Source organism: Podarcis gaigeae (genome assembly GCF_964106915.1).
Source record: "Podarcis gaigeae genome assembly, chromosome: 5".
Classification (NCBI taxonomy): Eukaryota; Metazoa; Chordata; class Lepidosauria; order Squamata; family Lacertidae; genus Podarcis; species Podarcis gaigeae.
Window position 1 is genome coordinate 77,130,954 of NC_139681.1, and position 72,089 is coordinate 77,203,042.

At 44.0% G+C, this 72,089-nt stretch overlaps 3 long non-coding RNA genes across 3 annotated transcripts; all 3 read right to left on the reverse strand.

Moving 5' to 3' along the window:
- Nucleotides 1–3,769: 3,769 nt before the first annotated feature.
- Nucleotides 3,770–30,594, reverse strand: LOC310845150. Its single transcript, XR_014564517.1, has 4 exons — nt 30,483–30,594; nt 13,083–13,233; nt 7,064–7,126; nt 3,770–3,901 (listed from the first exon to the last, which is right to left on the reverse strand). It is a non-coding gene; the product is annotated as an uncharacterized lncRNA (long non-coding RNA).
- Nucleotides 30,595–37,756: 7,162 nt separating this feature from the next.
- LOC310845882 lies at nt 37,757–42,622 on the reverse strand. The gene is made up of 2 exons (XR_014565026.1): nt 42,441–42,622; nt 37,757–37,879 (listed from the first exon to the last, which is right to left on the reverse strand). It is a non-coding gene; the product is annotated as an uncharacterized lncRNA (long non-coding RNA).
- Nucleotides 42,623–44,474: 1,852 nt separating this feature from the next.
- On the reverse strand, nt 44,475–46,129 carry LOC310845881. The gene is made up of 2 exons (XR_014565025.1): nt 46,014–46,129; nt 44,475–44,668 (listed from the first exon to the last, which is right to left on the reverse strand). It is a non-coding gene; the product is annotated as an uncharacterized lncRNA (long non-coding RNA).
- Between the last annotated feature and the right edge of the window lie 25,960 nt (nt 46,130–72,089).

Sequence of the window (72,089 nt, forward strand, 5' to 3'; positions counted from 1 at the left end):
CCTGTCCCCACTGCCCCAAATTCATAACAACAATATAGTGGTGGTGTAAAATAAAATCAATTAAATGACATAAAATAAGCCGAACCTTACATCAAATTAATTCCCCCAAAATATTTGGCAAAACAGAAACAGTTTCAGACCTCTGTTTTTTAAAAGGACAACATTTTCCCTCTGTGTAATCTAACACCCATGTTACCCCCTTGTTTCATACATCAAAGCATCTTTTGATGGACCATCAACACATCTGTCATGCTTCCATCTCAGGGGAAGACTCCATGCATTTGGTAATTTCTAGCATTCAATAATTTCAACATTCACTAACTTCTTAGAATGATGGACACTTTTGCACCCCTAAATTCTGGTACCCCAAATCTGTACCAATACTTTGCTTCTTCCACATCCCACCTGAAACTCAACAGGACCTAGATCCAATGCTTAAGAAGCATCAGGGCTGCTTGTTGCTTGTAAAATGGAAGGACTGTGGATCAAGAAACAGAGGTCAAAAGTCCTGTAGCACTTTCAGGACATTCCACCCAGTGAAATGGATCTGCATCTTTTGCATACGTCCTCAACTAGGGCTGTCATTTATTAGCACAGTAAGATTTCCAGTAGCTGTGAGTCAGCTGAAATTGGAACTCCACCGGTTTTACACCTCTGGAAGTAAATACACAAGAGTTGAAGAAGAAATGTCACCGCTGCAGCACCCTTCCTATCTGTAACATTTGGTTGTGTGGGTGAGAGAGTTGCTGCTGAAGTAGATGAAACAAGGCATTGAACAGTCCAGGGAGAGGAATGTTTTAGACGAGCGAACCATCTTCTCTTTTCAAATTGATCAAAAGGATGGGAAATTCCGACAGCGAGAGCAAAACCCCCAAGAATGCCAGCCAAAAAAATGACTCCACTACTGTTCTGACTTTCCTATACTGTGTTTCTGGAAGCACCCTTTAATCATCAATGGGCAGATTTTATGCTCAGTTTCCATCTGATAAAGATGGGGTGGTGTGTTCTGGATCGCAACCACTATATAATTTCCCTTTGGATAAAAATAAAATGCGTTGTAAGTGTTTAAGGTGGCTGCCATATTTTCCCATCTTTGGATAGGGGTGTCTCTGGTAACAGTGTTAACATGCTGGCGACTTCCAAAACCCTACATTTGTGATCAGCATTTACCAAAAATAAAAATAAAAATTAAGGCTCCCTTTCAAAAACTACTGCGGAAACATTGTTCAGAGATTGTGACTTGGTACAGAACTTTTTGATCAGGATTTTGGCAATCTAGTAAATAGGCATTCCTCTTTCTTAAGAGACAATGGAGTGCATCTCCTGGGGAAGTCAAACTGCTGGAGAATCACAGCGGCTGCTGTAGCTGCAGAGACCAGTAACTCATAACTGCTTCCTCCCACATTGTTTTTGCTGCGTTAGCGGCACCAACATGACCTCTCCGGGGTGGAAGCCTGGGCAGTGTGTATGGAGGTTCTGGGCTGCCAAAACAACAAGACCCCATTCTTGGCCTCCCTGTGGTCCAAAGGAAAGCAGAGCAATATGTTTGGCACCAACTTGGCTGCAGGAGTTACTAGAAGGAGGTGTACAAGGCACCATCCAGCCATCTTAGGGACTCCGCTCCAGATTTGTGTAGGGTTTACTCCTTAGCCTTTTCTTCTCCTGAAGATGTTCCATAAGGTAACTCAGAGTGAGCCAGAGTGATTTCAGAAGAGCTCAGCTTCAAATGATTGTAAATGGAACATGCAGTCGTAACTTGGTTTTTGAACAGCTTAGTTCACAAACAACTCGGAACTCGAACATCACAAACCCAGAAGTAGGTGTTCTGGTCTGCAGACTTTACCTTAGAAGATGAATGTCCGGCGTGGCTTCTGCGGCTTCTGATTGGCTGAAGGAGCATCCTGCAGCCAATCGGAAGTCGTACCTTGGTTTCCGAACATTTCAGAAGTCAAACTGACTTCCGGAACGCATTCTGTTTGGAAACCAAGGTACTACTGTACAAAATAAATAAATGAATCCACAATTGCTTCTTCCCCAAATTGCTGCTTAATTTTCCAACACCCTTTTCCTGATTTTTATAGTCTGATCCATAAGCAAATGCTGTTTTTTTAAAAAAATGATAATGCTTTTTTTATATATAAAAAAATTACAAGAAAGTTTAGCTAGATTATTCAAATTCAAGTTTCTCTAGTCTTACTCTTAACAGGTATAAGGCTCATTGATACAGACAAGTGTAAGGTTCATGCAAACAGACATTTAACTAGGGCTTAGTGGAAGGAGCTGGCCTGCATTCTACCTTCACAATACATTCAGCTGACATACCTATCTGTGATTCAAATACCAATCTCAGCCGTCTGTCTTGCTTTTCTTTTTTCAGCAGGCTACTGTTATTTTTGAAAGTGCAATGGGAATGCCTACTCATTTCTATGTTCGTTTACTGCTTTATGTTTACATCCATTTAAAAACTGTGAAATTGTTCTGAGGATGTGGATCTAAGACATCAAAAGCACCAGCCTATTAGTTTTGTGCACAGCTACTTTCTGCAGCTAAATCACAGAGCCTAGGGCTTACCGATCAGAAGGTGGGCGGTTCAAATCCCCATGATGGGGTGAGCTCCCGTTGCTCGGTCCTCCTCCTGCCAACCTAGCAGTTCGAAAGCTCGTCAAAGTGCAAGTAGATAAATAGGTACCACTCTGGGCGGGAAGGTAAACGGCGTTTCCGTGCACTGCTCTGGTTTGCCAGAAGCAGCTTAATAATGCTGGCCACATGACCCGGAAGCTGTCTGCAGACAAATGCCGGCTCCTCAGCCTACAGAGCGAGATGAGTGCTGCAACCCCAGAGTCGTCCACAACTGGACCTAACGGTCAAGGATGCCTTTACCTTATGTTCTGCAGCAAGCTCCCAGGTTTGATCCTGGCTATGAAATTTCATTCAACACAGTGAGTGCCCTTCCATAGAGGCCTCGTTCAAACAGAATGCTAAGCTACGGCTTAGCATTATGCGAATGCACCTGGGCAAATATTGGATCCCCATATTTTCCCACTCATTCTTCCAACATGGGATCAGAAACTTTCACTTCTATTTTCGATTAACCACAGTTGCGTTCAGGGCTGGCCCAATGCATTTTGGCACCTGAGGCAAACCACAAAATGGTGCACTGTAGCAGCAGCAGGCAATGCATTCCTTGGTCGGCCGGGTCTGCTGCCCTTGAGAATCCTGCTGCCTGAGGCGGTTGCCTCAACTTGCCTCATAGGTGGGCCCGCTGGTTGTGCTACACCCACACTCAGAACCCAGATTCTTAAGCTATGGTATGAAACTGGATTGTTTTAATAAGACATAGTTAAGAGTAACCACTGTTTGTCTAGGTTCAGAAATAATGCTAAACTGCAGTTAGTTAAAAATAGCAGCAAAAGCTTATAAGCTCTTCCCTGGAGGGAGAGAACGTGTAAGTTCAAGGTTTGTGAATGTAATACTAAACCGTAGTTTTGTGCTACATCCGACCAAAGCCAGTGCCCATTTAAACAACATACGTCTGTATGCACCCTTCAATTCAAGGAGGCTGAATAAAGTGATTTGCCCATCAAGCAATTAAAAACCATTTCAAGCCCTGGCCCAGGGCAGCAGCTGACATGCTTAACAATCTGTGTTAGCAAGGCTCGGAATCCATGCTTGTCTGTACAAAGTTCACAGCCCTCTAGTATTCACAAAGTGTTAATTATGTGGCACAGATGGGATGTTTCAACTTATGGAATAAAGCTGCTTCCAGGCAGGCTGTTTCTTTTTTGGAGCATGTCGTCTGTTTAACAGCTGATTCTGAGAAGGAGCTGACAGGAGACGGATTCTGCAGCATTGCATTCCCTGCATTTCTTGCTGAAAAGAGCATGTTCTCGGTGGTTGAATTCTGAAATAAATGCACTTGGGAAAGTCAAACTCTATGGGAAAGCCCTCAGCTAACCGAATTGTGGAAGGGAAAAGAGACACTGACAATATATTTGCATATTTGCAGTCTGAAAGGGAAAACATACCACTATGATAAGGAAATTCGACAGATGCCGTCTGCGAGCATGTTATGTTGGCAACTATGCTGCCAAAACTATGGAGAACAACAAAGAGAATGCCATTATGGAGAGAATTACAGCACATGTGTTTAGGAAACACCCTATGTTCCTTCCTAAAGCACTCAACTGAAACATTCCCCTCCATCCCCCCAAACATGAATATTGTAGCACAGAAGAATTCATTATTGACAGTCATCTCTCCTGTCAATGTAAAAATGTACCCCCATGCTAGCCTTCTCCCTATCATTTATTATTATTTATTTTCTTATTAGAACTTACACCCAGCCCTTCAAACACAGGATGAAGGCTGCTTATGGTGAAATATTACAAAACAGCTGAAACAGAAAAATAAGCTAGAAACAAAAAATCTATAGCAGCTGAATAAAAAATAACCAGAGTAAAACAGATCAACAGAAATTCAACTGCCTGGAAAGTTATTTGCCTGGCAGTGGAAAGTCACCAGAGTGGGCAACAGGTGAGCTTTTCTGGGAACAGCATTCCAAAGCTAAGGTTCCACAACTAAAAAGGCCCTGTCCCTTGTTACCAGTTGAAGCCATTGGTTCAAGTCCTACCCCCAGGGCAGGAGAAAACAAGCTTGTTCCCTCTTCCATGTGACAGCCCTTGAGATATTTGAAGATGGCTATATCTCCTCTCAGTCTCCTCCTTTTCAGGCTAAACATACCCAGCTCCTTCAACCATTCCTCATAAGGCTTGGTTTCCAGACCCTTGACCATCTTGGTTGCCCTCCTTTGTACACATACCAGCTCGACAACATCCTTCTTAAATTGTGGTGCCCAGAATTGCACACAGTATTCCAGGTGTGGTCTGACCAAGGCAGACTAGAGTGGTACTATGACTTCCTTGATCTGGACACTAGACTTCTGTTGAGGCAGCCTAGCATGGTGTTGCTCACTGGAAGGACAGATCCTGAAGCTGAGACTCCAATACTTCAGGCACCTCATGAGAAGAGAAGACTCCCTGGAAAAGACCCTGATGTTGGGAAAGATGGAGGGCACAAGGAGAAGGGGACGACCGAGGATGAGATGGTTGGATACTGTTCTCGAAGCCACCAGCATGAGTTTGACCAAACTGCGGGAGGCAGTGGAAGACAGAAGTGCCTGGCGTGCTCTGGTCCATGGGGTCACGAAGAGTCAGACTAAACGACTAAACAACTAAACAACTAAACAACAACAGCATAGTGTAAGCTTTTTATTGCCTCATGTTGACTCATGTTATGCCCCAAGATCCTTTTCACACGTACTGCTTGTAAGCCATGTGTCCCCTGTCTTATATTTGTGCATTTGGTTCTCCCTGCCTAAGTTCAGGAAGAAGAATTGAGATACAGTCATACCTCGGGTTGAATGTGCTTCAGGTTGAGCGCTTTCGGGTTGCGCTCCACAGCAACCCGGAAGTAATAGAGGGTGTTACTTCCAGGTTTCGCCGCTCGCGTATGCGCAGACACTCAAAATGACGTCACACGCATGCGCGGAAGTGGCAAAACACGACCTGCGCATGTGCAGACAAGCCGTCACATCTTACGTTCTGTTCAGGATGCGAATGGGGCTCTGGAACAGATCTCGTTCGCATCCCGAGGTACCACTGTATAAACACAGGACAATAAATGAAAGTAAAATATGCTATGTGGTCAACAATGTTGTGGTACCTAACCGAAGAGAGAAGTTCACCTTAAGATGATGGAGACCACCGATGTTCACTTTTGAAAGGGCTGTGGATCATGGATAGAAAACAACAACACTGTTTAATGCACTTAAAGGCACTTTGGGCTGCTTGAGCCGATAAGTCTTCGAGAACCCTGGTTCACACATAGCTCTGTGTTACTTGACTAGCAGCTGACTGTGCGGATTGACTTCAGGGATGTTTTTGAGGAGGCGTGGCACTGCCTGATATTAAAAGATTTGTCTAAGGTTTTAGATCTGCGACGGTTCATTCACACACTTAGATCAACATACAATGCAGCTGTCATCTAGTTTTATGAATATACAGGTGTAAACCAGCCATGAGTCACACTGAATAGAGGTGAGAAGTCTGCTAGAATAATAAGTAGTCTAAGAATAATTTCTGTGTTGCACAGACAGTCGGAGAGCAACGAGCTAAGATTTAAAGGGAAATTATATACACAGAGGAAATTGAAATGTATCCTATTAATTTTAACTGCACCAAAAATAGATTCTCTGCCTTTCACCAGCTCCTCCAAAGCTTGCTGTTTTCATCCTCTTAACAATTTACTCCAGTCAATGTTTTGATCTGCTTCATTCTACTGCTTTGTCAAAATAAAAAAATGCTTACACTGGGGATGTAGGAGGTTTACTGTCCTCTCTGAGTATTTCCTAAATTGGCAGTTGCTTGGGTGGGGGTGGGGATTAATAGATGAAGAATCAAATCTGGAGTGGAAAGATAGCAAACATCTGGGGTGTGGGGTAATCACAAAAATCTTGAAAGGAGAGCTATTCCTTTCTTAACCTGGAAATAAAATGATGATGTAAATCATGGGTAGGCAAACTAAGGCCCGGGGGCCAGATCCGGCCCAATCACCTTTTAAATCTGGCCCGCGGATGGTCCAGGAATCAGCGTGTTTTTACATGAGTAGAATGTGTCGTTTTATTTAAAATGCATCTCTGGGATCTTTGTGGGGCCTGCCTGGTGTTTTTACATGACTAGAATGTGTGCTTTTATTTTAAATGCATCTTTGGGTTATTTGTGAGGCATAGGAATTCGTTCATTTCCCCTCCCTCCCAAAAAAATATAGTCTGGCCCTCCACAAGGTTTGAAGGACAGTGGACCGGCCCCCTGCTGAAAAAGTTTGCTGACCCCTGTTGTAAATGATCACAGCTTAATAAACCTGTATGCATCCAGTCAAGGCATTTCTTCAACAGCCAGTGTGGTGTAGTGATTATAAGTGTTGGACTAGGGCCTGGGAGACCAGGGTTCAAATCCCCACTCACTGAGTGACCTTGAGCCAATCACTGCCTCCCCGCCTAACCTACCTCACAGGGTTGTTGTCAGAAGAAACTGAGGAGTGGGAGAATCATGTACGCCGCCTTGAGCTCCTTGGAGGAAAGGAAAGATATCAATGTAATAATCAAGATAAATAAACCATAATAAACAGCCCTTGCCTGCAATCAGAGTCTCAAGTCATTTATACATTTGTGAGATGGGAGCATGGTTGTCCCTCTCCATTCCTGTTTGGCTCATGGCCGGCCCTCCCATTAGGCAGAGTGAGTCAGCTCCTGGATACTGTAGGATGGGAAGAGGAGGGAACTGGGTGCGTACAATGCCTTGCTCTGCTCCTCCTAAGCTAGACTGCTGCCAGTGGCGTAGCGTGGGGGGTGCAGGGGGGTGCCGGCCGCACCAGGCGCAACATCTGGGGGTTAGGGTTAGGGGGCGCAAATCCACAGGTTAGGGGGTGCAAATCCACGGGTTAGGGGGTGCAAATTACTTGCCTTGCCCCGGGTGCTGACAACCCACGCTACGCCACTGACTGCTGCCTTCAGGTGCAGCAGAAGACAATGTTGACAGCATCCAAGTATGATTCAGCTACAATTCTGGTCAGTTTTTGTACATGAAATACGAGGAGCCATCATCTTGTTGTTTGCCTCAGGCAGCAAAATGTCTTGGGCGAATTTTGGTATACAGCCCAATATTTGGGAATGGTGACAGTGCTAAGACTAGCCCTGGCCCTGTAGAAGGGTTTGAGGTGTGATTCATTCTCACATTGTAATTCGCTTGACAGCTATGTTATGGTGTAGGAAATCTATCACATACTGAACCCTTCAGCAGACACGGGGCAGTATGCAACGGAACAGCTGCACGAGCACAAGGCTTAGTGCTGGTGCAACAGGAATCCCATCCGCTCCTCCCCATGTGAGTTCTGTACCATCCTTAAATCTGATCTGGAGGGTTGGGGGAAACCCCAGAAGAGATTTAAGGAGCACGTAAGAGGAAAACTTTCCATTGTGCAGGGTGAGGAGAAGGTGGGAATAATTACAATGAAGAAATGATGATTCTGCAAGCTACACCTGCTGAAATTGCCTCTTATACTTAAAAGTGTAGGGAGTCCTATCCTTTTTTTTTTTTTTTTTTTTGCATCTGCCCACCGTACCTGCAGCCTTTAGAAGCCAGGGAGATGCTTATGCACTCAAAGATGGAGCCTGGGGTTCAAAATGGAGCCCAAAAAGAGACCCAATGCCAATGTGCTTAAACTGGTCAGACCAGTAGGTCTTCCCACATAAGCCAACCTGGAATGGACTATTTATTTACTATCCTGCAATAATAATAAGAATTACAGCAGCAGCAGCAGCTCCGCTCTACCCAGCTCTCAAGGACTGCCTATTAGAGGCATCCCACACCATCTAGACATATTTGTTTAGAAGCCTTCAATACTTGTATCTCTAATTTATTTCTCTTTCCACAACATAATCCAGTGTCCTCGATTTCCCCTACACAGAATGTCTTTTTATCCAATAACATTCTTCTGTTTGATGACTTCCATTTTCAAACACCTGTCCCTCCTGGCTGGTATTTTTGTATAACTCCGTATTAACCCTTTATTGTCAGTGCTGGATATTAAGAGTGGAAGTTTTGTGAATAAAATGACATTAGGCCCCTCAGAGCCAGCCTGGTGCAGAGGTTAAAGGAAGGAGAGGTGGTAGCCTCCAGATCTTCTGGACTAGAACTCACATCAGCCCCACCCAGCATAACAGGGCTAGTAGTCCACAACATCTTGAGGAGATCACATGTTTTTATAATGTTGCACTGTTTTAGTGTTGTTAGCCGCCCTGAGCCCGGCTTCGGCTGGGGAGGGCAGGATATAAATAAAAATTATTATTATTAATATTATTATTATTATTATTATTAGAGAGTGTTGGACTAGGACAGGGGAGACCAGGGTTGAAATCTTCAGCAAGCTGCGAAGATGACTCTATGATCTTGGGCCCATCACTGTCTCTCAGCCCAACCACAGGGTCCTTCCGAGAATAAATTGGGGGGGCATGTGCAATGTCTCAAGCTCTTTATAGGAAAGGTGGGTTGCAAATGTAGCAAGCAAATAAGACTTCCATGCCCCACTGTTTCCTTTTCAAACAATCTTACAAAATCTCTCAATCTGCAGCTTGCAAAAAGCAATAACCGAGCTGTCGTCATGCTTTTAATATGTTGGGTAATCAGATTCCTCAGCACTGAAGAGATAGGTAGATAGATAGGCCCCATTTATTACTTTTCTTTTGTTTTCTTTTGTAAGGTTAAGATCCTTCTGAAGAGCTCTTGTTAACTCTAAGCATGGCTTCGGCATTCTTCATTTGAAGACGAATGGGGGAAAATGTGGATGTTTTCAGTCTAAAAGTGTTGTGGTTGTTGTGGTTGTTGCATTTCTGCATCATAAAATATGCTGGTAGCCCCTATATTATTTGGAATACAGTGGTACCTCAGGTTACATACACTTCAGGTTACACACTCTGCTAACCCAGAAATAGTGCTTCAGGTTAAGAACTTTGCTTCAAGATAAGAACAGAAATCAGGCTCCGGCGGCGCGGCAGCAGCAGGAGGCCCCACTAGCTAAAGTGGTGCTTCAGGTTAAGAACAGTTTCAGGTTAAGAACGGACCTCCGGAACGAATTAAGTACTTAACCCGAGGTACCACTGTATACATTTTGTTTACAACTGCCAGAGGGATAGCTATGTTAGCCTGTTTCAGAAAAAACTATAGAGCAGAGCTCTCCAAACTCTGTGCCGTGACACTTTAATGCAGTGGTTTTGAACCAAGTGGTTTTCAACCAGTGTGTCATGACACCCTGGGGTGCCTTGACTGATGGTCAGGGGTGCCGTGGGCAACACTGGCCTCTGTCCCTCTTTCTTTCCCTCCCTCTTCTGATGCCCTCTCAAGTCTCTGCCTCCCAAAGGCTTGCACAGCTGTTTGTTGCAGCAGCCCTGGCTACAAGGTTGATCAGAGGCTGGCAAGGGGCTGCTTCCTAGGCCCCTGTGGGGCAGTGGGAGGAGGCACCTCTCTCTGCAGTGGGGCAGGGAGACCAGGCGTGGCAGCAGCGGCTGCCCAGAGGACTCCCAAGGAGAGGAGAGAGGAGAGGAGGCTGAGGAAACCTTCCACAAGGGAGGGTGTTTGAAAAAGAGTGAGAGGCTGCCAGCTCTGCAGGCAAGGGGTGACATAACTGGGCTCCTGAGCCTCACAGGGGTGCCGCAGAAATGATGTAGTTGGTTAAGGGAGCTGTGGACCCAAAAATGTTGAAAACCTCTGCTTTAGTGTGTTGGCTGCAGTGTGTAGGTTTGTTGTGCAAACGTTCCCCGTGCTCCTCCCAGGTCTGGAAAGAGGTTAGTTTAATCTCCAGTTTGCTAGTAAAACTGAATGACTGTGTCGCGAAATGGTGCATGTCTAAAAAGTGTGTCACCAACATGAAAAGTTTGGAAAGCTCTGCTATAGAGTGTCTTAGAGGTCAAGGCCTGCCTAAGCCATTTTGCAACAAGACACACACTCACATGCACGTACACCCTGCTGCTACATCCAACAGTGTTGGGACCCACTGTGTGTTGCAGGCTCTGCAGAGATGCTGCCCTAACTCTTGCAAGGCTTTAGCCAAGGTAAGTGGCCAAACAGGAGCTCACATTTCACAGCGAAGGGTCCATGCTCATTCTGGCAGCCCAGCAGGTCCAGGGGCAGGCAGAAGGAAGGATTCACTTCACAGCTGGGGCTGATGGGACTTGTCCAAAACATCAGGCAGGGGGAAATAAAGTTAGTGAAGGCTGGTGTAGGGCCATGCTCCTTTACCCTAACCTCAGCTGACTCCGATTTGAATTGCTTTACTCCCAAACAAGTGTTACGAAGGCCAGATCTACACCATACATTTAGAGCACATTGAATGTGCTTCTAGAGCTCATGGCGTCCCCCAAAGAACCCTTAGAACTGTGGTTTTCCTCCTCAATCAACCACAATTCCCAGCATCCTTAGCAAACTACAATTCCCAGGATGCTTTGAAGAGCACATTGAATTCCCAGGATGCTTGAAGAGCGCATTGAACGTGCTTGAAAGGTATGGTGTACATCTGCCTACTTCTGGCCAGGGAGAAGTTCCAGAGACAGGATCACTGGTTTCAGTTTTGTTCTTAGATGAGATAGTATTGGAGATCACACATACACATGCGCAGGGTGGTATTGTAATATTTGCTTTATTTACAAATATGCAAGCAGAGCAACATCAAGGGCAAACAGGAACTACCTCAGCAGATCCCCAGAGGGCAGTTTCTGGTGCTGCCTCTCTCCTCAGAGCTTGTAGCCCCTAGCTCTGGCGAGAAACTCTCCTCTCTTTTCCTCCCCAAATTTCCCATTCAAGTTCCAAAAACAACAGTAGCAGCAACAGAACTATCTCTGATCTTTGACCTATTGATCTATGGAGTGGAAATTACAGCCCATTCAGAAAACATCCCACAGCCTTCGATAAGAAAATCAAGGTGCTTTAGTTAAAAAATAATAATAGTCCTGACTCCAGTCAAATGCTTTAAACTCATCTTGCAAGCACAAATATTTTGCTGGTTAAAATAATTGTAGGAAACTTCCTTTCGGAACTAACACCCCACCCCATCCCACCCGTTTCAAAACACCTGATAACAGGAAAAGCTCTCCTTGCAGCCCATAAAGAAGCCTAGTAATGGTGCAATTCTTTACAAGCCTAACCTACCTCACAGGGTTGTTGTGAGGATCAAATGAGGAGGAGGCCTATGCACCACACTTTGAGCTCCTTGGAGGAAAAGTGGGTTATAAGTGCAATTAATCAATCAATCATCTACTCAGAAGTAAGCCCCACCAAGTTCAATGGGGCTTGCCCTAGGTCAGAATGTCCAGGTCTAAGGTAAAGGGTAAAGGGACCCCTGACCATTAGGTCCAGTCGTGACCGACTCTGGGGTTGTGGCGCTCATCTCGCTTTAGTGGCCGAGGGAGCCGGTGTTCAGCTTCCAGGTCATGTGGCCAGCATGACTAAGCCGCTTCTGGCGAACCAGAGCAGTGCACGGAAACGCCGTTTACCTTCCTGCCGGAGCAGTACCTATTTATCTACTTGCACTTTGAAGTGCTTTCGAACTGCTAGGTTGGCAGGAGCAGGGACTGAGCAATGGGAGCTGACCCCATCGCGGGGATTTGAACTGCCGACCTTCTGATCGGCAAGTCCTAGGCTCTGAGGTTTAACCCACAGCGCCACCTGCGTCCAATGTCTGGGTCTACTTGGTAGTAAACCCTATTGAACCCAATGCAATCCCATGCATATTTACTAGGAAGCAGGTCCTACAGTGTGCTCAACTAGGTTTACTCCCAGGTAAGTCTATAAAGCTCTGCAGCTTTGGTGCCTAAAATGTGAGGCGGTGCTTTTTCCCAGAGCTCTGCATTTTTTGTTTTATTTTAAACTTGCTTCAAAAACGTCTTAACTTTCCACCTTCAAAGGGTCTTGCTATGCAGCGAGATGGGTTGTGCCTGGGCCTGAACCGCAACGGGAGCTGATATTAAGCAGCGGGGGTGTATTCATCAGGAAAATGGAGGTCAGGAATGAACTCAGGATAGCTTACTAGGTAGAGCTAAGAGCCTCTTAGTCTCAACGTCGTGGGTTCGAGCTCCACGTTGGGTGAAAGATTCCTGCATTTGCAGCGGGTTGGGCTAGATGACTCCCCGGATCCCTTTCCAACTCTTGCAATTCCGTGATTGATGGAAGGTTGGACCAGCCTTCCAAGAGCCCCTCGCTGCCGTTCCCTTCGCCGCAGGGTTGCAGTACCCCCGAGAGGGCGCTAGGTGTCATGCGGCCGAGACCCATTCAAAGGCTCCTCATGCAACTTGGGCACGTGCGAGTTAAAACGGAGAGCCGGCGTTGTCTCTGTAAAGATCGCTGCTCAAACGCTTCCATTTAGAGAGAGAGAGAGAGAAAGGGGGGGGGACCGGTCCAGGGCTCTAATCAGCAACGGCCCCCTTTGCAGCGCGCATTTTGCCAGCTCCGGCTCGCCCGCCCCCCGCATGAACTCACCTCTCCTTGACCCTCCGCCACTCCTCTACTGCGGCGACCGACCAATCAAGCCCTTGCTCCTCGGCCACTTCGCTGAATGCAAACGTCTCTGGCCGTGCCTCTATTTCTATGGTAACCCAGCAGAAGAGATGCGGTCGCGCGCATTACAGGGCTGGAATAAGCAATGGGGAGATGGGAAGCCCTTCACTTTAAATACAAAACAAAACAAAAACGTATTTTGGGGTTGTTCTAAGCTGCGCTGTAGAGATAGACGGTTCTCTCCCCGCCCCGCTCAGCTTTATGGATTTCTTTGCAACGAATCTAATGGCTGGTTTTGCCGATGAATGGTGAATTGTGTCAGTAAGGATTGCCTTAAAAAAAAACACACCACACACAGACACACATTTCCTTTAACAACAACTAGACAGGAAGAAGTTCAGCAGGTGAAGTTCCCTTCCTCCACCCCCACCCTGTGCAAGTTTGCTAATATTATTACTGTATTGTATGACCCTCGGGGTCGCTTCCAATTATGCAATTCTCTGATTTTGTTATATATTTGTTCATACCCAGCCTTCTTCCCTAAGGCAGTTTACAGATAAAAGAACAACTAAAACATGGGGGGGGACCCTAATCATTTAAAAACATTTAAGCATTTATAGGATTAAATAGATCGTTATATGTTGCATGTATACATACAATCACAACCAAACAGCACAGCACCAACCCCCTCATTCATAGAATTGTAGCGCTTGTGGTGGTGGTGAATTGTGAACTGAAAAAAAGTACAGTGGTACCTCGGGTTAAGTACTTAATTCGTTCTGGAGGTCCGTACTTAACCTGAAACTGTTCTTAACCTGAAGCACCACTTTAGCTAATGGGGCCTCCTGCTGCCGCCTCGCCGCCGGAGCCCAATTTCTGTTCTTATCCTGAAGCAAAGTTCTTAACCTGAAGCACTATTTCTGGCTTAGTGGAGTGTGTAACCTGAAGCATATGTAACCTGAAGCGTATGTAACCCGAGGTACCACTGTACTATGAGCAAGACCCCTAGAGAATCAAACTCAGTGATGACAGCTATTGCCCATCTGTGCTTGTTTTGTGAACTGAAGTACAACCTGTGAATAATTTCTCCTCTGGAAGGCCCACCGAAATGAATGGGAGTTGTACAACAGCAGTACATAGTCTGCAGTTGTATACAGACTTACCTGGGAGTATGTCCCATGGGACTACGTTTGAGTAGACGTTAATAGCATTGCCCTGTTTGGCCCTGTTCACACACTTGCTTCTTCATATTCATTCTCCTTTATAGGAGAAGTCTCTGGTGGCACATTATGAAACTATCATGTGATTGCCCCAACATATACCCAACTTGCAACTTAAGCTATATTTAGTCTGCCAACAGTCAGCCCCTATTTGTTCTGCTGACACCGAATCTAATTTTAGAAGTTTTGTGATGGAACAATAAACGTGGATTATGTAGTATCATGGAGCTGGGATCTGCACATCCAGTTCCACATTAGTAATATTCATCTCTTACTTTCAGTTATCTTGTACAAAAGTTTTGTGTGGGTGTGTTTGTGTGGGTGGGTAACATTTCCAACTAAACTATTAAAACATTGAATTCATGCACAATCCCGTTTCTGAAAATCTAAACTATCATTAATTCATTTGGTTCTGGTTATGAATTGCTTTCCATGAGGCATCCCAGAGCAATTTGCAATACAATAAAAACATATATGGAGCAACTGCATGTATAAAGGCCCAATTCTGACATATGAAATGGATCTCCAGATAGGATTGGATTTTTTTTTAGGATGCCCTCCTGTAGAACACAGTTATCTTCTTCTTCTTCTTCAGCAATCACTCATAGCCGAGTAAGATTGTCTTCCATAAACACAGTTTTAACAATGATTCCATAAATGACTGTGGAGGCCAGTTCTGGATCCACATGTCCTTCCACAGTGGGGACATTGGTTTCCAGCTGGGAGTTGATCATGGTGTGGATTTGGCAAGTATTCCTTCCTCTTAGCACATTTCTCCCTTGCATCCTGAGTTCGAGTGTCTTCAAAGCCCATGACACCTTTGGTAAAGGCTGTTCTCCAGTTGGAGCGCTCGCAGGCGCTGGTGTTTATACTACATTTTTTAGATTTGCCTTGAGACAGTCTTTAAACCTCTTTCGTTGACCACCAGCATTACGCTTTCCATTTTTAAGATCGGAATAGAGTAGTTGCTTTGGAAGACAATAATCAGGCATTCGCACAACATGACCAGTCCAACAAAGTTGATGTTGAAAAATCATTGCTTCAACACTGGTGATATTTGCTTCTTCCAGGGCACTGGCATTAGTTCGCTGGGTATGAAGGGAATGAGAATCTTTTAGGCATTCTGGTTCCAAGGGATGCAGGGCTTTATGTATCAGTACCAGCTCCTTGAACTTAGCCCAGTAGCCAATTGGCAGCCAATTCTTTCAGCAGCAATATACTGGCAATATTCCACCCCTAGTTAGCAGTCTCGCCTTTACATTTTGCACTAGCTGCAGTTTCCAGATCAGCCCGAAGGGCAGACCCACCTTGGAAGAATCCAATCTGGAGGTTAGCCGCACATGGATGACAGCGGTTAGGCTATCCTGGTCCAGAAACTGTAGCTGGTAAAAAGGCACTCATAGCCTGGGACTCTAGTGACAGAGATGGATCCAAGTGCCCACCAGAACTATGAACCTTCTCCTTCCGGGGGCATATGACCCATCCAAAGCAAGCTATTGACCAATAATCCAGACTTAGGAACTACTCGCCCCCAGCATCTCCTCCTTGGCAGGACTCAGAGAGTCACTTCCTTGGCTCTCATCCAGCCTACCACTGAAACCAGGCACCAGTCCAGAACTTGCATGGCTTCTCCTGATTTAGATGTTACAGAGAAATGGAGCTCAGTATCATCCGCATACCGATGACAGCTCTCAACAGCTTCATGTAGATGTTAAATCGAAACAGGGACAGGATGGTACCCTGAGGCACCCTGAAGCAGAACTGCTAGGGGAACGAGAGATGATCACCCAACACTGTTCTCTGAAACTGACCCTGAAGGTGGGAACCAAACCATAGTAAAACATTGTCCATTTCACGGAGCAGGCTCAGGAAGCTACCATGTCTGATAGAATCAAAAGTCCCTGAGATCAAGTAAAACTAACAGGGTTTTAATCCTCCACTCCTGGTGATAAGGTCATCCACCAGGGCAACCAAGGCTGATTCAATCCCTGTCTGAAACCCAACTGGAATGGGGCAAGATCACCATTTCATCCAAGAGTATTTACGACTGTTGTACCACAACGGACTCAATCACCTTCTCTCGAAAGGGGGAATTGACAACAGGGTGGTAGTTGTCACAAGCCAATTGGTCAGTCCAGGGTGGGCTTTTTCAGAAGTGGCCATATCACTGCCTCTTTCAAGATGGTGACCCTTTTGAAATCTGCCAAACATACATTGCCATTGTAATCACAATGACAAAACTCTTAACAACACAAAAGACTACACGCTTTAAAAAGTATTATTCCATGTGTGTGTTTTTTATAAAGATGGACCATTTCTCAACAAAACTTTTCAATTGCATATCTTCTCTAATCTTAAAAGTAGTTTTATCATATGTGCCAAGTCCTATAATCTTAACATCTATTCCAACAAAGAGGGCACATATTTTTTGTTTCCACTTGCATCTTTTATATTTCCAATTATAAATAATTTTCTAAGTATTTAAATGTGATTGTATAATGGGGTCCCCACTGTGGTGGCCCATGGGTGCCATGGTGCCTCATGTGATCTTCCCTTGGCACCCACAAAGCCTATGAGACCCCCCTCCCCCACCCTCTACCTCCTTGGTCATGGAAAATTGCATGCAGCTGCAGGAGAAAGTTAGGAGGAGGATCCTCTTTCCCACTTCCTCTTTGAGCTTGGTGTGCTTAAGGATATGTTCCCATTAGCAACTTAAAATGCAGCGAGCTTGTTCTGCCAAACCCGTGCATTTCAAGCCACATTCACACAGTGTTGTTCACATCAGAGAGAGGGTGGGGATATCTTTTTGGTTTCGCTGACCATGCACACACACACCCCGGACGCTCACACACCCCGGACGCTTACTCCAGTGGCACCTGGGCACATTCCCAGGGGCAGGGTGAGCCATCCATAGGGGCAGGGTGCACCGCAGGGCCTCCAGAGTCTGCCTGCCTCCTCCCAATCAGCTGCCCTACAGCTGGGGGGGGGAGCAGTGGGTGGACCATTTGGGCAGCGTGGAGTCTGCGTGCACCCAGGCCACCGCATCTCTCCCAGGAGAGACATGTGGCTCGGGTGCATTACAGCCCTTGCGGTGATTGCTGCCTGGCATTTTGTCACCCCTGTCAGTTGTGACACCCAAAGCGACCCGCCCCCACTGCACCCCCTTCCTCTGCCCCTGTCTTACTCATGAAGCTGTTATCTGTGCATGTGGAATGGCTGTCTCGAATGTGCACACCATTCACAAAGGGAATGTGGCATAATAATATACTACTACTACTACTAATAATAATAATTTATTATTTATACCCCGCCCATCTGGCTGAGTTTCCCCAGCCATTCTGGGCGGCTCCCAATCGAGTGTTAGAAACAATACAGCATTAAATATTAAAAACTTCCCTAAACAGGGCTGCCTTCAGATGTCTTGTAAAGATAAGATAGCTGCTTATTTCCTTCACATCTGATGGGAAGGCATTCCACAGGGCGGGTGCCACTACCGAGAAGGCCCTCTGTCTGGTTCCCTGTAACCTCACTTCTCTCAATGAGAGAACCACCAGAAGGCCCTTTTCTAGTCAGACTGAAGCTGGTTTGAGGGAAAACACATTAAGCAGCAGTATTTGTCAACGAGTTGCAGGATCTAATACCACGGAAACTAGCACTAATACACCCAAGAACCTCACCAAAATGCTGGAAAAGCTGCACCTGCATGGGCACATACCTTCACATGTGATGGGAATGCCCCCAAATCCAACTCTTCTGGAAACAATCATACAATAAATATGCAAAATAACTAAGCAAGTATTAGAAGTCACCCCAGAACTGGCCCTGCTGAACATCTTCCAAGATAATAATGCCCACTCACATCACAAAGAGCTCATAACCCATCTATTTTCAGCAGCCAGAAGCATCACAGCCAGACACTGGAGAGACCTGTCAGGAGTAAGCATAGACCAATGGTACTAAATAGTATGGGAAACAGCCTTACTGTATTAGAAAAACTAGCCAATAAACTGAAACTGACACGGGGACAAATAGAAGAAGATGCCTTAACCCAGGTATGGTTACCCTTTATCACATACACAGCCCAACAAGACAACAACAAGAGCCCACCAACAGCATATGAATCAATCTGGTTAACCTGACCCAAACACACACACACACACTACTCACACACAAAAACAAATTTCACCACAGCCAATCAGAGACAACCCTAGGCCACCCCCAATTTCTCTCCTCACCAAAGAAATACAAGCGAATAGTAAAGAGAACCCACAATCAACACTGACATAAAACCCCACATGTACACTAAGTAGAAGACTAGAAGCATTGCCACCTGACCCCACCCCACTAACCACTCTCCTCCATCTCTTTCTCTCTTTCCTTTCTCACCTAACATTGTATGTATATATAAAAAAGGAGCTGCAGGATCGATATGGGCCCCCTGACGATTAAGTCCAGTCGTGACCGACTCTGGGGTTGCGGCACTCATCTCGCTTTACTGGCCGAGGGAGCCAATGTTTGTCTGCAGACAGTCTTTCCAGGTCGTGTGGCCAGCATGACTAAGCCGCTTCTGGCGAACCAGAATGGAACCAGCATGGAATCTCCGTTTACCTTCCTGCCGGAGTGGTACCTATTTATCTACTTGCACTTTGACATGCTTTCAAACTGCTAGGTCAGCAGGAGCTGGGACCGAGCAACAAGAGCTCACCCCGTCGCAGGGATTCGAACCACTGACCTTCTGATCGGCAAGTCCTAGGCTCTCTGGTTTAACCCACAGCGCCACCCGCGTTGTGTGTATGCAGCTTCAAAAACTAGCAATGGGAGCGCACTGGATCTAGAGTAAGCGGTGATGTGAACAGGCCCTCCAATTCATTCTATGGGATCTAACTTCTACACAGATTCCTTGGGAAAGTGAAGTGTGTGTCTTGGGGTGAGAGTGAGCAGCAGTAACCAGAAGGAGTGGCAACTGCAGCACTTGCTCAAAAATCCCGTCTTAGATCTGCTACCTTATGGTTCATTTGCCTGATTTATTTGATGAATGGGGCTCAGCAGGTTCAAGAAAAGTGCACATATTAAAAAGTTATTATATAATGTACCTGCCTCTCGCCCCCCCCCCAAAAAAAATCCCATCATGCAAACCTTTTAATTCCTCTTTGCACCTGTCTAGTAAACTGTTAACAAGAGTATAGAGCTTAGTCACAGTGGCAAGAATTATTGAGAGACAGCTTAAAATGACATGGAAAAGCCTTGTGGCAGAAATACCCTCGTATTCACTTGAATAAATACATAAAACCTGGATGTTAGCTCTTGGACCATTAAGCTGCTTTACTGGTGCATTACCATGTAAATCGGGATGTGTCTCGACTTCATTAGTCATTTGCTTGAGAAAAAAGGAGTAAAAGTGACAGCTTCAAAAATTAAGGAGACTATAGGTAAGTGACACACACAAAAAATCTCTTTGGCTTTTTAAAGGCATTTTCTCTTTAAAGAACAGGTATTATATAATTTAGTGTATACTTCAAAATGTAACTTTTGCGTGCATAGTTATTTATTTATTGAATTTATATCCCGCTCTTCCTCCCCTAGGAGCCCAGGATGGCAGATACCTATGTAATTTAAAAACAAAACAAAGACAGTCTACAACTTGTAAAAACAACCATAGTTAAAAACATTCCAAAAATGATCACAATTAAAAATCAGCTTCCATCCAATAATCTTGAGGTTGCCAGGAACAGTATTCTTCAGCCACTAAATGGCTGTGTAAACAGGAATGTTTTTAGCTTCCTCCTAAAGATTAATAATGATGCAAGCAGGTGGACCTCACTAGGGAGGGCATTCCACAATCAGGGAACCACCACTGAAAAGGTCCTGACATGAGCTATTGCCAACTGGGCAGCACTGGGCACCACTAACAAGGCCTCATCTGCCTATTTTTGGGTCTGAGCAGTTGTGTATAAACTAGAGTGTTAATGCACATGTGGGGATTGCACAAATCCACATATCTTTCCAAGCAACATGAATTTTTGTACACTACAGTGGTACCTCGGGTTACATACGCTTCAGGTTACATACGCTTCAGGTTACAGACTCTGCTAACCCAGAAATAGTGCTTCAGGTTAAGAACTTTGCTTCAGGATGAGAACAGAAATTGTGCTCCGGCGGCGCGGCAGCAGCATGAGGCCCCATTAGCTAAAGTGGTGCTTCAGGTTAAGAAGAGTTTCAGGTTAAGTACGGACCTCCGGAATGAATTAAGTACTTAACCCGAGGTACCACTGTACAGGCTTAAATTGGTTTAAAGGTCGTTGCTTCTCCTCCAGGAAAACTGCAAAGTGCGTGTGGTAGGAATTTCTTAGTATACTCCCTGAACTACAATTCCCATAATTCTTTGAGAGGAACCAAGGCACTTAGCAGATATAAAACTGCTAAAAGCTTGTCACACACAAATATACTCCACGTGTACCCCACACGTGTACACAACTATTCACAGGCTCAATATTCAGGGGCCGGGGACCTTTAAAATAACCAATGGGCCACCCATTTCAGAAGTGGGATTCCCCCCTTCTTTTCCCCTGTGTGCCCCCCAAATCAGCTTCAGGGTGTTGAGAAGGGGAAACAAGAACTTAGAACTCCCATTGTGCAATCAGATGTCTCTCCCCACCCCCTCTTTTTACAAACTTTATTTAAGAAAGAAAAAATTCCCCCAGCAGATTTCTGTTGTGCAAGTGGATGGACAGCACTGGATGTCACCCAAGATAATTCAACATATTAAAGCACATTAAAACAGCAGCCAGCCCTGTAAAGATCATAAAACAAATTAAGCATGCTGACTTCAGCGTCTACCTCACCACTGAGGAAGTATGGCAATCTAACAATGGTAGTTTAATCAGCCCTTTGCAATGGGGAACTCATTGAGGCTAAATCCCCGTGACTCTTAGCCATAATTGTGCCAGCTATTTATATTCATGTCTTACCTGTTGGGCGGCTAAGCCAGCCTGGCGAAACACATGTGTGTGTGTCTCATGATTTCTTTTGTTCTTCCCTGTCTGAGTAGATGGCAATGCCTTTGATCAAGATCATTGGCATGTATTAGGAAAGCACACTCATCTTTTGCCAGGTTCTTCAGTGTTTGCTAAAGGTGATTAATATCTCTATTTTTTGTGTGTATCTTAATTCCAGTGAACTACAAAAGGTGAGTGGACCTGAGCAATAGTTCTTGGCATATGTGGGGCAACGGTTATGTATTAAACTTAGTAATTGCTTGTCGCCAAAGAAGGTTTCCAAGCAACTCACACAGAAAAATCTATGAACAAATACAATTTACAATAGAAGGAGGGGGGGAGAGAATAATATAAACATTAATATACCATACAACATACATCTCAAGCAGCCCTCCCCCATAACAGCAAAAACAACATTGGCAGCACAGTAACAAAAACCAAATTTATACTCCCACCCGCTAACCAGCAGAGAAAATAAAACTTGACAGAGTAAGTAAGTTTTTGAGAAGAGTTTAAAGACTGCAAATAGTGGATCATCCGACATAGTTTTGCAGTGCAGTTGCTACCACCCAAAACCAACTGTTTCCAGTGGAAGATTATACTGTAGAAAGGTTAGAGTCACATTTGTTGCTCTGTCCATTTTTGCCTCTGGCTTTGCCCTCCAGTGACCCTTGGTCCTCAGCAGCAAATGTGGCCTTTGAGCCAGAAATGGTTCCCCATCTCTACTATACATGTAGAAGAGGGTTATCTTGTGACTACTCTTCTACTCTAGCCTTTAGCAGCTAGTTTGGAAGCAAAGCGTTTCCATTAAAGTACAGAGTATCTCCAATTTTCTGCAATTGGTGCTCTCCTACAAGACAATTTCTACTTGGTCCTTGCACAGTGATCTTCTTGCCATGCCTTTCTCCTTGCCTCTCTCCATGCCTCACCCATCCCTTGATGAAACAAATCTTCTCTTGCGTCTTGTTATTAAAAATTCACAGTCACTTTATAGTTTTTCTTTATAGACTCCAAGATCTGAAGTTCTCTCCACCGAGCTCAGCTGCAGCCAAAGTGGATTGCGCTGTAATCCCAACAAAAAAATATAGTTGACCAAGAATTCTGTCTCCGCAGTACCGTTGCGCTTTCACGCAGGATAGTTCCTTTTGTCGACTCACTAAAACATATTCTACATCTTACATAGGAACCCATAATTCTTTTGGGAATTATAGGGACAGAACTACCTAAACTGTATGGAAACTTATTCAAGTACGCTACTACAGTGGCAGGAATGTTACTCACCCGAAAATGGAAAGAAGCAGAAGTCCCAGCAAAGGAAGAATGGATACAAAAACTTATGGAATATGCAGAAATGGTGAAACTTACTGGAATAATAAGAAATCAAGATAACAAACTTTTTATAAATGAATGGAAATGGTTTATTGAATGTTGACAGATAAATTGTAAACAGATAAGAATATTGGCAGGATTTTTGCAATAACCTGCAGTTTTATAAGAGTATATATTTAAAGTAGATGAATAAATGAGCAAAGTGAGTTAATTTAGATATGCAGAAGATGTTAAAAATAAATTTAAGGAACCGCAGAAATAGGGGGAAGGAAGTCAAGTTTTGAAATGTTAAAAGGATTGTAAAATTAGTGAAATTTATAAACCTGAAAAGCATAAATAAAATTAACAAACATAGGAACCTAGGAGAGTGCCAGACCTCAGCCAGCTTCTGATTGTGCATAACCGCTGCCTTCAAGCCACAGTCCTCAGCAAGTGAACATGTCTTCTCACTGCTCTGCAACACCCTATTGCCAGACGATCTCTTCCTTCCATTTGCCACTTTGCTTCCACGTGGAAGGTGACTGCCCCGTGCTGAATGTCTCAGCTGTTGCACACTGTGTTCTTCTAGGGAAGAGAAAATGGACCAAATGTATATATCCATAAGGAACATAAATGAGAAGAGCCTGTTGGATCAGGCGCTGGCCCAGCTAGTCAAGCATCCTGTTCTCATACTGCGAGTGCACACACACACACACACACACACACACACACCAGATGCCCGTAGGAAACCTCACAAGCATGACCCAAGCACAAGAGCTCTTCTCCCTTCTGTGGTTTCCAACTGGTATTCAGAAGCATCGCTGCCTCCAACTTTTGGAAATATCACTGCCTCCACTCAGGTGCAGTGTGCTTTGGTGAGATCACAGGCCACCCATAGCCAAACAGCAAGAGATGGCCAACACACATCCATTTAAGCAAGAAGCATTATTATATGAGGGACGCGGGTGGCGCTGTGGGTTAAACCACAGAGTCTAGGACTTGCTGAACAGAAGGTCGGCGGTTCGAATCCCCGCAACGGGGTGAGCTCCCGTTGCACGGTCCCTGCTCCTGCCAACCTAGCAGTGCAAGTAGATAAATAGGTACCGCTCCAGCGGGAAGGTAAACGGTGTTTCTGTGCGCTGCTCTGGTTTGCCAGAAGCAGCTTAGTCATGCTGGCCACATGACCCGGAAGCTGTACGCCGGCTCCCTCGGCCAATAAAGCGAGATGAGCGCCGCAACCCCAGAGTCGTCTGCGACTGGACCTAATGGTCAGGGGTCCCTTTACCTTTACCTATTATCATATGAACGTAAGGAGAACATGCCATTATCTCCATCTAGTTTGGTGTTGCCTACACTGACAGGCAGTGTCTCTTTGGGATTTAAAGAGTGAGGCCATTCTCAGTCTTACCAGGCAGTGCCAGGGATTGAACTTGGAACCTTCTGCATGCAAAGCAGGTGCTTAAGTAGTGAGCTACGGTCTTTGTGAAAGCAAATGGGACACCGCAAGGAAGTTCTAGCTGCAACTGGCAGCTTTTGGACATTTCTGCATTCCATTGCAGAGTGTCCACTGCAGCACATGCCTTAAACAGCTTTGTCTTACATATGGGACACAGCCTTTGTCTGCCCTTTTCTGTGACTGCGCAGCTTCCAGTATTTGACAGTGGAAAATATGCACGCGGTTCATTCATGGCCAGTGAGGACACTTAAGGAAACAATGAATCAACAGCATGAAATACCAGTGTTAACAGTGTGCAATCCTATGCATGCTAATTGCGAGGCAAGTTCCATTAGGATTGCTGCTTAAGTGGAGTCACCAAAGCAAATTTCTAGCACATGGTGTGTTGTTGTTTTTTGTTTAGTTACAAAACAGAGCACTGGTTTCGCAAGGTGAGAAGAGCCATGGGGGTAGGATGTGTGGTAATTTGGGGATTTTGTTTTCTATACTGTAGCTTGATGTGGGCCATTGTGATAGGCTAGGATTAAAAATTAAAGTTACAGTAATTCAAATGGAAGAAAATGGGACCTGGGGTTGGCTGGGATTGGAATCCCGAGCTAGACTGCCAGGGAGACTGACTACACTGAGCAAATGTCCAGGAGTTCCATTTTAGAAATGTAATAGAGATGTTTGGGAATGACGAATATATGATGGAAAGACTTTCATTGAAATGCAATGGACTACAGCCATCTAAACGGCCTGGGAAATCTCTCCACCAACAACTTGTATCGTGTACACAGGTTTGTTTTATTTTCTTTTAAATCCCCTTCTATGCTCTCTCATTTATTCTTACATAACTCCTCATGGTTATTTTTACATTTCGAAATCCAACTTGTCTGGTTTTAAATTAGGCTATAAAATTGAACTGCTACCAACTTCCCTTCCCACTCAGTCTCAATGTGTTGGCCATATTAATCAGACTAATTGGGAGCAATTGTACCAGATTACATAGATAAATCATCATGATTACAGAATCTTCACTACGGGAAAACAGAACTCAAAACAGCTCTGAATGATTGCAAGCCGGGGTGTTGCTGATGGGAAAGAACTCTGCAAATGCAAACTGCAGAGCTCAAATAAACAATCTGTTTGTTCTTGCCTTGAGTTGTGCCGTTGCCAGCCTGTAAGGGCAACGTGACTGTGGAAGAAAGCTATTTCAATGCAATTTCTGGACCTCTCAGTCTAATCTACTTTGCAGGGTTGTTGTAAAGTAGGGCACGGGTGGAAAGAACCAAACCTTGAGTTCCTTGTAGAAAAAGCAGGTCGTAAATTTATTCTGTGCTCACTGTAATCTAATTTATTGTGGTTTGAGTTCCGCTGAATTTTCGCCCATCTGGAAAGCTCATTTGTGAAATCATCCCAGATGTCGCTTCAGAATAAAATGAACTGGGTTGAGGAATGAGATGTTAACAGATAAGTACCATTTTACGGGGCAGCCTGGCCAGTGCAAATATACTGACAGATTTTTGAAAGGCTATAAAACTCAAAGTGCATGGGAGAGAAGGTGCACAATGTAGCTGTTTTCAGAAGGAACTCAGTGTATAGCTTTCAATCTCTCTCTTCCCCACATGACTCAGGGTCCACTTGTAACCCCAGCTTGCTTCTTGAAACACTTTAAATAAATTGGATTTGTTTTCCTTAAAAAATATTGCCCACTTTTACACCTCTCTCTCTCTCTCTCTCTCTCTCTCTCTCTCTCTCTCTCGTGTGTGTGTGTGTGTGTGCAAAGGGAAGTGTGCAAAGGAAGAGGAAGGTCACAAAACCCTGACTATGGGGGTTTTCCTTCTGGGTATTAGAGACACCAGAAAAGGAAGAGGAGGTGACAGTCAGCCATAGTGAGCACATTTGTGTAGTGGCTCATTCAGCCAAAAATATGCTACACACACACGCACACACACACACACACACACACACCTGGATTTCCCCAGGAAAAGGAAGGACCCAGGAGTGTGATGTCATGGTTTGCTTCCTAGAGCTATTGTCAGTTTAATCTCTAAATATTGCTGTCAACATCTTTCTCTGGGTTCAATAAGGGCTACCCGGGCTGAAGTCCCTCATCCCAGTTCAGCCAGAGATACATTGGAGTAAGTTAGGGTTGTCATAGTTCAAAAAGTGAAAATCTGGACACCACCTTTTGCAAAATCTCAAGAAAAGAAAGAAGTCACTGAGCTATTTTGAAGGAAATTCGCCAAAATCTTCTGAAATTTTCATGGGCATTCAAGTGATTTCCACCTGAACACTAATGGGTGTTTTCTGGCTATGTCCAGAAAATTCCGGACGTATGGCAAGCCTAGGGAAAGTTCCCTATCCCATCTCAACTGAGGGTTAGCTGAAGCTGGCTGACCCAGCACTAAGTCCCAAGAAAGGGGAGGCAGGGCAGGTGCAGAATGACCCCTGTTCTAATCTCCATTCAGCTTGGGCATGTGACCTAGCAACCCAGTGGAAGTTACACTGGCAAAAAGGGTGTGTATGTAAGAACAAACTCTATTTTAAAGGCTCCTCCCCCCTTTCTGGCGGTCTCTGGCTAGCTCCGCCAGCTGTTCCCCCAGTTCTGACCAGAGTTTGGAATAGGGTTAAAGTATGCCTTCTTAAGTTCTGAAGGTTTCCTACCGTTGGGCTTACTCTGCAAGTTTACTCTGAATTTATTAGCTATTTCACTCCAGTTGGCCATGCATAGCCCACGATGTACTTCCCATGTGTTTGGGAAACCCCCAGTCTTTTCTAGATTTAGAACATTTTTATTTTTCTGCAATTACTGCCACTTTCACTTCTTTCAATGCCAGTGCCATTTTTGGACATTTTTTTTTTACCCTTGAAGCAGAAATGTGACACCCTGCTGCTCCATTACGGTGTGTGGGGTGGGAAGGCACACAGAGAGGTTGATGGCAGAAACGTGATGTTCCTTCAGAATCTGCTGCACAAAGCAATTGCACTGCATTGCTTCATCCTGGTATGACTTGTTCCACTACTTAAGAAATATATCCTAACATCATAGCCTTGGTCCTGGATTCTTGAGGGGGCATTTCCATTGAGCCTAACCTTTGTGGCCCTGCGGTATCTTCTCCCATTTGAAAAGAGTTGCAGAAGCAAAAACTAAGTGATAACCAGATTACGTTTGTAAGTTTTAATGAAGCATTGTGATGGGAAATATATTAAAAGGGGATGAAGTTTTACAGCAATAATATAAACAACAAAAAAGAAAGGTGTTTAAAGTTAAAGAATGAATGATTTACAGACAAGTTGAGGGAAGTCGAAAAAAAGAGAAATAAGATGTAGCTAAGATGTATGGAGTGTATAATTTTATTTTGTATTTGAAAATTAATAAAAAATATATATATTTTTTAAAAAATGAAAAGAGTTGCAGAAGTGCAGACCCCAACATTTCCTGTTCCGACTCTGAAGCTGCGAGATGCATTAGCAAAAGGAATCGCCTGGTATCTCCTTCCATTGTTTTGGAAGGTGGTTTTTCATTTTATTTTAAAAGGTTATCCTTTGATAACGTTTACTGCCAGAACTCGCTGATGATGTAGACTCAGAGGTAGGCAGCTTGGTGTTTGCCAGATGTTTGGGACTACCATTCTAGGGTCCCATCTGCACTGGACATTTAAAACACTATTTCACTGCTTTAAATAGCCGTGGTGAAATATACTTGGAGTCGAGAGTGGATTTCATGCTCTTTATTCAGCTCATAGTGGTGAGGAGGAATTAATGTTCCCCCAAAATGTCTGTTTTATATACATTATTTACACAATGGGCCCCACCGTGATTGGCTAATTCCGGGATTCACCTGTAGGCCAAGCAGGTTGCGGATTCACTTCCACCTGGAGCTGGATTGGGTGGCTCCTGTGGACAATCAGACTGCTGCATTCTGGGTCCTATTGTTCTAGGTCTAATCAGACTGCTGCATTCTGAATCCTATTCAACTCAGTACATAACACATGGCTTCTCCCAAAGCATCTTAGGAAAGATAGTTTGGTGCTGAGTGTTGTTAGGAGACGCCTCTTCCCTTCTCAGAGCTTCAATTCTCAAGAGTGGTTTTACAGTCAAGCCATCTTCCCAGTGCACTCTGAGAACTGAAGGAGGAGGTCTCCACACAATGCTCACCACCCTTAACAAATTGCACTTCCCAGGATTCTCGTGGGGCCAGGGAGGCCTGACTATTCAAAGTGGTATGATACTGCTTTAAATGTACAGTGCAAATGGGCCTTGGAGATGCAGGTGAAGACTATCTCAGAGCCTGTTCCAGCATCTGTGTACAGGGCCCTCTACCATCAACTGCCCTGTGGGAAAGATTTTCCTTAGGATGTGAAGAGAGAGGACAGGCAATGACCACCTTAGAGCCACTGCCAGCTGAACTTTCTCTTTCCCTGTGCCATATATACCATCAACTGCCCTGTGAGAAGGAGTCAGTGAAAGAGAGGCAAGCAAAGACCCCCTCAGAGCCTGAATTACCCCCACCCCATTGGTTTTGTCTTTCTTGTAAGCTGCCTTGGAAGGATTTGTATTGTTGAAATGCAGGATATAAATGGTTGTAATAGATAAACAAGCCCCATCAGCATGGGCAATGATCAGAATGATGGGAGTTGTAGTCCAAAAATATCTAGAAGGCACCATGTTGGCTTACTTGTGTCGCAAGGTACATTGGTACCTCGGGTTAAGTACTTAATTCATTCTGGAGGTCCATTCTTAACCTGAAACTGTTCTTAACCTGAAGCACCACTTTAGCTAATGGGGCCTCCCGTGGTGCCAGAGCACTACTTCTGTTCTCATCCTGAAGCAAAGTTCTTAACCTGAGGTACTATTTCTGGATTAGCGGAGTCTGTAACCTGAAGTGTATGTAACCCGAGGTACCACTGTATTGGGATATGCCTTTCAGCTGCTCTTGCCTGTTGCATTTGCTTTTAATAGGTTCTTAACTGGTTTTAGATGGCATATTCTATTATCAAGCTGAGCTACCTTGAGTGATTTGTTTTTCTTTTCTGAAATAAAACAAATGATCAATAATGCACTGAATGGATCTCTACCCACCCAGTGGTTATGATAGATGCAAGCGAGCTGCTTATTTTATAAGCCTCTTGCGTCTCTGTGGGTGAACTCTCAGTTATTCAGCTAGCTCTGTGGCTGATGAGTCATTCCTCGCCCTTGAATCATTTCTGATGGATGTGAAACACCTCCCTCTGAATTGCTACCTTGATGAGACATTTGCATGACCAGTTTCATGAGAGAATGGGAGCAGTCTCATGATTTCCCATTCATGTGCTCCAGCTGATCTGGAGACACGTGTCTAATTTCTCCCAATGTCTTCCTGTGTTGGGTTTCATTCTACAACTGACCAGAAGAAGCAAAATGCCAGGAACTCTGTTGTCATATGTGGCTTGGGTGCAAGCAAGCAATTAAACCGTAGGACATTAAAGTCTCACCAGGGTATCTCTCGGCTTCATCCCATGACAGTCACTAGGCAGACATGAGATGGTTGATAGACTGTGAATATTTCAGGGCTAGGAAAGATTCCTTTCCTTATTTTTACTGGCCTTTCAGTTATCTTACACTCAGAGCAGAGCTGGGTCTGCTGTTCTTTATTTGATTCTTTCAGTATTTATTTCATCTGCCTTGCCATGTGGGTAATTTGCCGCTTGTATTACGTTAGTCAGAAAACTCAATAAAAGTATGTTGTTTTTTAAGTGGGTGTAAGCATTCAGTAAGTTTATTAGGACAAGCCTAGATAATTGGGGTGTGTCTCCAAAAAAAATGCAGGGCATGGATTATCTGTTATAACACACATCACTGTGACGTCTGTCTGATGGTAGTAGACACTGTTGCTAAATGACACCGCTTATGGATTTGGGTGGGAGAGGTGGTGCACTCAAGTAATTGTGGGACGTACATGTGACAAAACTACTTTCAGCATCCTTCTCCATTTTGGCTTTATCCAATACTGAGGATATAATTCCAGTTACAGATAGGTAGCCGTGTTGGTCTGCTATAGTCAAAAAAAAAAAATCCTTCCAGTAGCACCTTAAAGACCAACTAAGTTAGTTCTTGGTATGAGCTTTCGTGTGCATGCACACTTCTTCAGATACACTGAAACAGAAGTTTCCAGACCCTTCTATATAGTGAGAAGGTGGGGAGGGGTATTACTCAGAAGGGTGGTGGGAATGGGTGATTGGCAGATAGCTCATCACAGCTATCTGAGTAATACCCCTCCCCACCTTCTCATTATATAGAAGGGTCTGGAAACTTCTGTTTCAGTGTATCTGAAGAAGTGTGCATGCACACGAAAGCTCATACCAAGAACTAACTTAGTTGGTCTTTAAGGTGCTACTGGAAGGATTTTTTTTTTTGTTTTGAGGATATAATGACATACCTATTTGGGAAGCAAGCTCCAGATGTCCAGTGGCTCCTAAGAGTTCATCCATATTTGTGGACTGCTCTTGGTTTTCATTCCACAGAGGTATCCAGGCAACAGGTTTGTTGACCTAACCTGGGTGGTAAAGGATGGAGTGCTTAGTCAACAGTATCTTAAGTACTGACCTGACCTGCAGACAGTATAATGACTTGGGCTGTGATTGGTTATCTAGCCAAATATAGCCTGCATAGACAGTGTGATGCAGTAGTTAGGGTGTTGGGCTGGGACCTGAGGAATCAGGGTTGAAATCTCCACTTAGCCATGAAGTTCAATCCATGAAGCTCACTGAGTGATTTGAGGCCAGCCTAACCTGCCTCCCAGGGTTGTCGTGAGAATGAAATGTGACAGTGGAAAGCCATACATACCACCTTGAGCTCTTGGGAGGAAAGACATGCCATGATAAAATAAATATCTAGCACAAGAAATAGGAGTGGGTCCAACCTGCATCTACAGTTCATTTCCAACATGGCCTTGACCATTAATACTGGCATTTGTCTATCCTTACTGGGTTTCCCAAGTAAGCAAGGCAATACTGGTATTCTAAAGTAATGTCCTCTGCAGTTTACATGTGCCCTGATCTCCAGTAAAAATCCCCAAATGATACTTTGGTGAACACATGTGTAAGATACAGGTTTACATATGGATGTATATTAGACACATGAGTGGATTACAAGAGCGATCCATTGACTTCTTAAAGTGTTCTAAAACAACCCAAATCACACATTGAATGACCACTCACATTGGCACCACTTGTGAGCAACTGGTACTAAGCTTTTTGTGTAAATTGGTTCACCGTGAAGTTGCAATGCCCTGTTTTCAGGCATTTCTGATAGCATTCCTAAAATATCTGCAACTACAGCGAGGACCTGTTTCTGACAAATACCTTATTGCATGGAGTTGTTGTACATGCAGCTACCTTGCTGCCACCGCCACCTTTCAGAATAAAGAAGAAGAGTTGTGAGATGCTTTGTTTGGAAGCCCTCAACCACATACTGTATCTGTTACACAGAGAGTTAAAATATGCATCCTCCTGACTCACAGCTAGCTTTGAACCACCAGAAGTGCTTGCTCAGCAACTCCATGTAGATGGATTACCACAGAGTATTTCAGCGCTTGCTGCATCTAACAGTGATATGGCATCTGTGCTTCCTTAAAAGGAAGAAGAATTTGCAGAAAGTGAAGCTCCCAGTGGAGCTCTTGACAGGTTTGCCCTCCTCAGAAATGACACAATCGCTGCCCATTGCAAAGGATGGGCTTCTTTGCACATATCAACTAATGTCATGTTAACTATTAAGCAACTCACAGCTGTTTTGGGTTAGGCTGTAGGACACCACCTCAAGAGGCAGTCTTCTGTCACATAACGTACATGGGGAAGGGCCATGGCCTGGCATGTTCCATATGCAGAAAGACCCAGGTTCACTCTCTCTAGGCAGGGCAGGGAGAGACCCATCCCTGAGACCGTGGAGAGCAGCTGCCAGACAGTGTCAGCAATACTGAGTTGGATAGTCCAATAGTTACACTCAGTATGTGGCAGTACCCTATCTTCCTATGGCTTTTTAGTGGTTCCAGACTTCCCATGAGGGTTGGTTCCCAAAGCTGTTGCCTAGGGATTTCTGCTCAAGATCTTCATTTTCTTTTTAAGCTTTCTTCATTGCTCCCACCACCACCAGAAGTACAGTTGGTGAGGACAGGCAAGGAGACCTTTTTGGGTAACTTATGGAAGAGCTTTTGTTTTATTCCAGCAAGGTAATAGAGCCTGCAATGATAGATGTTATTTCCTGTTTGTTGACATGCTTTTATGATGTGGTTTGATTTTTGTTTTATTGTTAGGATTGTATTTTATAAATGTTATAAATCTATATCTGTGTGTGTGTGTGTGTGTGCGCGCGCGCACGCTTTGAGTCTTCTTCTGCCTACAGAAAAGAAATGAAAGCAATATCCTGTCCTTGCATCTGAATGTAATGGCAAACCTTGGTTTGCTGCTCACCAGGAAGTCAGTTGTGGAACTGGAGTATGTGAAGGAGAAGAAAGACAGGGGTGAACAAGCACAAATAGCCAAACCATGGTTTGCCACTACATGCGAACCAAGCCCAAGTGTCTTGGAAGCATTCACTTGCGATACACACCATGTTCACCGAAATCAACTCATGCAAGTACATAATACACCAAATCCTGGTGAAAAGCTTGCATACCAAAGAACGTTCTATACTTGATGTATTCCATGAATACAATACAGCGGTACCTCTGGTTACATACTTAACTCGTTCCGGAGGTCCGTTCTTAACCTGAAACTGTTCTTAACCTGAAGCACCACTTTAGCTAATGGGGCCTCCCGCTGCTGCCGTGCCGCCACCGTGCAATTTCTGTTCTCATCCTGAAGCAAAGTTCTTAACCAGAGGTAATATTTTGGGTCAGCGGAGTCTGTAACCTGAAGCAAATGTAACCTGAAGCGTATGTAACCCGAGGTACCACTGTAAATGTATAAAGAAAAGCTGTCAGCACTCTGAACGGAATGAACATGCTTTAGAAGTGCACCTGGGATATGAGGAGTTTGACCAGGCAACAGGTTGTGGCAAAAGATTGTTATCTCTCTTCCATGAATTTTGAAGGAGCTGCAGAACAAGAGACTTTGAGCTATGCCCTAAGAGGTCCTTCTAATCTATTTTTTTACATAGGAGTCAAGCCAAGTAAACAAAATGATTACTGTTATTTCATGGCAGCTTACTGAAAATAGACGGATATTGTGCAGAAATCAAAGGCAAATTCCACAAGGGCACCTTTACAATCCAAACAATGCACAGGAACGTGTCACTGAGACTTACTGGCTTGACCATGGATCAAAGAGTTTGTGTTGCAATCGGGCTGAAAGGGGTTGCAACATTCACCACCTCTATTTCAGCAAGTCAAAATGGGCCCAGTCCCACATGAGAACCACCTTACCTTCCTTCACATCAACTTGATGTTTCTTGTTTCAACCCCACCAAGTCAGAAGGACACCAAGGATATAAAGAGAGGAACTGAGACTGCGACCTTATGCATACTTACCTAGGGGTAATCCCTTTTGAACACAGCATAACTGGACTTCTGAGTAAGCATGCACAAGATTGCACCATGAAGGGATCAAAGAGTTCCTCAATCCCTTTGATGGCAGCATAAAGACAATACAATCTCTTCTCGATCAGTTCTAGAATAATTGCACCAGCTGCAGTCAAGGACTCCCTCCTGAATGGCAAACAATTGCTAGGATGCACTGATCACGGAATCATTTTAGTGGATTGGAATAAATTATATAATGTCTAGGGGGGCCAGCTAAATTATGGCAAGATTCAATATTTTATGTTGAGTCTGGAAACCAAGAAAGCAGAGATGAGACATTCAAGCGGATTATTCTAAATACTACAAAACTTAAATAACTGGCTTCTACTTGATTTCCTCTTCCCTCTTTATCACCTTTTCCTTTTAGACTATTTCTGTGGGGTGGGGATATCTTGTTTTAAATCTGTGTGCCGCACTTATTAAATGATAACCACTGTATAAAGTATTATTGTGAAAACTATTATTAATAATAAAACTGGTTGACAGGAATAGTCAATAAGTGTTCTGTATAAGATATTATATATATATATATATATATATATATATATATATATATAATATCTTATACAGAACACATATATATATATATATATATATATATATATATATATATATATGCAGGTTTTGGTGTCCTCGGGTGTCTTCCCGTGTAAAAGTTGGGGTGTCTAGGCGACGTTTCGACGAGGTCTCACTCGTCATCTTCAGGCTGGTGCTTTCGGCTTCTTGTTACTGGAACAGAGCGGGATCTCAGTGTTTGAGTTCCTATAAATACTGTAGAGGGGGTGTGGTGTCTAGCCTCCAATGTTCTGGGCAGAGAGGAAGTTCCCAGGCTAGTGTGCCTTTTCTTCTTTTGTTCCTTAATTACTTGAGAGATACCTTGAGTGATTTCTTGAGTGATATCCTGAGTACCACTTAGGTGGGTCATTAGGTGTGGATTAGTTGCTAAAGTCTTTGTGTCTTGACCTCTTGAACTTTGTGAAGAGTTTTCCTGAGAAGATGGCTGTATTGCACTTAGTTGTGCTTTGGCTTGGCTTCGTGTATAGGGGCGAGCTGTGGTTTTGTGGCTTGTGTCAGCCAGATCTGTGTAGGGATTGCAGGGGGGTGCAGCATCCGGAGGTGCCACCATGGATTGGCTACTGGATGGTGTCAGTAATTCATCTGTGGAGAGGGTCTGGGTTTGGGTCTGGTGTGGAAATTAGTCCATCTGGAAATTAGCCCTCCCCACAAAAACTGACACCAGATCCAGAGGCACACAGAACGCCAACACCAATCAACCACACCAGACCCAAACCCAGACCCTCTCCACAGATGAATTACTGACACCATCCAGTAGCCAATCCATGGTGGCACCTCCGGATGCTGCACCCCCCTGCAATCCCTACACAGTTCTGGCTGACACAAGCCACAAAACCACAGCTCGCCCCTATACACGAAGCCAAGCCAAAGCACAACTAAGTGCAATACAGCCATCTTCTCAGGAAAACTCTTCACAAAGTTCAAGAGGTCAAGACACAAAGACTTTAGCAACTAATCCACACCTAATGACCCACCTAAGTGGTACTCAGGATATCACTCAAGAAATCACTCAAGGTATCTCTCAAGTAATTAAGGAACAAAAGAAGAAAAGGCACACTAGCCTGGGAACTTCCTCTCTGCCCAGAACATTGGAGGCTAGACACCACACCCCCTCTACAGTATTTATAGGAACTCAAACATTGAGATCCCGCTCTGTTCCAGTAACAAGAAGCCGAAAGCACCAGCCTGAAGATGACGAGTGAGACCTCGTCGAAACGTCGCCTAGACACCCCAACTTTTACACGGGAAGACACCCGAGGACACCAAAACCTGCATATATATATATATATATATATGGGCTGATTTAGGTGAAATAAGGAACTGTGTCAAGAGAAGAGCTTGACACTAATTGATATTTCAAGTCAAATAAAAAGTGGTCAGTCTTGATCACTGAGGATAGCGGAATGCTATGGCAACGTCTCAGTGTTGGACCCTTATCACGATCCAGTTCTTTGTGTATTTCATTTGGCACTTGGGTTATTTTAAAATATCATTGTGCAATGGAATATGTTAATAGTTTGAATTTAGAGGCACTCCCTTACAGGATGTTCCACTACGGAGATAGGAATTGCAAGAGAAATGCTAATCTGATATCGAAAATTGTTGAGCCAATTTCAGAGATGAAGCCTTTTATCTCTTTTTTTTAAAGTTATTAATTTCTCGCTCATGAGTGCTTGGACTTGGGAAACTCACCACGACAGATTCCGCTTTGAATATCTCCTCTTCCAAATTAGCTTTTCTCTCAGATGAAATCATGATTTAGAAATCTCTCAGGTCCACGATGCTGCTGATGAGAAGAGCCTTGATCTAATGTAGGTACTTAAATAATTACATTTTTTTTATTTCTTATTCTAACATGACAGTCTACATAAATGCGCCCAGGTAAGTGCTCTGTCATCAAGCAGTACTAAGCATTAGTACTGCTGGATGAAGGCAAATAATTAGGAAACGAAAATTAAAGGGACATATCACATTACCTGCACAATATCTTTCTAAAATCCACTTTGGGACATTTTCATGAGCTACTCCATCTTGACAATATTTATTTATTTTTCTCCTTGTGGAAAGGTACAAGGCAAGGAGGGTGCAGAAATGAGGACGACGACTATGGAGGAAGCTTTGTGCAAATAGAATCTGTGGTGTAGATCCAAGAAGTCACTTTCCAGCATTAGAAGGGCCCAATTCCTTTTTGAGATGAGCACAAGGCTGCACCCCATTCCCAGGAAGTGGGAACGGCAGTTAATTCAACGTGTGAAGCAACTTGTGAACATGAGGCGGACTGAGGCAGCCGCCTCAGGTGGCAGAATCTTAAGAGGCAACACCCCACCCCCCACCCCATGGGCTGTTCTCCACCCCTGCCACTGCTGCCAGAGAAGTGAGAAGAAGAACCTGCAACATCTTCCGGCAAAATCTCGCGAGATCTTGAGCTCACATGAGATCTTAACACTGCCATCACTTCTCCTCACTTCTCCCGGGGGGGCGGCACACTCCAGCTGACACCACCAGAGAAGCAAGGAGCAGTGACTGTGGCTTTTTGGTTTCAGTGAAATCTCACAGACTTCTCACGAGATCTCACCGTAACCCAGAAGCTGCAGGTGAAGCCACACAACCCTGCTATATGAGAGGCTTTGGCCTCAGGTGGCAAAATGGGATGGGGCATCCCTGTTGTGAAGATATCCCCTAAGACCAGGGGTAGGGATTCTGTGGTCTCCCAGATTTCCTGGAATACCAACTCCCACCATCCCTTAATCCTTGTTTCTGCTGTATGGGGCTAATGGGACTTGGAGTCCAACAATATTTGGAGGACCACATGTTCCCCACCCCTGCCTTAGGTGTAGCCAATGTGATGCTCTCCAGATGTTGCAAACCATACGACAACTCCTAACATCCCTGACTATTGGCCATGCTGGCTGGTCTTGTTGGGAGTAGAAGTTCATATCAGGATGGCACCATGTTGGCTATAAGAGAAGAGTGATTTGTCCAAGGCCATGAATAGCTAAGGTGGGAATAAACCCAGTTCCATGGTTTCTCTAGCTGCTGGGACTATGTTGGCTCCAAGTAGTTAGGAATATTAAATCTGAGATCACTGTGGCTATTACTGCTATGGATAGCAGCAAGATCACTAGTAGGCGATTAAAACAAAACATATTTTGAAAGGGAAAAGAAACCACTATGATAGCTGCTTTCCTAAGAAGGAGTGGTGTTTGAAGATGTCCGCCCTTTGATTTCATTTCTCAGACGTGTGTCCCTGCAGGTACCCTCATTCTATCAAACAAGTGTTATTACTTACATGAATATGGGCTGTGGGTCCCTGCCTTTTGGAAACCCTGCTTTAAAGAGAACTGGCTGCTTTTATATGTACAGCTGTGATTTCATCTATAGGCTGTGTGCAACATAAATATATAGCATTTTCCTTTAATAGACTCCAGAAATCCCTGTTGCCAGCAGTAAATTTTCAGGCCGAGATAACACATTTAGGGGGGAAATGCTTAGGTTGTATTTATTTCAGATGCTTAGAATTTTCTCTCTGGTCGTGTTATCTTTTAGCGACTTTCCCAGAGTTGTGTGCAAGTGAACTTTATTTGTTGCTGTCAGAGACACAAAGCCCTTAAGCAATCATAAATGTCGAGTCTAAGAGCGATGAACATTCAGACGTTTTCTCACATTACAGCTGCTGCCAACTGCTGATGTAGAGGGAAAAAAATGAAGCACATTAAGCACCTAAGAATTAAAAATAAATTATGTATAACATAGGCCAGGCGCTCATATAAAAAGCATTATTAATGCCTGTGTTGTGTGCAACAGTTCAGCTCCAATCATGTTTTATTATGATAGTCTCAGTATGTTTTGTACTGAGTTTCAAGACACCTGGAAATAAAATGGCTTCGGTTCTGAATGAGCTAATACAGTATATCCCCAGAAGAACAATCGTTTACCATGCAGCCAATTTTGTTTTTATTTTGTTTTTACCCAGCACTTGCTTGCTTCCTCTATTTTTTTTATCCCTAAATAATAATAATAAATAAAAAATGAATGTTTCATTTCTCTCTCCTCCTCCGTCTCAAAGGACCTGATCTGTAAAGCAGTAAAGCCCATGGAAGCAGAACTCATGGACAGGTTCCTATTGGGAAAACCTGCTTGCTTTGTTGCTACAATGGAAATAGCTGACTCCTCCCTTCCGTGCAAGGCAGCTGTATCCTGCATACTCTATAAAATAATTGTGCATTCTTCAGGGCTGGAACAAGCCCATCAGATGATTCCCACTGAGGTTCTAAGATCAGAGTAGTTGGATTTCCTTTGCAATCAGATGAAGAAATAAATATAAACAATACAAATTCAAGTATTAGTATTAGTACAGTGATACCTCGGGTTACATATGCTTCAGGTTACTTACGCTTCAGGTTACAGACTCCGCTAACCCAGAAATGGTGCTTCAGGATAAGAACAGAAATTGGGCCCCAGCGGCGCGGCAGCAGCAGGAGGCCCCATTAGCTAAAGTGGTGCTTCAGGTTAAGAACAGTTTCAGGTTAAGAACAGACCTCCGGAACGAATTAAGTACTTAACCCGAGGTACCACTGTATTATTATTAAGCAGCAAAGGGCAGAGCACTATCAAGAATTGTATTCATGATGAAACATGGTATCCAACACAGCAATTGACAGCATCCAGATGTTTGGAAGAGCCAGGTGTCCCTCCCTCCCTTGACAAACTGAAGAATGTCATCAACTCCCAGGCATGTGGGAAAACTGCAGGACAGTGTGGAATCCCAAAAGAAGTGCTGAAAGCCAGCCTCAATCCCTCATGACACACCGCCATGGCCTCCTCTTGCAGTGTTGGGGAAAAGGATTCGTGCCACAAGATATGTGTGACTCCAGCATTGTGACCCCTTATAACAGGCACGTCCAACTCCCAAGAGATTGGGATCTACTCACACTATTTAAAAAACTGGCAGTGATCTACACATTGGTCATTAGAGGATAGATCAGAGTTGTTGAGAATTTTTTTTAGGGAGCAAGAGTTGTTGAGCTATAAGGACAAAGGTGATTGTAACAACTACCATGGTGGAATCTCTCTTCTGAGTACTGTGGGATTAAGTTACTTGCTAACAGGATCTATCCCAAGTCACAATGTGGCTTTCGAGCTGAAAGGTCAACAGTTGACATGATTTTCTCACTGTTCCAGTGCAGGAGAAATACCGAGAGCATCGCCTTCATAGACCTGATGAAGGACTTTGACCTTGTCAGCTGAAAAGGACTCTTCACGTTGCTCAACGAGATGCCCTCCTCCTCTGACTAATGCATTTAACAAACCATAGACTATTATAATTCTAAGGGATAACCAATGTGAGGTAAGGCATAGAATTGTAGAGCTGGACAGGTCACCTCGTCCAATCTTCCTGCAATGTTGGAATATCAACTAAAACTCAACTAAACTATCCATGACAGATAAACTGAACTGCAAAGATAGAAACCTGTTTACGTTTCCTACAAAAGTTAGTAAGGTAAATGTTCAAGCTTACCAATGATGGTGTAGCAGTGTAAGTACAGTAGACTATGTATTATTCATCCTATTTGGGGGCCTCAGTAAGCATCACATAATGCCAAAATGAACATTCTTCCAAGTGATCTATCACTTTCTCTGAATTTTTAATTGGAATATGTGTTTTATGTAATAGGTAAGACTTATGTGTCAAGTGACTAATAAAATCACCATCATCAACCTTGTGCAGGTGGTGCCCAAGAAGGTAGCCCATAAATTTGGTTACAGACAAACTCAAAGTTTAGAATAGTGGTTTTCAAGCTTTTTCTCTTCCAGAAAACCTTTTCATAGTAACTATAAGATTAGGGTTAGGACAGGAGAAGGCCAATGGGGCCTGGTGAATGGCAACAAATGTTCTTTGATAGTCTGAGGTGAACAGTAGCTAGAGAACCCACCAGCTTCCAACACAGCTAGAATCCTGAGGACATTAGCCTTAATGTTTAGCCTAAATACTTTCTCTTGTAATTTAGGCTGAGTGATCCAGTTCTTGCCCTCTGGGTCCTATCCTCTGTGGGAGATTTCTTCCTCATCCCTTATGCCTAATGAGACTAAGGCTTCTTAGTTTGGAACCTGGGGTTTGACTGCATGCTTTTGACCACCAATTATTTCTCCCCTCGCATGCCAGATTGCTTGTGACACACTTTTACAGTACTGGCAAAGGAAAAACTGACTGAATTCATCCAGGACTGAATGGGGAGTTAGCTGGTAGTTGTGCCCTCAAACTCGCAAATCTTGGAGTTGCCCTCGTACAAGTTCTGGGGTTGAACTGAGGCGTGGTGACAAAGAAGAAATATTACAGGCTGGTCTAATCTGCAGGAGAGCTGGGAACTTCTTCGCACTCAGGTCAATGGGTTGCATTCAGACAGGTCGTATGTTGCGAAAGGTGTGATATAATCTCCCTGCAGGTTTGTCCACAGTACAATGTGATCACATAACACAATCATGACACAATATGCAGACTAGAGCCAGATGGGTAAAGAGACAAACTACCCTAGAAGGAGCATGAGAGGTACGGCCCCTCCCTTAACATCCCCCACACCCCAATTGCCAGTGTACAAATGATTCCCACCCACCCCCAGCTTCTTGAGGCCCCACTGAGTATAAATCAAGTTATAATTGTTTTAAAGGCCCATGGTTTCAGTCATAAAGAAAAGGAAGTGGTTTTCAACAGTTGTGCCTGGCAGAAAGCTACCCCACATTTTAAATGTTACATCTTTCTCTGAGTTGTGTGCAGGGCTGGCGCAAAGGTATAGGCGGCCTGAGGCAAGCAGCAGGAGCCACCCCCAACTCTTCTTTTCCCCTTCCTGTTCTCCCCTTCTCCTAGCTCAGCTTATATGTATTTTATTTCATTGCTGCATTAGTGGCAGGAGCAAAAACTAGTTCTCCTCCTCCTTTCCCTTCCTCTCTCTTATTCTGAAAAAAACACACCGAGATCCAGTCTTGTGCACCACAGGGGCCTGACTGTGCCTCTTTCTGGGGAATACACTTGTTTGGGATCCACTGGGTCCCTATCCATCCCACCCTGAAATGCCCCATTGTGGGTTCTCATGACAGACACATGAAACACAGTTTAAGGTAGTGTGCATAGGGAGCTCTGAGAAATGCAATCTTCCCAGAGTGATCAGCTTCCCCCTCCTACTTAGTCACAGTCTTGTCCTCTTGAACTCAGAAGGGAGGTGGATGGGAACAGCTCTAGAATTAGATGGCTTTGCCTGTCATTGGCTCCTGTGCCACCTACATTTGCTCTCCCTTCTTCCTGCCCTACCTGTCCCAATGGGCACCACCCACCACTGGAAGCCTCTGTCCTTTTGCATAACTGCAATGTGGCCTCTTAGAGCAGCATCCTTTGCCTCACCTGCTAGTATGAATATTTTCCACTGGGAAATTCAACCCCCAGACTGAAAAATATTCCCCATCCAGGAAACAGGACTCCCCCTGCTTACCTTTCCCTCTCCTATATATTATGTTTCAGTGCATGATTCTAAGTAGGAACAAACGAGTTTTGTCTACTATCAAATTAAACATACTGCTACTGCCTTGGGTCAAACCTACACAGCAGCTGAACAGGAAAGTCACTTTCTTAAAAAGAAAAAGAAAAAAAGAGAGAGAGAGATCTGGTTTCATCATTCTGCCTTTAGCTACAAATGCCAATTTGGTGTGTTTGAACAGAATGAGTCAGTGATTGCCAGAAAGCCTCTTTGCTGTTGGAGACAGGACAGGCACTAGCATAAAATGTGCTCAGACTGCATTCCCTCAAGCTTGAACCATTAGATTGACAAACACTGGAGGACTTCGGGCAAGGGAATGCATAGAATGACCTTTGTCAACCTGGTGCCAATCTCAGCGCTTTGGCCTACTGCGCTCATTGGCCCCAGTGAGCGATGTCGAAAGTCAGGAATGAGGGGAGATGTAGCCCAAAACCTCTGGAAGACCCTCAGTTTGGTTGAGGAGGGCCTGCAACTATAGTTTTGTAACCCTAGGGTTCTACTTATCAATATGAGCCAAAATGGCCCTAGGCTGAACTGGAAGTGACCTCTGTGATAATTTTGTTTCAAGAAAGACTGCTGGGAATTCAGCTTGCAGCATCTAACCCATTTCCAAAAATATATTTTTAGTTATTTGCACGTAAAGTTTGATCATGCTTTCCCAAAAGAATTCACACAACAACAATAAAAAAGCACAGCACACATCTAAGCTCAAAACCACCTGTATTGACTTGGGTGCTTCTCTTGCCCCATGCCAGGGCAAGTATTATTTCCTTAACAGATTCATCAGTAAGCTGTAAGACCCCTGCAGAATCAGACGAAAGGCCTATGTCAGCCTTCGTTCAAACATCTTGAAGGCAGCAGGTTGGCATGGGCTGACCCAGTAGAGGGTGTTGTTGTATGTGCCACTCACCTGACCTTCGACCTACTCCATCACGGCAGTATACTGAGATGGAGAGAGAGGGGCTGGCATGGTGAAAACACACTGGTGGAGCCAATCTGGTGCTCTTGCTGCCGTGTTAGCACTGCACCAATCTTTCCAACACCACATCCACTCTCTGTATGCTGCAGTGACTCTGTTGGATGGAGGTCAGGAGAAAGGCACAGCCACACCATGCCTCCAGCTACTAGGCTGGCCTGGGTAGTCCAGCCTCCTGTTTTCTACACTGGCTGACCAGATACCTCTGGAAATCTCACCAGAAGGACATGGAGGTAACCACACATTCCAGTTTGTCATTCCCAGCAACTGGTATTCAGAAGCATGCTGTCTCTGATGCTGGAGATAACATGGGGCCATAATGACCAGTAGCCGTTGATAACGCTATCCAGCACGTATTCAGTGCCAACTCCCAATTCCTAATCATGAAGAGGGTTTTTGTTTTGCTTTGTTTTAAGCCCTCGAATACTGCTATTGTACAGAATGGGAAAGGAGTCTGAGTTCAGTCAGGATTTGGTTCTGCTGAGGTTTGTATCCAAATAGCTCCTTTGCAAAAAGCCAGAGTCTGAAGTCAGCACAACACAGCCTTGGGGAAAGATTAACAGGCGTGATCATTAAGTGGCCTTATCTTTTCATGCCTTTGGCTTGTAAATCTATATTGCTAAGATCCCGAAGGAGAGAAAGCTACACATCAGTGATATTCCCCCTCCTGAGGTCAGAGGAAGTGAGGAGTGATAAAAGTGTCTAGAAGTTATATAGCTGGGATGGGTACTTCGTGGCCCTCCAGAAGTCATTGGACTACAAAGTCCATCATGCCAGACCCTTGGCCTTGCTGGCTGGCGGCCAGAGGAGCTGACTTCTGATTACATCTGGAGAGACACAGAATACCCCACCTGGCTGTAAGGGATTCTGCAACATTAATATCCTTTCAAGTCCATTGGAATTAATGTGATTTTAATTTGCATAGGTAGCCTCTTTTGCTGTAAAAGCTTCTCTTCTCAGGAAAATATTTGGGAAGAGTCTGGTTTCTGAGGCTCTTATCCTGATGGGTAATTTTCTCATTACAGTGGTACCTCGGGTTACATACGCTTCAGGTTACATACGCTTCAGGTTACAGACTCCACTAACCCAGAAATATTACCTCGGGGTAAGAACTTTGCTTCAGGATGAGAACAGAAATCGTGTGGCAGCAGTGGGAGGCCCCATTAGCTAAAGTGGTGCTTCAGGCTAAGAACAGTTTCAGGTTAAGAACGGACCTCCAGAACGAATTAAGTACGTAACCAGAGGTACCACTGTATTGTTTATTTTCAGTTTTTGTAAATACAATATCAAATTTTGTCTATGTGTTCTGCATAATTTATGTGAAGCTTTTGCTTTCTAATGCATTTGATTTGGGCTTTCTTTTCTTGATATGGTCCACGTGCTCATCCCATTTTTTGTTTCCTTCCTTCATACTCGTTTCATTAAAGCTGTCTGCTTCAGGCTGCAATGCTATAACTCATTTACCTGCTGAACCCCAAGTGTTGAGTAGATTGTACTATGTATGTTTCACTTACTGGTATATGTACTTTAAAAGTCCTGACAGGAGAAGGAAGGTGGTTTGGCCGCCTTTGAGCAGTTTCTGTTTCTTATCATACAGACACAGGAAATGAAGGAATCTCTTTCATTCCAGCTATGACTGTTGCTCAATACATGTGCCAATGAGCAGATTATCATTCCTTGCAGCCACTTGTGAGCACAGCGTAGCATAAAGAGCAAAATCCCTGCCAACTTTACAGTCATATATCCTGTCACATGGGACGGATGACACATCAAGAGTAGAATCTGAACCATTATGTTAAACAGCGAAAGTGGGAAGAGTTCAGTATGCTTCTTTTGAACTTGACATCTCTTTAACCCCCTCGGCTGGGAAGTTGTTGCTTACAATAGCACAATCCTGGACGCATTATTTTCCCTTTTACAGTTATTTCCCTTTTTCTAAAATTGCAATAAATTGCAGCTCCAACAGTAACCTGCAGCAAACAAATAGAAAAAGGTAATTTACAGCAAAGAAAACACAGGGCATGTTATCATTAATTTTCTCTTTTCACATTCAACAAAAAAATAAAATAATTTTTAAAATAAAATTTCTTCCAACCCATAGCCCCATATCTCCACATGGTGATAGCTTAATCATTTTACCAGCTTTACCTATTTTCCTCAATTGCCAATATTGTATTAATTTTTTATTCTTTTATCTTGGGGTGGTATTCAACTTCATTTTACTCAGAGTAGACCCATTGAACTTAATGGCACTGTTATACAGTGGTTCCGCTCCTTTCTCCTGGGCAGTGTCCAGAAAGTGGTGGTGGGGCTGCCTTATACCCAGTCAGACCATTGGTCCATCTACCTCAGTTTTGTCTACACTGATTGGCCACAGCTCTTCAGGGTTTCTTACTATAGGTTAAAAGACTAGCAGGTAGCTGGAAAAAGACTCTTCCACTAATAATAATAATAATAATAATAATAATAATAATAATAATAATATGGCACCCATCTGATTAGGTTGCCCTGGCCACTATGAGTAGCTTCCAACAAATTATAAAACCACAGTAAAACATGAAACGTTAAAAACGTCCCTGTACAGGGTTGCCTTCAGATGTCTTCCAAAAGTAAGATAGTTGCTTATTTCCTTGACATCTGATGGAAGGGTATTCCACAGGGCAGGTGCCACTACTAAGAAGGCTGGTTCCCTGTAACTTCATTTCTCGCAGTGAGGAAACCACCAGAAGGCCTTCAGACTTGGACCTCAATGTCCAGGCTGAATGATGGGAGTGGAGACGCTCCTTCAGGTATACAGGGCCAAATCCATTTAGGGCTTTAAAGGTCAGCACCAACACTTTGGGTTGTGCTCAGAAATGTACTGGGAGCCAACGTAGATCTTTTAGGAGTGGTGTTATATGGTCTCCCAGCCACCAGTTTAGCTGCCACATTCTGGATTCATTGTAGTTTTCGAGTCACCCATCCCCAAAATGCTTGGTACCTGGAGAAAACAAGCAAAAGCCCAGGCAGCAGTTTCATAGAATCATAGAACTGTAGACTTGGAAGGGACCCCAAGGGTCATCTAGTCCAAACCCCTGCAATGCAGGGAACTCAGATAAAGCCTCCATGACAGATGGATAAAGGAGATAACTCTGTATCTGATATACATTAATCTCCCCCAGTCCATCCATTCGGCATGTATTCTGCTTTGAACTGCTGCTTTTGCAAGCAACCCAAAGTCCCCCAACAGTGGGCCAGAAGAAGAAAGAAGCATACTTATTGACCGGTTTTCTGCCAAGGGCCAGTTCATTATTACTCTTCTAGCACAGAGCTTACCTGTAATTCAGCAGCAATTTTAAGAGTCACGTACAGGAGAGATGCAAGCCAAGCTGTGAACCAACACCAGGCAAGCGTGGGTTTCTGTTCCCTGCAACACAGACAGACAGACCCTTAGGGCCAGTTGTGTTGCAAGCCTCTGACATCACCAGGTTCTAGAATTTATGGATAATTGTAATCTGGATAGACTTCCACTGTTGTTCTCATCTGGGGGACAGGCCAGCTCTTAGGATAATGCTGGCTGGGCTCCCTTTGCTGATGTTACAAACTATTTGCTCAATCAGCAAAAGTGTAGTTCTCATGCCTGTGCAGTTCCCTGTTTGGCTTGTCTTCTGCACCGATGCTGATCAGTCGTGTGTGTGTGTGTGTGTGTGTGTGTGTGTGTGTGTAGGGGGAAGCACTCGCAGCGGGAAAACCATGTGGTGCCAGTTCAAGAGAACCAAGCTGTAAGTTACATCTCAATCAAGTAGTTGCCTGCTAGCTTGTCTGTCATCTGTAACTGAGAAGATCACCCAGACATGTGCATTAATCTGGGAACCCGGGTGTGTGTATTGAGATCATAGGGATATTTATGTATGCCACTACTGTGGCCCGTGTTTCATTAGCCCCAAAATGGAAAACGAACGAGGGCCAAATCAAAGAAGAGTGGCAACTTAAGTCGACAGAATATGCACAGCTTGCGGATTTAACACACAGAATAAGAGAACAAGAAGAACATACGTTTAGAGAAGATTGGAAAACGTTTATTGAGTATCTGGGAAATAACTGTTTGCCGCTCAAAACGCTGGTAGCATTAAGATAAATTCAACAGTGTAAATAAGTCGTGATGGATGGAATAATGGAATACTGAATGGTATAGTTTCTGCAGGGATTTATGATATGTAAAATGGACCATGGAAGAAGAAGATGAGAATTCGTTGATATTTTAAGGATGTAAAAATGAGAACTTTAAATGGTAAAACAGAACTTTTAATAAAAATTATACACCAAAAGAAGAGAGAGATCATGGGGATATCTATTTGGAGACAAAAAGCATCCCATGAAAAGGACAGAACACAATTTTGCAGAGGGGGTGAGTCACACGGAGACAGTTACGGTTGCAAAAATGGGACAGGCTGGTATGGAATGTGCATAGAGTTTGGGGATAATAGCATGGTGCCAGCAAAACATGTAATCTACTTTCACCACAGCTGTTATACTAATGCTCCAAAGTTTGCACTGGCTCCCTATTGTCTTCTTTCTAGGCACAATTCAAGGGCCTTTCCGGACAGTGGTCTTCTTCCCAGGGATATCACAGAAATTTCTGCCAGAGCCAAAGCAATTGAGGCAAATATACATCAGTCCTCCTTTAATGAAACAGAGTAAGGTTGTTGCCTGACAAGAGCCTTGTAAGGAGACATAGCATTCACATTTGGGGGGAGGTGAGTGATACAACAATAGACTAGGGTGAAGAACCTCAGGGAGGCTGATGAATGCAGCCGCACAGGCCCTCTATCTGGCTGAGGGGCCACCTTCTCCAGAGGACTGAGGGGGCCCACGTGCAATACTTTGGTGGGTGGTTTCTATCACCACGCCCCTGTTTCTGTTTGATCCTCACCTGAGCACAAGCCAATCATTTTGCTTCCAGCTAGCAGTCCAAAGAATACACAACTGTGATTTCCACCAATTGCCTCATGCTGAGGGCAAGCGGGACTTTCAGCGACCAAGTTCTAAGGAGCAATTTTCTCGAGCTCTTAACATGTGTGGAGGATCACACTGAAAACCATTACCACAATGCATGCAGCAGGACTTAATTAATAAATTTATTAGGTGCATTGTCTCACTGTAGGCAGCTCAAGGGTGTCTTTATAAAAATGACAACACACACATTCATTAAAACTGGGTGAGGGGGAACGACCCATTAGAAAGCACCCTGTGTTGGACTTCCTGAACAACTCTCCCTTACATATATTTTGAGTTCTGGTAGCAGTTTCCACTTGGTTCCACCTCTGGGGAAGTCATGTTTCTTGCTTTACAGACACGTTCTATTTATGGGGATTCCTCTCTTTGAAGATACTTCCAGGCCAGGTCTAGTTTAAAAATGAAAAACTCTTCTAAGAAGGGGAGAGCAAAAGCCTGGTTGGCTGCTGTGGGAGTAGATGAGCCTTTGCCCTGATTCAACGGGCTCATTTTATGTTCTCGTGCATAAAAACGGACATTTGCACAGTTCCTGAAAATCTCTGCCCTCTTTTGTCCTCTTTTCAGGTGATGTCTAAGTGGCCCACCTAGCATCATTTAGCTGTTACATCAGGTCGTGGGGCTCCACTAAGGATTAAGCCCAGGAACACATGAGAGCCAGTGTGGTGTTGTGGTTAAGAGCGGTAGACTCCTAATCTGGTGAACTGGGTTCAATTCTCCGCTCCTTCACGTGCAGCTGCTGGGTGACCTTGGGCCAGTCACACTTCTCTGAAGTCTCTCAGCCTCACGCACCTCACAGAGTGTTTGTTGTGGGGGAGGAAGGGAAAGGAGAATGTTAGCCGCTTTGAGTAATGATAAAGTGGGAGATCAAATCCAAATTCGTCCTCCTCCTCCTCTTCTTCTTCTTCTCTGGTGGCTTCCATTACTAGAGCCACATTCATGTAAGGCACCATGATACCACTTCAAACAGCTTCAAAGAATCCTGAAAAGTGTAATTCGTTAAGGCCGATGAGTGTTATTAGGAGCTGCCATGGAACTACAATTTCCAGAGTTCCCTGGGAAAAGGGACTGGCTGTTAAACTGCCCTGTGGATTGTGGCTCTGTAGGGGAATACAGACCTCCTAACAACTCTCAGCACCCAAACAAACTACAGTTCTCAGGGTTCTTTGGGGGAAGCCATGGCTTTTTAAAGTGGCATCATAGTTATTTAAATGTATGGTGTGAATGTGGCCTCAGTGTGCTAAGATAGAGGTGTTCCTCTTAATTTGCCTAGTGGGAGAATCTTCGCTCTAGTTACTGCATTCGTAAGTCCCATCACTGGCAGGACTGAACTTCTTACTTATTTCGTTCATTAATCGCTTAGCATTAAATATCCTGAAGGGATTTAACAATAAAAACAGCAACAATAAACACATGTAAAAAATACAATTTCAATCCGAGGCAGATAAAAACTGTGAACAAAATCCCACTTGAAAGGCTTGCTGTTAAAAGGCTTAGCAATTTAAACGCTGGAAGGAGATGGCAAAGTCTTCTCCCGTATAACTTTAAATGAAATGTAGCTTGCAGTGCTGCCACGAGTTATTTAAAGGTGGAGTCGCTCCCATTGGGTTTATGCATGAGTAGATTGGCACAGCATTGCAGCCTTGGCATTCAAAAATTGCATTACACATCTTTAAACTCCATGTCCCTGGTTGTTACTGAAGCTCTGCTCTTGCTGAATGGATGGGTGCGAAGGAGGACACGTTCTTTCAAGATTACTCAGAGCCAAGATGTCTGAGCTTGTAGAACAAGTTCCCTCTCAGTGATGGGAAAGTGGCAATATGTGGTGGAGCTTATGCTCTCCTTAGGAGAATTCACCGTCTGCTGCAAGCAGCATATTATACAAATAAGGTCAGTGGGACTGGGTCACATTCAAGACCTCCTCATTCTCCACCACCATGCCCAAATAATAGCGATTTTACGCCACGCTTTTCCACCGGCAAACCAACACTAATGAAACAGAAGCCGCTCTCCAAAAATGAACTAATCAAATTTGTGATTTGAGGACTCAGTAAATGATCGGACTGCTCCTCCCATTTCATCCAATCTTACTTGAAAAACTGAACATCCTGTGTTTGGCATGATTCTCATTTCCTTATTTTTTTTAAAAAAATAATTGTTAGCAGCCATTGTTAACCTCTGCATTATGAGGCTGAGATATTTTAAACCCATGCTGTTCTTAATGGCAGAAGTACAGTATATCCCACCTTTCTTTCAAGTAGTTCAAGGTGGCATACAAGGTAGCTTTCCTTCACCTCATTTTATCCACACAACAACCCTGTGAGGTGGATTAGGCTGAGAGACAGTGACTGGCCCAAGGTCACCCAGTGAGTTTTCAGGGCTGAGCAAGGATTTGAAGCTTGGTCTCCCAGGTATCAATTAATGTCATCACCTATAATTTGAACTTATATAACACATACATGGCACATTCCACAGGGGTAGCTATATTAGTCTGTTACAACCATCTTTTGTCACTTTATCCTCTTGCACAATGGGTCTTGCTAGATAAGCCAAAAGGAACACCCACAGACTAACGCCTCAGCCACTGAATCACTGTGGCATCCTGAGTAATTGGTTCTGAAGTTGACTCAGTTTAACCCTCTGTAAAATGGGTGTTATTTTTGCCTATGACTATGATTATTTAAAAGTATATACAGTGCTTAGAGAAAAAGGTGCCAGAACTAACCACTAACACCTTCCTTGTTCTCTTATACAGTGGTACCTCAGGTTAAGTACTTAATCCATTCCAAAGGTCCGTTCTTAACCTGAAATTGTTCTTAACCTGAAGCACCACTTTAGCTAATGGGGCCTCCTGCTGCCGTCACGCCGCTGGAACACGATTTCTGTTCTCATCCTGAAGCAAAGTTCTTAACCTGAAGCACTATTTCTGGGTTAGCGGAGTCTGTAACCTGAAGCGTATGTAACCTGAGGTGCCACTGTAATGGCAATGGTGCCCATCTGGGAGGTGCCAGAATTGAGTTTGTGCAAGTTCCAGCTGAAAAAAAAGCCCTGAGTATATTCCTCCTCCCAAGAGAGCCCAGGTTGGCAAACACACAGAAAAGAAGACAATGAAATATTGTTAAAGCAATTCCAATACAGATTCAGATTGTGAATGATCTCTAGTTAAAAGATTTGTTGGAAGAGGGAGGTCTTCAGTGGGCATCTAAAAGACAACAGAGGTGGTGTCTGCCTAATGGAGGGGTCAGCAACCTTTTTCAGCCATGGGCCGGTCCACTGTACCTCAGACCATGTGGTGGGCCGGACTATATTGTGGGGAGGGGTGAACGAATTCCTATGCCCCACAAATAACCCAGAGATGCATTTTATATAAAAGGACACATTCTACTCATATAAACACATGCTGATTCCTGGACCGTCCGTGGGCCGGATTGAGAAGGCGATTGGACTGCATCTGGCCCATGGGCCTTAGGTTGCCTACCCCTGGTCTAATATTTAAGGAAAGAGTGTCCTGCTTTCTAAATTCTGCAGCACTGACTTCCCGATAAGATGGAATCTGCAGGAAGCCCTCACCTGCAGAGCACAGTGATTGGCTGCGTTTACAATGGGTAAGATACTCTTGGCATCCGCCTGTCTCGGAAAACAATAAAGGAGTGTGTCAAAGTGTCGGAGAGTTGCAGTGCCTGCTGTGGCTATAGAGACCGATACAGGAGAGACATGTTTTGTTGCAGGTGAGGCAGATTAAAGCATCGGGTTCTGTTACTGCAGATGCACCATGGAGTTTCTTCTCTCTGCGCCCCCCCAGTGCTCATTCCTCCTCTGGTCACTTCTGTGGAAACACGACTTGACTGTCTGGTCTCCAGGCATTGCAGTGGTCTGCAAGGATGGGCAAGCACTTTGGTGAGGCAGCTGCAGCAATGGCTTGCCTCTCCAAAAGGGTATGGTAGAATGTGATGCTAAGATGTTTCAAAGAAAGTGATGGCTAAAGGTTCAACTTATCCAATTTCCCCCAGGAAAGTTCAATCCAGATATTAAAACATTGATGGTGGTGGTTGGGGATGTGGGCTGCCATTAGGGTGCCAACATTGTCATGCGAGGTTACAGGGAACCAGGCAGAAGGCTCTTCCACCAAATATCAAGAAAATAAACAACTATCTGACTTTTAGAAGACATCTGAAGGCAGCCCTGTTTAGGGAAGTTTGATGTTTTATCGTGTTTTCAATATTCTGTTGGGAGCCACCCAGAGTGGTGGGGCCAGATGGGCAGGGTATAAGTAATAAATTAATAATAATTATTGTTATTAGTAGTGGTAGTAGTACCCAAAACATGCATTCAGGAGGAGTACCAATCTCACAATAAACACCCATCTGGAAGCACCTTAAATTACAATGTAATGCACACACATGCTAGGTTGCCTCTTGATCAATTGACATCTATTCCATTCTCTGCCTACACATTTAAAGCACCTTTACCCCCTCCCCCAGATAATCTTGGGAGCTGTAGTTTGTTAAGGTTGCTGGGAATTGTAGCTCTGTGAGGGGTGGGGTAAACTATACTTCCCAGGATTCTTTTGAGGGTTAATGTGGTTTAAATGACTGGTATGTATGCAGCCAGCCATTCCTTTTATTTTTTGGGAAGTATCAAAGAGCTCCTCTTTTTTTAAAAAAAAAAGGCAAGAAAGATTCTAGACATACTATTGCTCTCTTACACACACTTATCATAATTCAAGTGGCAATTTCCAGTGCTAAAGAGCTAGCAACTCAGGAAGTCTATACCCCCCCCTTCTTCATTTAATCTTCTTTTGGTATGATTATGTCATCTATAAATTATGCAATCTGAATTGGTGCTGAAGACAAGCCAAAAATTCCTGTAATACAGAGCTCACAGTGAAACTGCTTATGAGATAAATTAGTCATAATGTACATTTCAGATAAGACGGCATATTCGCGAACATATGAGTAACTGCCAATGCAAACATACTATTGTCTGATTATGAAGACCGTATACTTCCTCTGTAGACCTTTAAAAATAAAAATCTAATCCTAGCTATTCCTCTATCAGAGTGATATAGATTGTCCTGTCCTTCTGCAAACATATAAAAAGGAAAGGAAAAAGGAAAAACGCAGAGGCCTAGACCAGCATGGAGTCGGCTGCAAACTTCTTGTTTATTTTTAAGAGACATTTTGTTTCTGACTATTTCTCTGTACCCATAGAGCAATGACAAATCTAGACAACATCTTAAAAAGCAGAGACATCACCTTGCCAACAAAGGTCCGTATAGTTAAAGCTATGGTTTTCCCAATAATGATGTAGGGAAGTGAGAGCTGGACCATAAAGAAGGCTGATCGCCAAAGAATTGATGCTTTTGAATTATGGTGCTGGAGGAGACTCTTGAGAGTCCCATGAACTGCAAGAAGATCAAACCTCTCCATTCTGAAGGAAATCAGCCCTGAGTGCTCACTGGAAGGACAGATCCTGAAGCTGAGACTCCAATACTTTGGCCACCTCATGAGAAGAGAAGACTCCCTGGAAAAGACCCTGATGTTGGGAAAGATGGAGGGCACAAGGAGAAGGGGATGACAGAGGACGAGATGGTTGGACAGTGTTCTCGAAGCTGCCAGCATGAGTTTGACCAAACTGCGGGAGGCAGTGGAAGACAGGAATGCCTGGCGTGCTCTGGTCCATGGAGTCATGAAGAGTCAGACATGACTAAACGACTAAACAACAACAACAACAACATAGAGCTGGCCTTACCATGCAGCAAGATGGGGTTTTCTTTAGCTACCCAGAACTATAGAACTTAATGATGGGGTTTCAAAATACAAACATCAAGTTGTAAGCAGTTGTCAACTTTCAAGTAACAGATTTCAGAAGGGGCTCGTTCTCCGACTTCCACCCTCCATCATGAAACTTGCTTGTCCAGTGGGATCCATGTAGAATTAAGCATTATTTTGTTTAAGTTGGGGGGGCGCTCTACACCCTAGACGTTAATAAATGGTAGGATTTTGCTTATTTGAGACATGAATGGAAATATGAGCTGCAGAACTGTGCCAGACAAGGAATACCTGGGCTGGCTTATGTAGGGCTGTCATACGCCCAGAATTTCCTTGACATAGCCAGGATTCGTCCTTCAAAAATGGTGACCAGGTGGAATTTCTGTAAAGCGGCAAAAATGTCTGAGGAAACCCAGGAATATGGCAGCCAGCCCATATCAGAATTGTGGATATTTAGGTGATGTTCATTAAAAATAGGTAAAAAAGCTCATCAGCTTTTGTATTCAAATTTTCACTTTTTGAAATATAGCTGTACCTTGGATCTCAAACGCCTTGGTTCCCGAACAAATCAGCTCCCGAATGATCAAAACCCGGAAGTGAGTGTTCTGGTTTTCAAACGACTTTCAGAAGCCGAACGTCTGGTGTGGCATCCGCAGCTTCCGATTGGCTACAGGAGCTTCCTGCAGCCAATCAGAAGCTGCACTTTGGTTTCCAAACATTTTGGAAGTTGAATGGACTTCCGGAACAGATTCCGTTCAACTTCCAAAGTACGACTGTATGGCAACCCTCCTGTAGTTTATGCAAACCAGCCTGGCCAGGCTAGTGATGAGCAGAAGTGTTAACATGACAAAAGGGGTTAATGACCCATCTAAGAGGAATCCTTGGACCTGGGCAGACAGAGGTTGCCAAGGTGATGGGGTTTGTGTGAGAGGTGACAGGGAAAGAGTGGTTTTTGAGCAACGTGTGCTGGGAAGAAGAAAAAAAAACTCCATAGAGATCCATCTTGGGCAGGTTGGCTGAAGGCAGTCTGGAAGAGATGCCTTGGACAGCAGTGCTGCACTGCTGTGGGGAACAAGCTCCTTTGAGATGACCATGCTGTAAGATCTGGACTCTCTTGATCTAAATTCAGGTGTAAACGTGTGAATAAATCACATTTCTGAAAGCTAAGACAGCCTCTGCCGCATCTTCAGTTCTCCAAAGGAGCAGAGACCCTGGTTGAAGGCCAAGACCCCTGGAATCCCATGTGGCAGGGACTGGGGTGGTCTGTAACAATATAGTCTGATCCCATATATATATTTACTTGAAAGTAAATTCCTGCAGGAGGCAGTGGAAGACAGGAGTGCCTGGTGTGCTGTGGTCCATGGGGTCACGAAGAGTCGGACACGACTAAACAACAACAAAATAATTCTAATGAGTTTTAAAATGGATTTACACACAAGTAAATGTGCATTTGACCAAAGTTTTAAACATCCATTTCAGTGGAAGCGTCAAGTATGTGCTTTTCAAGCCCATTTGAGTAAACAGTGGAATCTGGAATAGCAAAAGCTCCCTCTCCTTACCTGTTTTGTACCTCTAGGGCCAACACAGCAACAAGCGTCAGTACCAAACAGATCATTTAAAATATTCTGTGTATTTAGCTACGCATGAAGAAGTCATATGGCGTTCTTTCTGATTCAATGGCTGGCTGAATCACTAGGAAAATAGCGTTCTCTTATCTGCTCCTTGCGTGTACGCTGAGATTTGTATTTGCTTTTCCTGACTTAAGATACACGGCAGGAGGAGGGGTTACTTCCCTTCTACACCCTTTGTCACCACACACAATAGAAAGCAAGCAGGATTTCTTGCAACCTGCAGCATTAAAGGGGGCAGTTAACTATAGTCCTGCTGTGTAGATGTATTGTTATGACTTAGAAGTACTGGGCAAACAGCGAGAGAAAATACACAAGGCCCTCCTATTATGGAGGAAGCAGTGGCGAAGACCAATTTGGCCTGTTATAAAAGGTGGCTGATATATAAACAGAAACACTATGTGGCTGGTTTCTAACACGGCTGTTTAAGAAAGGTTGTGTGTGCTGCGTAGTAACTCACATTTCTGAAAAGGCAAAATGGAAATTGTGGATTCATGTGGCCAATCAGATACTGTTCACACACACACACACACACACACACACACACACACGCTCTTGCAACATTTCTAAGAGTTTCTCCTCTGCACCTTACAATTTTTCACACTTCAGCTGCAATCCTATCTGCACTTCTAAACCCATTTAACTCAATGGGACTTCAAAGAAAAAACACATAGGGTCATCCTGTTTATTGCGTATAAAACCATGCTCATTACATTTCCCAACATGGAACTTCCAGAGCACCTGAACTACCGTATTTTTTGCACCATAACACTCACTTTTTTCCTCCTAAAAAGTAAAGGGAAATGCCTGTGCGTGTTATGGAGGGAATGCCTACGGGTGGCATGCCTACGGATTTTCCTCCTCTAAAAACTACGTGCGTGTTATGGTCGGGTGCGTGTTATAGAGCGAAAAATACGGTACATACAGTGGAACCTCTACTTACAGACATAATTCGTTCTGGAAGTGCGTCCGCTGGTTGAAACGGGATGCTAGAAGAGGAATTTTGTGTGCGTGCAAATTCGGTGGTAACACACTTCTGTGCATGCACAAATGGCAGCCATTTCTGTGCACGCGCAGATGGCAGAAGCTACTTCCGTGCATGTGCAAATTGCGGCAAACCCGGAAGTAAACACCGGGTTTGCCGCGGACACAACTTGGAACATCTGTGAGACGAGGCGTATGTAAGTCGAGGTTCCACTGTATTCCATATTAATGTAGGGGCGCTTCCTATATGTTCCCCAAGAAAACAGGTACCATTGCTTCACGTTAATTGGTATGGCTTTATACCAGCGCATTGCAGGGACCAAATAGAAGTTCATGGCATCAAGCCCTCCAAAGAGAAGGCTCGTGAAGCCAGAGGTCATCTCCTGCAACTCACACTTGCTTTCAGAGACTGGGCTTTCCACCCACCAGTTCTCTACAGATCGGCCTCGGCAACTGAAACTGGAGCATGTGCCAAAAGCTGAGTAAACATGCAGAAGGACTTGAGACTTGAAAGAAGCAAATCATTCCAAGTTATTCAAACAAGAGAGTCATATATTTCCCTACAATCTGATTCCATTCTCCCAGAGGCTCTGAATATAGGGGCAGCCAGACCATCGACTGGACAGTACTAATGAGTAATGAGAAGAGGTACAGATTATTAGGCAACAGATATGAAGAAGGGAGATGGAGCCGTGGCTGAGATGCTAGAGGACAGAGCTGTGTGATCCATGGGGCAGGAATGGGAGGAATAGGATCCAGTTAGTGGGCTTTTCTCTTTTCCATGCCACGTGGGCTGTTTTGACAAGTGGGAGGGGCTCCCAACGGCTTCAAGTTACAAGCAAGGAGATTCCGACTAAACATCTGGAAGAACTTTCTGACACTCCCCCAGAAAGCAGTGGACTCTCCTCCCTTGGAGGTTTCTAAGCTGAGGTTGGTTGGGTGGCCGTCTGTCATGGGTGCTTTACTTGAGATTCCTGCATTGGAGGAGGTTGGACTAGATGACCCTTGGCGTCCCTTCCAACTCTTCAGTTCTATTATTCTTTGCCAATTCTTTACTTTCTTCCCTGCCAAAATGAATTTCCTGTCTGTTGCAACCAGTAGGGCTGCCCGGCTGCCCTATAGCCCTGATCTTTGGCCCCTGGATTAGGCCCTTTCTCTCTGTGCTGTCCCAGGGACTGCACACACCACCCCAGATGTTCTCAGGCTTTTTCAATGGTGTTCCAAACATATATAATTTAAATGTGGGGTGCCTTGGAATGTAATCCTTATGTAAATAGGGAGTTGCATGTATACAAAATATGTACAGATTCAACAGAATACAGTGGACGCTCGGGTTGCAAATGTGATCTGTGTGGGATGCACGTTCGCAACCCGCAGTGGTGTGTCTGTACATGCACATGTTGCAATTTGGTGCTTCTGCGCATGCACAAAGTGTGATTTAGCGCTTTTACGCATGCGCAACCACCGAAACCTGAGGTACTTCCAGGTCCGTAACCCGAAAAAACGCAAACTGAAGCGTCTGTAACCCGAGGTATCCCTGTAGTAGAAACCCAGAAAAGGGCATTCTCTGTGGAAGTCCCTAAATTGTGGGGTTTCCCAACTCAAAGAGGTATGTCTGACACCTTCATTACATTGTTTTTATTGCATGCTGAAGACACACTTCTTTGCTGCTGTAATTGGCTTCAAACTGTTTTCAATCCTAGTGGTGTAGTGATAAAACCACTAGCACATTTGCAAAGTTAAGCAGGGTCTGGTCTGGTTTCGAACTGGATGGGGAACCACATGTTAAGATACCTACATTATGGGGGTTGGACTGGATCACTTGGGGTCACTTCTGAGTCTATGAGGAAACAGCAACTGGTTCTCAAGAGGGAGAGCAGAAATATAGCTGGAGGGCATGGAATTGGCATTCCCTGTTGCCCCCGCTTGCCTTCTGCCACATATGGTGGCTAGTTTTGTTTTGATACAAGCGGCTGGAAGTCATAATGGTACATGCCTTTCATGAGTTTGACACCACATTTTGATTTCCTTCCTCCTCTGGCCCCTTCCCCTGTTTAACACTTCTGTGTCCTGCCTGCATTGCTGTCGCACTTACGACTTCCTTTCGAGGAGGTTTGAATGCATTTCCTCCTCTGGGTTTCAGTTTGTCTGAAGTTGATTTTACATGCTTATCAGTCAGAAAACTAGGTTAAAGATTGTATTAGGTGTATAATGGAAGAAGAAAAATAGCTTGAGGGGATGATTTAGTGGGGAGGGGGCAGCTGGCATGTAAAAGTGAAGCAGAACCTCCTCTCAGTTTTCCCTTCTTCCTACTTCATGAAGACATCGCCCAGCAGTTGCTGTTCATTAAAAGATACCTTCTTGTTGGCATTTTACAAAACAACAACATGGATAACATGAAAATACAGAGTTGGTTTATGTTGATGCAATCCAGGTCTTCTTGCCTATTTATGGCAGCGTAACTGCACTGTCTAGTTAAGTGTGGTGTATGGTTGTAGGGTGATGGATGGCAGGAAACTGGAAACCCATAAATGATGATACAGTAGAAGCTCAGAGATGCAAACTGACCAGTCAGTCATAGCCTCATTTCCTCAGAGGACCGAAAGCAAAGGAAGCCATGAGGAGTCATTCTTCAGCTGGTCTGTTCAGAGCTTGTCTCCTGGGGGTAGGAAATAAAGGACTGTGTGGGTAATACGGCTCGGGAAACATGAGAGGGAAACCAAGAATTTCTGATCCACAAACAACAGTTGCCGTTGTTAAAACATTTGAGGCTGCAATGTTGGGCTGAAAACAAAATCAGTGCTGGATCCAAGATTTGGGGATCCCAACCTGGAAGAGGAAGGACATCTAAATTCAGAATTCCAGTAGAAGGAACCTGACCTTCTTGGTACTCTAGGCCAGGAATATTTGACCTTTGCAGACCCAGGACCCACTTTTAACCCAAGCATGCATTTGGGGAAACATTTTTTTTTTTTTTACCATAGATCTACATGGCGGCAGTGCTCCTGTTGCAACCTATCTTGGATCAGGCCACAGCCCATTAGTGGGTCTCTTGAAGACCAGTGCTCTAGGTAAACTGGAAATGATAGCATGGTTACTGCAGTGGGCTATTCGCTGGTCTTGGGCCCTGGAAAATGCCCAGCCAAACCACCCTCTGGAAACAGTCCCAGTGGACCCAATGTCAACACATTCAGTGTTTTCTGCCACTTGGGTCCCCAGATGCCACTCACCCCTCTCGCCATGCACTTATGTGTATGCTTACCCAGCAGTGGCCTGTCATGGGCTGCGAGCCTACGGAACCTAAATCAGCACATTATTTGCAAATCTATGGGAAACATAACTATGCATGCGTGCAAGTTAATGCATGAAGGGGTTAAGACCACGGAGCTGTGTTCCTAGACTCGATTAGTTCACAACCCTCACTTCCAGTGCTATGTAGCGCTTGCTTTCATCACTCTCTTCGTGCTATGTAGCCGACCAGGCAGGATGTGTCCGAGCTTGCTCCAAGCTCAGACTGCATGTGTGAAACTACAGTCTGTATTTTGTACTCAACAGTATTGTACCTGCGTTCTCCTTAATAAACTACAGCTCCCAGAACTATAATGTTGCAATCCGCTGAATGAAATGGGAATTGCTTCTGAGTAGACACCATACTTCCTTGGGAGTAAATAAGCCCTACTGAAGTCAGCAAGATTTGCTTCTAAGCCAACATGGATAAGATCAGGCTGCACATTGTGTCCTCAGCATGTGTTGGCAAACTTAAAAGAATAGGGATTGTTTTAAGGGGCCCAAAATGAAAGAGGATTTAGGGCAGCGAGGAAAGAATTATTGGTGCATGATGCCCCTAGCACAATATTTGTAGAGGTCAGGGCAAATTATTCAGCCTCACAGTCTGAGGCAAGGGTCTCCGTTTCCACATCTTCCGCCACCTGGGAAGACTTGGAAACATTTCCAAAGAAAATTGGTGCTTTTAAGTTTCAGCTCCCAAGTCCTGTTTCTCCGGTAAAGAGTCTGGATAGCAATCACAGCACACTTGTCTAATCCTCCTTGCAGCCTCCGTTGTAACAGAATTTAATAACAACGGCAGGAAGCTGACTGCTTCATGCTGGCCGGATTGTCTTGGGGTGCTTCCATGAGGGCTTAATTTGGAAATGGGTCATGGAGATACCACAAGTGGGATGTTGGCAAAAGGATTCTGGGTTGCTGGTTGTTGTTGTTTTTTCAATACAATATTCAATACAATATTTATTGGTTTTTTCCATATTACATCATAATATAAATAAACCAAAGCCATCACCACATCCTCCCCATATATCCATCAATCAAACCTAATATTATTTTGTCCCTCCCCCCGCTTCCCTCCGCCCCCACTCGATTTCCTCTACATTCTGAGATTACATTTATCTTTGCATTTTACAATCTTCTCAAATCTTCTATATATTCTTATTATCTTTCCTTACTAATTTACCTTCCCTCAGATACTTTACATTTTAATCTAGGCATATTAGCATATCTTTTTTGAGCAATATGTTACCATATATTCATCAAAACATTCCCACTCCTTTTTAAATTTTTGATTCGATTGGTTTCTTACAATAGCTGTTAGTTTTGCCAGAGCTAAGTATTCATTTAGTTTACAAAACCATTCCTACCTTAAGGGTAGAGTTTGTGACTTCCACTTAGCAGCAATCACTACTCTAGCTGCTGTACTTGCATATAAGATTCTCGCCCGCCCGCCCCCATGGTATCTCTTCCCCTATCAATCCAAGGAGATATATCTCTGGTTTTTTTTATCATTGATATTTTCAGCATCTTCTTTAATTCTTCAAGTATTTCTGTCCAAAATTTCTTAATTTCCTCACACCTCCACCACATATGTATTGTTGTTCCTATTTCTTTACCACATTTCAATTTATATATCTCTGCCAGAGTTGCAGTTGTTTTAAACCTCCTGGTTTTCCGCTAGAAGGAGTAAATCTGGCTTAAATGGTAGGGAAACATGGGCTCTGGCATTTTGATGCCGAAAATGTCAGGTAGATGTAATTTTCCTTTGAAGAGAGTTTCTTGCATTCAGGAGCATTATTTTAAAATGACATCATTCACCTGCAATATTATTATTATTATTATTATTATTATTATTATTATCATCATCATCATCATCATCATCTCTGTCATGCTGATGGTGAGGCTGAAATCCACGCAGCCTAAGCACAAGTGAGTTGCACAAGCTGTTTTCCGAAGCGCTTCTTAAATTAATTTTAAAAAATAAAATAGGAAGTTTGGAGGTTTGAAACAGAAAAGAAGTAGCAGGAAAATGAGCAAAGGTGCTGAGAAATGAGTAATGGAAAGTACCATGGCTGGTGTTATAACTGCAAAGGACTTCCCACCGCCCTCGCTCTCAACTCTAGAAACTTGCCAGTGACACAAGCATTGGATACAGCTGCCGCTCTTAGCTTCTTGGGGTATCTGCCAGTGCTCTGATGCCATTTGTTCAGCTAAAGCATGGGGGGATTAGACAGGCCCATTTGCAGGTCTGGGACAGGGTGTTCGTTTTCCAGGTCAAATTCAGGCATCATGACGATACTGCAGGATCCGCCTCTGGGACACAGCAAAGGAAAGAATCCCACTGCCTGTGCATCTGCTGCTGCAGCTGCCTTGCGTAGATAGGCAGCCATGCATAGGCTGTCACATCTGAATGAGACCAACATTCTTGAGCCTTCAATTTGCTCGTGGTTGCTACAACTTGATATTTCTGATCTGTTAATCCCCATGCTGCCCTGACCCCGCTGTGCCCCCCCCCCATCAGGTTATCTTTGGATAGAAAGGAGAAGAACATGTTATGTGTAGTCATACAAGCTAAAATGGCTAGGTGTACTGTTTTGCTTGAACAACATTATGCCAGACCATTCTGTTTCAACCTAGGAAGACATACTGTACAGTGGTACCTCGGGTTAAGTACTTAATTCGTTCTGGAGGTCCGTACTTAACCTGAAACTGGTTTTAACCTGAAGCACCACTTTAGCTAATGGGGCCTCCTGCTGCTGCCACGGCACCGGAGCACAATTTCTGTTCTCATCCTGAAGCAAAGTTCTTAACCTGAAGCACTATTTCTGGGTTAGCAGAGCCTGTAACCTGAAGTGTCTGTAACCCGAGGTATCACTCTACAAGGAATTGCCGATGACGTTGCAATTCCTTCTTTTATGTGGGCACTTACGCCTCTGCACTATAAAGTGGTATATCAGCACTATATCTGCACTATAAAGTGGTATAATAGTGGTTTATATGTAAACAGTCATGGCTTCCCCCAAAGAATCATGGGAACTGTAGTTTGCTAAGGGCACACTGTTAAGAGTTGGTGGAGACCCCTATTCCCCTCACAGAGCTACAGTTACCTGAGTGGTTTAATAATCAATCCATCTTCCCAGAGAACTCTGAGGGTTGTAGCACTGTGAGGGGAATAGTGGTCCCCAATGACTCTCAGCACCCTGAACAAACTACAGCTCCCAGGATTCTCTGGGAGAAGGGGTGGCTGTTAAAACGGTATGATACTGCTTTAAATGTACAGTGTAGATGGAGCTTCAGCCAAGTGATTAATTAATTTAACAGCATATGTGGCAAGGCTGGGTTACTGTATGCAGGAGATAAGACGATGACTTGCATCAGCATGGGACCCTAACTCAGATCATATATTTCACTGCTGCTGACTACTACACTATAGAAAATATACAAATTCCACACCCTGTCTTGATGGCAACCTTTGGGGTGGAAGCAAAAGATCAAGAGCAAATTGGCCAAGGCCTCATATTCATGAGTGGTTACAGCTTCTATTGGTATAGTACTGGTGCATAGTTAACTCGCTAGAGAGTAAGCCTAACTCCCCAGTCATATTATCAGCACTAGCTGCAACTGCTGTGATGCTGGCTGAGCCTTTTTGTATCAGTCGTGCTGAAGAGATAATGCAACATGCATCATCAAATATTACTTGTGTTATACTGTCTCTGGTTTTAATGACCTGGCAGGCAACAGCGGGTGGAGAAGATATGCACCAATGTTATCTGAGTGTTGTAACACTTTGCCAATCACCCTGGAATGGACATGGAATCCAGGCTGATTCCATGCATATTAGGAAGCTGCCTTATACTGTACCTAGACCAGGCAGCTTGTCCATTTAGCTCAGTGCAATCTATGTTCTGGCAGTGACTGAGTTTCAGACAGGAGTCTTCCCTGGCCCTGTTTGAAGATGGCAGGGATTGAACCTGGGACATTTGCATACAGATCATGTGCTCTAGCACTAAGCTATGGCCTTTCCTTCATTTTCGTTCTCTCCCAAATACCTGTCCATAACATTTCAGCCTGAAGTAAACAAAACTCCTATCTACTAACCATCCCTCTGCTTATCAACAGTGTTATGCTTATTTTGTGACTGCCCAGGAATCTCTTACATACTTTCCATCTGTGTCCCTGCTAAATCATGTTCTCTTTTTTGCCTTTTGGGAAATCCTTAAAAAAATAATAATGTTAAGGTAAACTTGCTTCCATTTCACAGTGTTAGTGAACTGACCGTGTCATGTTTTAACACACCTGTTTCCAAAAAAAAAAGGGGCAGGACAGGCTTTTGCAAGTGTTACCCCCTTGTTATAGGACCACAAGTCCCATCTGCCCCAGCAAGCATGACTCATGGTCTAGCATGATGGGAATTGTAGTTCAGAAAAATCTGGAGGGCACCATGTTTGCTTCCCCAGGGCTACAGTAGAGCATATTATTGTCAGCTTTTCAGCATCTACTTACAGTTGTGCCTTTAAAGAGCTGATTGAGCTTGAGCAGGTGATAATGTCTATTTCACTATGCCTTGCAATGTGTTTATTGGCTGCAAATCAAGCTGCTCCTGAAAGTAATAGTAGCAAGGCTTGGTTGAACAGCTGACAGCCCTAGAGGAGGAGTCTTCTTCAGACATTTGTAATAAGTGCTATGAGGTTGGGGGTGGAGAGGCTGTATGTCTGAACCACCTTCTAATTCTTGGATCCAGCATGGATTCAGTTCCTGGAATAGTCAGGCTAGCTTCCTGGTGAAGTAATGGTCCTCTAAGTATGGGCCACTAAGGTAACAAAGGAAGTGACTCTGTGCCAGACTAAAAATGGGTGAGGGCCCCTCCCTCAACTCACTGGTAGTTAGAAAGACAAAGGCTAGTGTGGAGAGTTGAGTTATGTGAGCGAGAAGGTAAAGCAAAAGCTGCAATCTGGGAAGCCAGAGATACAGAGCCTTGCCTGATGAATCCATGGCTGTGGCAAGACCTTGCGAATGCCAAATGATCACTTGGTGGGGTTAAGAAGACAGGCAATGCAAGCTCAATTTACTTGCATTTCTGTGCCCTCTACCTAATCTTCCAGCATCCCTTGTAGAAGAAAGCAGAAAGAAACTGTTTCTGTTTTGATCTCCTCACTGTGTCATCTTGTATCCCTGAGCTTCCTCATCTCTGATTTTTCCTAACCTTGTTATTCAGAGTCTTCTCTGTGTTTGACTGCTCCTTCCTTATCCTGTATTCCCTAGCCAAGCCAGGCCAAAAATAATCCCCACACCCCCTGATTCATCTATGATGCTAACCATCTGAAAGCATTTGGGCAATCAGTTATATATCCCCACAGGTTTGCTAGATCCTGCCTAGATCTTTAAAAGTTCTGAGCAACAGTAGGGGCTGCAGCTGTAGCTTTTCCTGTTCTGTATCTTTAAAAAAGTAGTCTCTCACCCCAATTCCCCACATTGTCTATGGTGAGGACCGAGGGCTGCAGTTTTGCTACAAAGAAGATAGGAAAGAGCACGTGCGCTGGTGGAGACCCAGAACATATTCAGAGCAGAAGTGATGACATCATTGGCTGGAGCAGCAGAATAATTGACAGGCTGTCCTCTCTCGGGTGAGTGAACGAAGTAATAAAGAGCCTTTCAAGTTTGTTTGAGGCTGATTAGCATAGAGGAAGTCAGAAAAGAATTGAGCAGAAACTGGATACTTTTCTCATTTTCTTTGATAGGGTTTCCCTGCTTCGTTTTTTGACTGCAGTTTGAATGGTAGCACTTCTTTGCGAGATGGTCGGCGTTTCTAATTTAAAAGCCTCAGGTTGTGTTTCAGAAGGCTGGAGATCCTTTGTTAAAGCTCAGTACGTTTTTGCAAGTTTGAAACTATGCAGTCGGAAGTGGGCGCCACCACTGAATTCAATAGAGCTTACTCCCGGAAAAACTATGCATGGGATTGCAATCTTGCTAATCCTGATGAATTGTGTGTTATCTTATGTACTGCATGTGTATGAAAAGGATCAACCCAATGGCCTGGATCTTTGGAATCTCCTTGTGGATGCAGCCATGGACTCTCTTTGTGGGTGTGGCTATGGGGGCTGTGATGCTAAGCTTTTGCACTTCAAAATTTATATAGGAAACAGGCCTTTAGTGCTGTGGCTCCTGCCCTTTGGAATTCAGCTCCCTAAATATTAGACAGGCACCATCTCTGTTGTCTTTTTGGTGCCTGCTAAAGTCCTTCCTCTTCCAACCAGCCTTGTATGCTGAGATCTTTTCCAGTCTGCATCTGTATTGGAATTGTTTTAGAATACTTTAAAGACATTTTAAATAGTTCTATCGCTTGTTTGCCACTCTGGTCTTCTTTGAGAAGAAGGGTAGAATATTAGTTTAATAAATAAATAACATTCACCACTATCAACATCTGTTATTTATACCCCGCCCATCTGGCTGGGTTTCCCCAGCTACTGTGGGCAGCTCCCAACAGAATATTATTAATAAAAAAAGTGATAAAACATCAAATATTAAATACTTCCCTAAAGAGGGATGCCTTCATATGTCTTCTAAAAGTCAGGTAGTTGTTTATTTCCTTGACATCTTATGGGAAGGGGTTCCACAGAGTGGGTGCCGCTACCAAGAAGGCACTGAAAACAGCCGTATCCTCTTCCACTACCTATGCCCAAGATTTCTGGGCATCCAGAACACAGCAACACAGTCTCCCCCCCCAAAAAAAAACTTATTCCCTTAGAAGGTGCATGCCTGAGTACTGCATTCTGTGGTGCATATGGGCTTCAATAAAGAAAGCACACTCCCAGTTTCCTCGCAGACAAAATCCCATGGGTAAGGAATTTGTTTTGAAATCTAGAATACTCCTGAAATAATTCTCTCTTCAATCTTATGAAAGTCTCCATTTCACCCAGAACCAAACTGAGACACTTCCAGTCGAGCATGAGAGTTTCCACTGCTTATCTCTGCATTCTTACAAGCGTTAAATTCTTCAGTGTGCTGCACCCTCGTTCAGATAATAGTAACCTTGACCAGATACCTCTCTCAAATCAGATGTCCCGGCTCAGTTTTCCTAACACTGTTAGGCTGCCATGGAAACATGAATACACACTTTCTCAAGTTTGCATCACACTTCATTGAGATGAGCAGCACTTGCAGACTGAGGGTTAAGTATTAATATTCCCTTTCTTAATGTCTTACGGCTGAAAGTAAGCAGGTTCCATAGACCTCCTGAACTTTCATTTCGAATGGCATTCAGCCCCACATTTAGACTCCCAGTTGTGTGAAAGGATGGAGAGCTGAAGATGCAACGTACTGTAACATAAATTGAAAGGCAGTTGAGAAACCATCCCTTGGACCTGAGGTGGAAGCCACAGAAATTACTGGAATAGATGTTGACTATTCACTGAGCCAGTATTATGCAATGATTAGAGCAGGCTTCCTCAACCTCGGCCCTCCAGATGTTTTGAGACTACAATTCCCATCATCCCTGACCACTGGTCCTGCTAGCTAAGGATCATGGCAGTTGTAGGCTAAAAACATCTGGAGGGCTGAGGTTGAGGAAGCCTGGATTAGAGCAAGGATGTAGAAACTGTGGCTCCCCATATCTTGTTGGACTCCAACTTCTATAAGCCCTGGCTAACACAGATAATGGTCAGGGATGATGGAAGCTGTAGTCCAGCAGTTCTCAACCTGTGGGTCCCCAGATGTTGTTGGACTACAACTCCCATTATCCCTGAGCTCTGGCCTTGCTAGCTAGGGGTGATGGGAGTTGTAGTCCAAGAACATCTGGGGACCCACAGGTTGAGAAAGGCTGCTGTAGTCTAACAAACTGGCCATGTTTGCTGGGAGCGGTAATCCAACAATGTCTTGGAAGGCGAAAAGTTACCCAACCCCTGTTCTAATCTGTACTCAGCTATGATGCTTTCATTGAGATTCCTGCATTTCAGGGAGTTGGAGTAGATTGCTCTTGGGGTCCCTTCCGACTCTACAATTCTATGAAGCTCACTGAGTGTCCTCGGGTCAATTGCTGCCTCTCAGCCAAAGCTACTCCACAGAGCTGCTCTCAGGATAAAATGAAGTAGGACTATCTGTAGGAAGGGGAAGATAAAATATGGCTTTTTATAGACATAAAATACACTATGGTTTCTACATTCAGGAGGCTGGGGAAGGCTAAGCTGAGCAACTTCTCTCCTCCATTCCAGACAAGCACAATTCTATATAATTTTTTTATTAAATGTTAATTTACATTTCAAAATATTCATTTAAACAACCTTAAATCAATGACTTCACTTCTTCTCTTTCTGTTGTTCAACTTGCATACCAAACATCCCTGCACATCTTACATGAACTAAACCATTCAGTAAACCATTGTTACATTCACCAAAACTTATTTACACGGTTGAATTTATCTTAATGCTACCAGTGTTTTTAAGTGAACACAATTTTCACCCATATATTCAGTAAACATTTTCCAGTCTTCTTTAAACGCATATTCTTCTTGTTCTCTTATTCTATATGTTAAATCTGCAAGATGCACATATTCCATCCTGACAAGCACAATTCTCATTGTCATTGGTTTATCCTGCAGCCCCTCTATGCATGTTCACACTGAAGTAAGTCCCAAGGAGCTCAGTGGAGTTTACTCCCACTTAAAGGTGCGTAGGGTTGCAGCTTTAGTTGATTTGCTAACCATTGTTTTATTTTGCTACATTTAATAATCCTTGACTGCTCTAACATCACTGGCTACAACAGTATGCAAATCATAGAATCATTGAGTTGTAGAGTTCTAAGGGACCCCATTAGGGGCGCAGGTGGCACTGTGCTCTAAACCGCTGAGTCTAGGGCTTGCAGATCAGAAGGTCAGCGGTTTGAATCCCCGTGACAGGGGTGAGCTCCCGTTGCTCAGTCCCTGCTCCTGCCAACCTAGAAGTTCGAAAGCACGTCAATGTGCAAGTAGATAAATAGGTACCGCTTCAGCAGGAAGGTAAACAGCGTTTCCATGCACTCCTCTGATTCGCCAGAAGCGGCTAAGTCATGCTGGCCACATGACCCGGAAGCTGTACACTGACTGCCTCGACCAATAAAGCGAGATGAGTGCCGCAACCTCAGAGTCGTCCGCGACTGGACCTAATGGTCAGGGGTCCCTTTACCTTTACCTAAGGGACCCCATTATGGCTAAGATTCCTATGCACATTTAACGGGAAGTAAGCCCCATTGAACGGTGTTAGAACGTACTTCAACATGCATAGGATTTGGTCTGCATCGTGTGACATTCCCAGGGGTTCCAACAACTCTTAATCTGATATCGTCTCAGGTGGGCAGTAGGTAAGAAAAATTAAATGGGTATCTAAATGTTCCAGTTCTGCCCTTGGGGCTAAACCTAGAGGAGAAGATATCCCAATGAATTACTAACTGCCGCTGCCACCACTTACTGAATTAAGAAAGCAGTAGAATTCTAAAGTGATAAGGAAAGAAAGTTCTAAATGGGGTACCAGGTGACCAGTTCCCAAACTCTGGTCTCCCAGTTTTCATAAAGGTTTAGCATATACCTATTCATTCCTTGGCTAATAAGACCATGGAATGAGCTATCCTTTTATAAGCATGCAGAATGTGGTTGTTTTTTTGTGTGCACCATGTATATACACTATACTCAAATGGAATTATACTTTTGTTGACTGTAGAAATTGTTGGTTGATTTTGTTTGACATAATTAACTCAATTTCCTCTCCAGTTAATGAACGAAGGTGGTTTGTTTTTTTAAGTTTCACTGAAATCATAGCCATCAAAGTTGAATTATATGTATGCTTAAGCAGATAGGAAAATACTGCACCCACAGAAACACCCATGAACACAGAACAATAAATGTCATCACATCTGTAAAATTTATTGTTCTGCAAAAATAAATAACTAATGGGATCGGATACGGGTGGCTGGCATTGGTATCCTGTGGTTTATATAGTGAGTTTCAGAGTTGGATGTGTGAAAAAAGGGAGATGAAGTTTCTTAAGAAGAGGGATTACACCTGTATACTGCAAGAAAAATATACTTTAAGAAAAAGACAGGAAAGTGAAGGGAACATATTATTTGCTGAATAATGTACAGTAAGTGGGAAGTGGACCGTATGCTAGCTAAACAGTGATGTGTATGAGATAGCAGCAATAGAACTGTCAGAGCTATACGTAAACCTGTTATAAATATGTTCTCCCACACACACCTTTATTTATTTAAGCTCTCATTCTTTGCTCCTGAATGCATCCTTATCAACAAACAGGGAGGAAGGAAAGACACTGTGTGTGAACGAAAAAAAAGTGAAAGAGAAGTGTAGTAAAAGCCTACCTTTGAACCTGAAAGTCAGATACATTGAGAACAATGTGCAATGCAAGTCCACTGATGCTTCAGGGCCTCTTTTTCAATGAAGGCATCAGCTCCTGGGTGGCCTGGAAATAGCACTGCTCTAAAACACGTGCTTGAGGAAAGAAAGCCTTCTATATTTTTTGTATCTTAGATACGTGTGGTGGGTCAAATGAGTGTCCAAATGGCCTCCTCAAGCCTGTCCATTCTGCGTTTTTTGCATGGCCTGAAGGCAAACGAGGCCATCACCTTGTTGAGGTTAGCAGGTCTGGATGGGTGTCTGCCTGTGAACCATGTTTATGTCCCCTTTGGTTCCATGATGGAAGACGGGTAGGGTATAAATGCAAGAAAATAAATAACATTAAAATAACATCAATGTGATTTTCCAGTGTTAGTCGCTAGCATTGCAAGTGGTGCGAGGACCAAAGTTTTCTTACCATGGTAAAAGTTTCCACCTGGAAGCTGAACTGAAGAACTGGTATTGCATGACAGAACACTAATGTGTTGATAATTAATGTGTGTAAGCTAAGGGATACTGGCATTTGCTATCAAATGAGAGCAACTGCTGTATATGAGATTATCCAGATTAAGGGCCTGAGCCAACCTGCAAATAATTAAAAATTGTAGGCCCAGTTAAAAGGTCGCGCACCTCTCCTCTCTTGTGCATGGAGTCTGGTTTCAGGCCTGGGTTTGGCACCGAAACAGCCTTGATTGCCATGAGTGATTACCGTTATCAGAAGAAGACAGGGGTGTGAATGTGTGTGTGACCCTCTTGGTTCTCCTTGACCTCTCATTGGCTTTTGACACTATTGACTATGGTGGTTCTTCAGAACAACTCAAGGAGATGGGCATGGGAGCTATTGTACTACAGTGGTTTCGTTCCTACCTGCAGGGTCATCACCAGAAAGAAATACCAGGACAGGGGTCAGCAAACTTTTTCAGCAGGGGGCCAGTCCGCTGTCCCTCAGGCTATTTTTTTTGGGGGGGTGAGAACAGATTCCTACAAAGAGGCAGTTGCTCAGCCCCACAGCTTTTGAATAGTCCCACAAGGGTCTATTCAGTGTCCTAGGCTGTTCAACATCTGTATGAAGCCATTGGGAGCTGTCTTCTGGGGATTTGGAGCTCAGTTGGTTAGAGTGTGGCACTGACAATGCCAAGGTCGCAGGTTTGATCCCTGTAAAGGATAGCTGCATATTCCTGCATTGAAGGGGTTCAACTATGATGCTCCAGGTCCTTTCCAATTCTATGATTCTGTGGTATGCTGATGACACAATTTAGGAGAGACTGTTAAGATATTGGAACAGTATCTGGAAGCAGCGATAGATGGGGGCTAATAAACTAAGACTGCATCTTGGTCATATGGAAGTGCTGTGGGTGGGCGTTTTCCAGGTATGGGAATCAGAGGGGTTATACTTCCACTGAACACAGGTTGGCGGGTGCGGCGCTGACGCGGGTGGCACTGTGGGTTAAACCACAGAGCCTAGGACTTGCCGATCAGAAGGTCGGCAGTTTGAATCCCCGCGACGGGGTGAGCTCCTGTTGTTTGGTCCCAGCTCCTGCCAACCTAGCAGTTCGAAAGCACGTCAAAGTGCAAGTAGGTAAATAGGTACCACTCTGGCGGGAAGGTAAATGGCGTTTCCGTGCGCTGCTCTGGTTCGCCAGAAGCGGCTTAGTCATGCTGGCCACATGACCCGGAAGCTGTCTGCGGACAAACGCCGGCTCCCTCGGCCCATAGAGCGAGATGAGCACCGCAACCCCAGAGTCGGTCACGACTGGACCTAATGGTCAGGGGTACCTTTACTTCCACTGAAGGATCAGATTCATAGTCTGGGAATACTCCTGGATTCCAGCTTCTCACTGGAGTCTCTAGTGACACCTATACCTGGAGGTGCTTATGCACATCTTAGGCTAGTTTGCCAGCTATTCCTGGATCGGGGTAGCCTGACCACAGTTGTCCATGCTCTGGTGGTGACCTCCTGCCTAGACTACTGCAATGTGTTTAAGCCCATTGATTTCAATAGGCATCCTCTGAGCAGGACTAACTTTGGATAACTCGTTATAAAATTGACCCATGAAAAAAATAATGCTGATCAGGAAAAGCTAGTATTTACAAAGAGGATGGATGAAAAGAGCATTTTCTTTTTCTACGAATCATGGATGATAAAAATCCTTTCGTGAATCAGGGACAACCTTCATAACGAGTATATTTTTTGCCGTAATACAGGTTCCTGCAAAGTCTAGCAGAAATAATTGGATTTTCTCAGCTCTTGCCAACACTAAAATAGTTACATGAGATGAAATTGCTGCTGGTTTGTATCTGAGATATCTGAAAATATTCCTAATGCTCTTTTAACTTGGGCTAAATTTAACTTGAT